This window comes from Rattus rattus, chromosome 9, assembly GCF_011064425.1.
Source record: "Rattus rattus isolate New Zealand chromosome 9, Rrattus_CSIRO_v1, whole genome shotgun sequence".
NCBI lineage: Eukaryota > Metazoa > Chordata > Mammalia > Rodentia > Muridae > Rattus > Rattus rattus.
Window position 1 is genome coordinate 11332087 of NC_046162.1, and position 60948 is coordinate 11393034.

General features: G+C 49.8%; 2 protein-coding genes across 2 annotated transcripts; one reads left to right on the top strand and one right to left on the bottom strand.

Annotated features, from left to right (window-relative positions):
- The first annotated feature begins 16999 nt into the window (after positions 1–16999).
- Litaf (lipopolysaccharide induced TNF factor) lies at positions 17000–54149 on the top strand. Its single transcript, XM_032912638.1, has 4 exons — positions 17000–17093; positions 43834–44058; positions 48151–48307; positions 52334–54149. The coding sequence occupies exons 2-4, from the start codon at positions 43839–43841 to the stop codon at positions 52440–52442; spliced, it is 486 nt and encodes a 161-aa protein (XP_032768529.1). The 5' UTR covers positions 17000–17093; positions 43834–43838; the 3' UTR covers positions 52443–54149.
- On the bottom strand, positions 31138–31482 carry LOC116909155 (thymosin beta-10-like). Its single transcript, XM_032912639.1, has 2 exons — positions 31438–31482; positions 31138–31405 (listed from the first exon to the last, which is right to left on the bottom strand). The coding sequence occupies exon 2, from the start codon at positions 31391–31393 to the stop codon at positions 31259–31261; it is 135 nt and encodes a 44-aa protein (XP_032768530.1). The 5' UTR covers positions 31394–31405; positions 31438–31482; the 3' UTR covers positions 31138–31258.
- Positions 54150–60948: the final 6799 nt, after the last annotated feature.

Consider the following 60948-nt stretch of genomic DNA (forward strand, 5'->3'; position numbering starts at 1 on the left):
TTGCCGCTTCCTGACATGGGCTTAATGTAATTTACAAAGATACTAACAAAATCAATGAGAAGCGAGGAAACTGTGGTTAAAACAAATAAAGGCAAGAACTGTAAAACCAGCACAGCTGACGCCCAGGTTAACGCACGCCGGGAGGTGCGGTGGATTTCGAGCTTTCTAGCAGATGAGCAAGAAGAGCAGCAGAATCAACTTTGAGATTTCTTTTCACCAGTTTAATGTTGGGAACGGAGCTCTCGAAAGCCTGAAGGACTCGAGTGTTCTCCTGTGGGTCAGAATAACAAACTGGAGCTGGCAACACTGTTCTCAAGAGCAGCCAGCCACTCGGGGACCAGTAGGGTATGCATGCCATGGGTCAAGGCCTGAGGTGGAAGCAGAGACATCAAACGGTGCAGGGGCAGCCCCTGGAGTACGGTAAATGACGACCACTTGTCAGTCAGATCAACTTTGGTTAGGGTGATTGAAGATTTATAAAGTTTTTGGGGGACTGAGGGCAGGGACGTCCAATATGGGCAAAGGTCATTGACTGGAGGCTTAGGTACCTGGCGAGCCTCATTAACATGGGGAAGCATTTCAGGAATCTCAGGGACTGACTGGACAGGTGTTGTCAGGAGAAAGGAAATTGATCCTATAAACTCACTGAGCTACGTGACATTCCTCAGGTAGGGGTGTGTGTGAGTGTGTGAGTGTGTGTGTGTGTGTGTTTGTGTGTGTTGTGTGTGTGTGTGTGTGTGTGTGTGTGTGTGTGTGTGTTTAAGGGTGGGTTAGAATTCCCCGGACAAGGTGGAGAAGGAGAAACTCTGCTAACGAAGAAGTCTTCCATTACACGCAGAGCCCCAGAACGCTATCTAGCCAACGGTAGATTTCGACCTTAATTAGCAGTTTTCCCACACAGTGGCCAGCTAGGCTAAGCGGGTTGTCTGTGGACCACCTGCCCTAGTGTGACTGTCATTGTTCCAGTTGATTGCAGAAAGCAAGCCATGCTATGGTCAGCTCAGGAGAGGAACTGAACAGAGAGAGGTCCTGGAGCCAGATGCCTAGATCAAGACCCGAGTTAACTCCTCTGTAGCTGTGTGATTGGGACTCTACCAGAAACCTCTTCACAAAGTACTGCGTCAGTCCCAAGTGCCACATAGCTGTCGCCCTAGCACTAGGGAGGTAGAGACTGGGGGATGAGACCTGATCTCAAAATGGTAAGCTCTGCTTGTCACATGGATCTGACATCCCAAGTTTACACTCACACATATGCACACACACACACACACACACACACACACACACACACAACTCACACAGATACACATACTCACACTCACACACATGCACACACTCACATAAACTCACACACATTCACATATACACACACTCTCACACACATACACACTAATGATGTTAGTAAGGCAAGAGAAATTTAAAAATGGCTGACTGTGGTAACACATCCCTGTAAGTTCAGCACCTGGAGTCACGGGCAGGTGGATGTATAAGTTGAAAGCGTGCCTGGTCTACATAGAAAGTTCCAGGCCAGTCAGGGTTAAATAGTAAGACCATGTCTCAAAAACAAGCAACAATAAACAAACCCAAGATCTGTTGTGGCTAAGAGGCCCTTGGCATTTGTAACTGCGGGGCATACACCATGAGCAGAAGTCTGGGAGGTGAACAGTGAGTAGAGGACGAGGGCACGTGTGTGGCCGTGGCACTCCACAACAAGCAAGATACAAGATAAGCAACTATAGGTAGACCCCATGTGATTGAAAGTTGGTGCCTGAGAAAAGTGAGGCCACAGTCTCTATGACTGTGTGGACTTTATACTTAACGGGGAGGCTGCAGGATGAGGGGGCTGTGAAAACCTGAGGGGAAACCTCAGAGGTGGGAGTTCCACTTTCCCCCTCCCCCTGCCATTGGGGAGCTCAGTGATGTCTGCACTTGGCTCTCCTCTCTCTCAGCCTCCCCTGTCGCCCTGACCCTCCTTGGTTGCTCTTCGTTTTGTCATGCTTGCTCTGAAACTCCCTTTCCTTCCTCAGAGGTTTCTTTCATTCTCCTTTAAGCTGCTGGGTTCCCTTTTTGGCCCACTGAGATACACGGACCCACGGCTGGGAAGAAGCCTACATACTCTTAAGGCTGGGACACAGGAAGTTGATGGCTTTCCTCTCTTGTCCATCCATCCAGGAAATGGGCGGGGTCCTGCCTGGGAGCAGGAAGCAGGAACCTGGCCTGGGGTTGGGGGAAGGGTGTCTTTAAGACACCGGAGAGCAGAAAGACACCAGACCAGTTCCACCCAGCTGTAGGGCACATTCTGGCCACATTCTTACGGAAATATGGTGGCCAGTAACGTTAATAGGCATTCCTGGACCACAGTCAGTTCAAGGAGAAATATCCGATCTTCCCTAAAGGGTGGGTGTGGAGGGCCAAGATCAGGATCCACCTGGAGAGAGAAAGGGTTCCTTCTGGCTATAAGGAGGGGCCTTTGGCCAGCTTCTGCTGAGGGTCCCCTGTAGTCCTTCACGCCCTGACGCCTGTTCTTGGAAATGAAGGGAAAGTCCTTCTATTTGCTGCTCTACTCTGGTTCCTGACCCAGAGAACAGATGTCTTGGATCCCTGGATAGAGATCTTACAGCTGCTGGGCGTGGCGGTCTCTTGGAAAGGCAAATGCCCGGCCCCTTTCCCAGCTGTCTGGGAACAACAAAGGCTTCTCGGCAGTTGCACTTCTGGGAATGAGCCTAAGGAAAGGGTCCTAAAAGCAGAACAGGAAGTCAGGCATGATGCACACTGCAGTTCTGGAGCTGGGGAGGCTGCGGCAGAGAACTGGTGGGGCTCCAGGCCAGCCTGGGCTGTAATCTGAATGTCAGGCCAACATGAACTGCAGAATGAGACCTTGCCTGAACAAAACTAAAACTAAAACACCCCAAATGCAGGAAGGAGAGGGGAGAGGGAGTGGTGTGTGTGTGTGTGTGTGTGTGCGTGTGTGTGTGTGTGTGTGTGTGTGTGTGTGTGTGTGTGTGTGTGTGTGTGTGTGTGTGTGTGTGTGTGGTGTGTGTGTGTGTGTGTGCATGTGTGTGTGTGCGTGCGTGTGTGTGTGTGTGTGTGTGTGTGTGTGTGCGTGTGTGTGTGTGTGTGTGTGTGTGTGTGTGTGTGTGTGTGCACACACTTTGAACCCAGCAGTTGGGAAGTTGAGGCAAGAGGAGATCTCAAGTTCAAGGCCAGCTTGGGCTGTATTATAAGAACCCTGTAAACAAAACCAAACTTTTCAAAAAACAGGGCTGGGACTGGAGCTCCATTAGCAGGCACAAAGCCCATTTGAATCCCCAGTGTCACATAAAACAGGTGTAGTGTCGAATGTCATACCTGCACTCAGGTGGAGGCCAGCGGGTCAGGAACTCATCATTATCCTCTGCTACTGATGAAGTGTGAGGATAGCCTAGGCTACAGGAGACCATGTCTCAAACAAACAAACCAACCAAAAGCAAAATAAGCAAAGAAAACAAAGCCAACCGCCCACGGGTGACTACCGTGTGGTTGGTGACATCCGTGAGCTCTGTGGATAACAGTCACCCTGGTGCTGAGCCTGGCGCTCTCAGCTGTGTGCAGGGAACTCTGTGGATGTCCCTAACCTTCCTCGATGGCGTGGAGGGCCAGCTGGAACCTGGTCAGGTTTGGAGAATGAAGGCTTTTCTCAGCACACTTCCTGGAGAGGGGAATGGAGGTGCTGTCAGCCTCTCTCACAGCCAAAAGCTCGGCAGAGTCCTTTTCAGCGACGGAGGGGAGAATGCTTCTTCGTCCTGCAAACCTTACAAACAGGCTTTCCTTCCTTGCAAAAGCAACACATCTTCATTGCTTAGAACAAAAACACAGAGTTCTGTGATGCAGGCCAGGTTGACACCTTCCTCCCATCCCAGGAAGCCATTCTCGGCCTATTCCTGCTTTCTTTTCTAGATATTTTGCATCCAATTTTTCCAAACTAATTTTTTTCTTGAGCTGCAAGCCCCACCGGGAAGAACAGATTTTACGTTGTAACCCAGTACGCACAGCTTTGTATGTAACTAAAGCAGAAATTTTAGGCAGTGATGATACTCAGGACACCAGTGGGCATCTGGGCATCTCCAATTCTATTGTTTCTGTTTACAAAGAAGGGCACTGCTTTTCCCCAGGGCCTGGTGATGTCACGGCCTCACCACAGTGTGACCTTCAGGGATAGGTGTTAGATGCGACTCACAGGCTGGCTCCCTGTTCCTTTTTTTCCAGCTAAGCTTTGCATGCAGGACTCAGCAGGCGGCCACTTTCCCTAGTGTTTCCACGGGTGGCCTGGGCAGCCTTTTTCTTTTTTCTACCTCTGTCTCTTCTCTCTTCCCAAATTGTTCACAGACTTCCCCATGATAACACACACACACACACACACACACACACACACACACACACACACAACCTCACACAGGACTAGGGATGTGGCTCAGTTTGCAGAACGGTTGCCTGATATGCACTCGGTCCTCATTCAGCCTCCAATACCACTTAAGCCAGGCATGGCAGCACTGCAATCTTAACATTCAGAAGGAAGCACAGGGGAGAGGGTCAGAATTCAAACTCATCCTCAGTTACATATGTACACTCAAGTCTTCAGCAAACACACGTGTGCACCAGAAAAGCAAGACACCTGGCCCGTGTCCAGCTGGGTGACTCCCTGTGCCTCCAGGCTGGCCCCACGACTCTGCTAGAAACCATGCACTCTGGTTTTAGACTGACACAGGCCCAGCTCATTTCTCCTTTCTCCCCCACATTTCCTCTTTTGTCACTTGAGAGCTTTGGGGAAGTGACTCTTAGTAGCAGATGCTTTCCCATCAGGGAGCAGAAGTGACTTCTAATGCTCACGCACCACCCTGGAACCGGCAAGGGCCCAGAGGCTGCAGGAAGTGAGTGGACACTTTGCCTGGGGTTTCCTGGCTTCAAAGCCTGGTCCTCATATTTAAGCAATGTTCTTACACTTCCTGCTCAGGGCAGAGCCTGCCTGAGCTCTAGTCTGGCCTTTGTACTAACTAGTCGTATGACTGTGGCTTGATTTCATGGGGCTCTGGTTGTCTCAGACAGGGAATAATGACAGCTCCTGCCTCACTTTCCTATGAGGACAAAGCAAGTTAGTGTGTGAAGCTGATCCCTGGCTGTGTGCTTGCAGCTGATATTATTTTAAATGTTTAATTTCTTTTTATTTACATGTATGACCGACAGCACACATGCATGTGTACCACGTATGCTCAAGGAGGTCAGAAGAGGCATCCTATCCTCTGGAACTGGCATTACAAGTGGCTGGGAGCCACTGGGTAGTGCTGGGAGCCAAACCTGAGTCCTCTGCGAGATCAGCAAGTGCTCTTGACCTCTGAGCCCTCTCTCTGGTCTATATAATTTTTTCTTAAAAAAAGTATGGAGCAATATGCAGCTTCAGGATAATTCATAAATAAAAAATTGTTTATTAGTTTTTAAGCACAACATTGTATTGATTATTTGAAGATTTCACATAATGCACCCAATCACATTCTCTTCCCAGTCCTCCCAGTCCATCCTCCCCCAAAGCGAAAGAAAAAGAGGAAGAGGAGGAGGAAGACCAAGTCCAGATTGTGTTGCGAATTTACTCTCTGGAGCATGGTCAGATTTCCAGTGGGCAGCTCCTAAAAGAAAACCGAGTCCTTCCCCACCTGCACCCCTCCCCACCCTCCACCAGGAGCCATCACCTGTGAAGAGCTACACTTCAGCATCCCTACCACGGTTGTAGGCGTTCTCTTCAATGGCTTCCTGAACAGATTATTTCTTTTTAGGGGTGGAAGTGGGGTGTGGGGGAGAGAGATTGTCACAGAAACCTTCAATGTCTCTCAGTCTCAACTGCAAAAGGAGCTTCCCTGACCTTAACATTCGTCAGGGATTTTCACATGGTTTCTGGCTACAGCACAAGTCACGGACATCCACACTGCTTCCAGGAGGAGCACAGACCACGGACATCCACTGTCTCCAGTTGCAGCATGGGCCATGACATTAACATGGATTCAGGTGACAACACGGACCACAGACATTCCTTGGTCCTTGGAACTAACATGAACTACAGACCCCAATGAGGCTCTCAGCAGCGGCTCAAACCGGTCACCTACTTGGCCTTTGATGGTAACGTTGGCTAGGGACATCACGGCCACAGGTATCCATAAAGTCACAGACATCCACATGGCCACAGATTTCCATACAGACTTGTCAGGCTGCAACATGGACCACAGACGTCAACAAGACCCTTCGTCACAGTGCTGACCACTGACATCATCATGGCCTTTGGTGGCAACACAGAGCACAGACAACCATATGGCCTCTGTGGGTAGCATGGACACGGGAGGGCACACACACATTTAACCCCAGTACTTGGGAGGCAGTGGCAGGCAGATCTCTGAGCCTGAGGACAGCCTGGCCTACGAAACAAGTTCCAGGACAGCCAGGGCTACACAGAGAAACCCTGTTCTTAAAAAGACAAAAACCAAATGAAGTGGGAACTTCTGGTTTCTTTGGGAGGCTGGTTGTGTCGGATGGTGTTTTCCTGGGGCAGACACAGGTGAGAGGGTGTTTTGCGATGGCAGACATGTGAAGGAATCACTAAAGCAGATACAGGAGAAAGGATGTTTTGCTAAAGCGAGCGCATAAAAGGACGTGTGTTAAAGGATTCTTTGCTAACAACACGCATACATTGGTTCATTTCTGAGCTCTGTTTGTTGTGATTCCATAGAAGGAAATGCACCAAAAAACCTTCTGGTGATGCTCTGGCAATTTCTTGCTGCTTCTGTGGAATTGCGCTGATTGGCAGAGTGTTGTCAGCAGATACAGACTCACATGGAGTTTTGCTAAGACAACCTTACTGCTGAGGCAAGACTTGTGAGAGGACATGTGACGTCTGGAGGGAGTATCAACTGGACTCCACAGACAGTGGCTGGGGCGGGAGCTGGGGCTTGCACAGCTACCTTTGCAGCGCTTCTTGGCCTTTGCTGATCTTCACTTCATTGCGAAAGGCACAGCAGAGAACCTCTCCTGGTGTCCCTGCTGGTCTTGGTTGCTCCCGCTGATTCGTGTCAGCTTGGCAGAGGCTGCTAATTCATGCTTGCTACCCTGACACTACTGGTGTATCCGTGAAGTGTTTGTGAGTGGATTGAACTGACGCTGTTGATTTCTGAGAACCAAACTGCTCATTTCCTGGCAGTGAAGACTGGATTTGCTCCAAAGAACAATTTCTAAACAGGTCTACTTCCCAGTATCCTAATAACCTCTTTTTTTTTAATACTACCATTGGTAGGTGGTGGGATAAAAGGGAGATTGAAGCATTTAAGAACCCTTATTAAAAATAAGGCTTGAAAAAAATCTAACCTTATAAACAAACAAGCAAACAAGAAAAAGCAAGGGCTTAGAGACGTCACTTAGTGCGTAGATGCTCATCCTGTAAGCAGAAAACACGACTTTGATGCCCAGCATTGCATAAACAGAATGTGGTGGCACAAGCCTGCAATCCTAGCAGTGAGAGGCGAAGGCAGGAAATCAAATGTTCACAGTCATCCTCTGCTGTACTTTGGGCAACTCTTGGCAAGCCTGGGCTACCTAAAGCCTCGCCTCAAATGAAGGAAGAAGGGAAGAAAGGTAGCAAGAGTAGCTGAGGAGGAAGTGAGGATTCCTAGCCCCCTCCCATGCCTGCCCACGCTGCTGTCCATCAATCCACTCATGCATGCCTTTGCCAGGCAAGCGCCAGTCACTGGGACTCATAAGTGACCCCGTGCAGCCAGGGCTGCCCCTCCAGTTTCTTACGGTCAGTTGCAGACCAGAGTAAGAGCTGTAATGTGGTAGGTGAGCAAGTGGTTAGAGCAACAGAAAAGTTGTTTGGCCAAGAGTTTGACTGTCACTTTACGTAAGATTCTTTGGGAGGGTCTGGATGAGAGGGTGAGACTGAAGCAATGCTAGCGGGGAGAAACAGGCAGGGCAGGGATCTGGTGCCAGCAGGTCAAGAAGCCGGAGTGGAGGTACAGAAGTCCTGCGGGAAGCTGCACTAGCAGAGCCTATGCGGTCCGTGGCTCAATGGTTAGATACTCATCCAGCATGCATAAAGCGTGGTTCTGAGGGCAGTAAGGAAATAGGATGCTGGCCCACAGCTCTCCACTGTGGAGAAACTGAGGCATGAGGTGGGGGAGGTGGATGGTTTCCTTGGCTGGATCATTTTCTTTTTTGAGGCGGGATTATAAAGGACATTTAATAAGAAAGAGTCTCTGGGCCAAGGATGTACTTAGTTGGTACATTGCTTGCCTAAATTTGCAAGAAGCCCTGGGCACACGTTGAATGTGGTGGCACCTGCTTGTAATCTCAGGGTTTTGTTGTGGATATCTCTAAGAACAAAGTCACAGAAGGCTGACACCTCGAGGACCAGACACTGTTCTGCTAGGACCCTCCGTCCCTTCACTAGTCCACAGCCCTGGACAGGAGAGGCTCCACAATGGTGGAGAAACTGGCCCACAGGGATGAATGTCCCTTGACTTGAGTGACAGCGGGAGCCCATCTTCCATGCCCTACAGTTACTTTTAGCACCACTTGCTAAGTCCACAGGGTCCACGCCCTGCCCTAGAAGGTGAGGCAATCCGAGCTTTCCACTGCCTGTCCACCCCCTGTGCTTCTCCTGGCCTCTGAAACAGACAGTGGCCTTGAACCTCCTATTGCAGGTGTCCCTGAGTTGATGGGCAAACACTGGCGCTCAGGATCAAATTCCAAGATGGCCCAGCCAGGTACACCCCAGAGACAGCCCTAGGATGAATGTCCCTCTGTAATCCTGGCTTAGAGGTGTTTCCCACAAAACAATCCCAGGCCCTGGAGAGACTGAACTCATGAAGACCCAAGCGTGCTGAGCCATGGTCTCAACTCCTGCTTGGCATGGGTCACAGAACCCCGATCACTGTCCGGGCCGCAGCTGGAAAGCAGTGGAACTGGGCTAGCTAGTTCTCGCCTCCTGTATGCAAAGTGCCTTCCTTCTGTTCTAGAGGATGGGACTACAGGTGAGGTAACACTGCAGGGAAAGGTCCTGAGGTCACGTGCTCCAACAGCCACAGGTCTGAACCGCCCAGAAAGCTCAGATAAGCAAGCCTTCCACACGCTGGTGGGCAAGTATAGATTGGGAGTCAGGCAGCCTGGGTTTAAATCCTACTGCTGTGTTGTAGCTGTATGGCCCTTGACAATTTGCCTAAACTCTTTGGCCCTCAACTGCTAAATCTGAGGAGGGTCATCTCCCTTGTAGGGTCACTGAGACAGCAGTGTGCGGTGGACCACGTGACTGTTTATGAACTAAGCACGGTTCAGCGATGCATGCCTCACCCCCTGCTCCCTTCTCAAGCTCGCTCCCCTTGCAGACTGAAGTTCAGCTGGACCAGCAGATGCGAGGTTCCTGGAAGCTACAGGAGGGTGATGACCCCCAAGTCAGACAGTCCTGTTTAGTTGTTTTGCTCTGCTTGGGGTACAAGCCAAGGCCTCACACGTGCAAGGCAAGTGATCCCTGCTGAGCCGCACCCCAGCCCGCCTTTGGTATTGATTTGGAACCATCCTTCCCAAATTCAAACTAGACTATCAACACTCTCTAGGTCAGTTGGACATTGTGTTGATTTCCAATCTTGACACAAGCCAGGGTCATTTGCTAAAAACAGACTCTCAGTGGGGAAATGACTCCACCGCATTGGTCCCATGGGTAAGCCTGTGGGACATTTTCTTGGTTGATGTTTGATGTCGGGGGCCCAGCAGTGCTGTCCCTGGGCAGGTGGGCCTGGGTTGTACAGGAAAGCAGGCTAAGCAAGCTCCAAAAGTAAGCCTACGGTAACCTACGGTAAGCAATAAGCCCACAGTAAGCAATGCCCCCTCATGGCCTTTGCTTCAGTTCCTGCCTCCGGGTTCCTGCCTTGTATTCTTGCCCTGACTTTTCTTCCTGACGGACTGACTGTAAGGCCTAAGGTGTAAGAATCCCTTCCCTCCCCACGTTGCTTTTAGTCATGGGTTTATGACAGCTGTAGAAACTAGGACAAAGATATTTGCTGTCACCCTCACCCGGTGGAGTGGGGCAGAGGAGAGAGAGGGAGGGGAGCCGAGATGGAATCTGATGAATCATCTCACTCCACCTGGCTCAAGCCATATCCCCAGCCTCCTCCTTGCTGTGAATCCCAGGTCTGGTGCTTAACCTCTCTGGGCCTTCTTCTCTTCCACTTGCACAAAGGCGGATTGTTGCAAGGAGACGAGCTCATACCTCTTTCCTTCCTGCTTCCTTCCTCCCCATTTCTCTTCCTCTTCTGCTTAGAGGCTCCTACGGTATACTGTGTCATGATTTGGGTATGTGTTTCTCCTCCTCGTCCTCATCCTCGTCCTCGTCCTCGTCCTCCTCCTCCTCCTTCTTCTTCTGTTTTTAAAAATAGAAACAGGGGCAAACCCATAACCCTGTGGCTAGGCCAGGACCCCTGAACGACACTGCCTCCTGACCCCAAGCTCACCTGGTTTCAGCCCTGTCTGTGACAGGAGCTGAGACTGCACAGGGTCATGGCTCTCCCTTGAAACCAGAGGTAGCTTCCCTAACCTCTTCAGTGTCACAGGCTTCCACTGGGCTTTCAAACCCAGAGCTAGAGCTCCAGGTCCTGAGAACGCAGGGTGTGTCATTCCAAGCCACAGTCCCCGGCGTTAGTTAGAGGAAGTTCTGGGCTTCCAGCCTGAGGCTTACAGTTCCAGGCCCAGAGTCCGGGCTCAGAGGAAGGCAGCTCCAGGCTTTTACACCCATTTCGGGTTTTGCTCTTGGGTCTCAGGGGTCTCCTTCTACTGACAAAGGCTTGCGGCTCTCAGCTTTAGCCCTCTCTTCCTCTTCTCTTGGTCTGAATGCTTCAGCTCTCCTCTGCTTAGAAGGAAGTTGCAGTTCCTGGAAAGGAGCTGTCATGGCTGTCCTTCAGAAGACATTCAGCATGGGTTGCCTAGAATGGGCAGAGCAGGGTTTCAGGTCTAAAGAGAAGCTTCATCAGGACAGATATGACATCCTGAATAGGCAGGAGGAGATCTGCTGGTGGAGAGAGGGCATTTTATCCTCAAATCTAGAGAACAAAGAGGTTTCTGACTTACATTGTTTCCAGAGGAGTTGCCAAGGTTCACACCATGTGGTCTAGCCTGGCCAACATGCCAAAGGGCAGTGAGGCAGACAATAGGTGGGACCATAAACCTGTGGCCACAATGCCACAACAGCCTATATTTGTTTGTTTGGTTTTTGTTTTTGTTTTTGAGACAGGGTTTCTCTGACTCTTAGAGATCCCGCTGCCTCTTCCTCCCAGTGGCAGGACCTCTGGATGCACTACCATACCCAACTTGCATCCTGTGTTCTTTATTTTTAATCAACTCTGTGTCCCAGAGAGAGGGGGGAGAGCTGCTGGGGCGTGGTCTGACTATAGGTTGGAAGGAAAGAGAGAAGAAGGGAGGCAGGAAGAGAGGGAAGGAAGGGGGTGCAAGGGAAGAAGAGAAAAGTTGATGATCTTGTATCTTGCTGCTGCTGGGTGGGTCTGAGGCTAAAAGCCTCAGGGCTCTTCTGGTTTTTATGCAACAAGCTCATCCCTCTTTGTCTGTGATAAAGGCTGTGTGTAGTAGAGAGATGAGAATAAACTCACCTTTCATCTCAGAGAGGAACAGGGTGGGGTTCAATATGTTAGGTTGCAGACCCCGCTAGCTGCCCCTCTCCCTCTCCTAGAAATCAAGCGATGTGTCCCTGAAGTATCATGACGTGTCATGTCTTCTGTGCTGTGGTCCCTCAGCCCTTCTCCCTTGAAGGTTTCCGGTCAGGCAGGTTTTGTTGTGCTAAATCACATGGTGTGGAGTTTTCCACCAACCTCAGAAATCTTAGAGGCCCCCTTTATTTGAGATATGTCTCTGAAGTTTCTGAATCCTCCTAGGTCCCCCATCAAGCTGCCTACAATGGCTATCTTTTTTCCCACTTCCACGTAAGCTATCACTAATGTTCTTTCACTGCAACCCTGTTGTTGTTTTGTGTATTTTGAACAGGCACTCATGTAGCCCAGGCTAGCCTCATACTTCTATGTATTGGAGAATGAGCTTCTCCCCCTCCTGCATCTGTCTCCCAAGTGCACCAGCATGCCAGGTTATTTTTAATTTAATTTAATTTAATTTAATTTATGTGTGTGTTTGTGTGCCCACATGCATGTAGGTAACTGTGGAGTCCAGAAGAGAGTGTCAGATCCCTGGAGTTTCCTGATGTTGATACTGGGAATTGGACTTTTCCTTCTTTGGAAGAGCATAAAGTTCTTTTCACAATGGAGTCACTTCTCCAGCTCTACCCCCCGCCCCGCCCCCAATCCCCTGCCCCAAGGCTATTATGAAACATTTTTTATTTATTCTCATTCTCTTTCTCTCTCTAACCCTCCCACATGTGTGCATGCCACTTTCAAAAGTTGTTTCTCTTCTCCGACTGTGCAGGCCCGGGCATTGAATTCAGGTTGTCAATTAGCCTTGGGATAAGCGCAGTCTGGCTAATCCTAGATCCCTTTCTCTGGTATATTTTTGTTTTGTTTTCTGGCTTCTCTGATGCTCGTGTTTGGAGATGGAAAGGTGTTATGGAAACTTACTTCCCAGGCTGTGGTGCCGTGAGTCACCCACAATCCCTGTTCAGGCCATTTTCCGCAGCTGGGTGTTTTTGTTTTTGTTTTTGTTTTTTTTTGGAAACAGAGTCATACTATGTCAACCTGGTTAGCCTGAAACTTGCTGTGTAGACCAGGCTGACCTCAAATCACAGAGATCTCCCTGCCTCTTGAGCTCACATTGTCAGGCTTGGTAGCACTCCACTGAGCCCTCCCATCAGCCCTGTTTTTGTTATTTTTTCGACAAACAATTTATGTTTGCTTATAAAACATCAGAAACTACTAAAAAAAAATCCTCTGATTATATTGCACGGAGACAACTATTTATTATGTCCTTTATCCTTGAGAAAGTTTGAGGACTTTTTCCAGATGCTCCTGTACTTCCCCCCCTCCTAGATGTGTATTATGTAATTTTTATTTAAAACAACAACAACAACAAAAAGGTGAAACAGGATTGTTCCGTGTTCTGTCAGGAACCAGTGTCTCTCTACTGCCTGCTACTGCCATTTCTACAGTCCCTGAGGAGATGGCTTCCTTTCTCATCTATGTGAATCTCAAGGTGCTGGAACATGCTGTGTCTTGTGGCCTCTCCTGCTGTATCAAGTTGGATCACAAATCTGCCCTGTTAAGAAACCGGTCACTCTAAACTGCCAGATCCCACAGTCTGAAGAAACCAGTCCATGTCCCCCAATTCCGCAGGCCAGACAGAGAGTTAGTCATGCTATGTTGTTGGAGATTGGTTCTAATGCTTTGATTCAATTGAGAATCTGTGTGTCCAGATGATGAAGGTCCTGGTCCCCAATTGGTTTTTGATTGATCGATAAAGATGCCAACGGCTAATGGTTGGGCACGGGGCAGGAGTTGATTAGGTAGGGCTCAGAGAGGAATGAAAGAGAATCTCTGTGACTTGGAGTAGAAGGATGGGATGCAGGAGTGGCAGGAGACAAACCATCTAGACATGGGAGACCTGGGTTAAGTGGCCACTGGCCACTTCCCTATTGGGCTCGAGGTAGCATGGGAAGGTTTAGGAGTGCCCAGGCTTTGAGGAAGCCAAGGCACTTAATAATAAGCTAATGTGTGTGTCTCTTGTTCTCGGATACAAAGACAGCTGGCTCCTAGGGGTGGGCGAGTACCCAGAGCCACAGTGGTGTAGCAAAACTCCCCACAACACTGTGTGGCTTCCGGCCCCTAGTTTACAGCCCTAACTAGGTTTTCCATGCCTCTGGTCACAAGGCCTATGCCATGTTGAAGTAAATCTTGTGCGGTGGGACTTCCCACCACCCCCTGGAGAGGTTGTTAGCTGTCTTTTGTTTCGGGGATGTCTTAGTCACTGTTCTATTTCTGTGAAGAGACACTATGACCAAGGCTGCTCTTGTGAAAGAAAGCATTTAGTTGGGGCTGGCTTACAGTTTCAGAGGTTCAGTCCACTATCAACACAGCAGAAGCATGGGACGGGATTTTGAAACCTCAAAGCCCACCCACCGTGACTTCCTCCCATGGCAGCCGTTCTTAGTCAAGCCACCATAGGGTTGCCAGGCAGCCATCATCCTCTTAGTTTTCTCTCCATGATACACTTCTCCAGGTTTTGAAGGAAAGTCTGTCCTTGTCCCCTCACACAGTCGCCATCACTGATACGATATACACTGTCCCTTTCTAAGGCTCTCTGACATCAAGGTCATGATTTCGAGTTCCTGTCTCTTAATAGAGCACACTTCTGAAATGCAGGTTTGTGTCAGCTCTTTCCTGCACCAACCAACTACCTTGCTCTCTTCCCACCTAAATCCATTATTTAGATTTTTAAAGAATTAAGAGGCTGGGATGTGGTCTAATGGGTAAGGGCCTGCTGCTTGACCATGAGGACTTGTGTGTGGACGCCCAGCCCCACAGAGGGAGGGAGGGAGGGACAGGTGGCCAGCCACCTGAGCTGAATCAGCATCTCCAGGGTTTCTGAGAGATCTGCTTCAAAAGAGCAGGCATCTTCTTTGATTGTACGTGTGGGTGCTCAGGGAAGCAAGTGTGTGTCTGTGTGTGTCTATCTGTGTGTGTGTGTGTGCGTTTGTCTGTATGTGTGCACATGTGTGCGGGTGTGCATGCACGTAGAAGCCAGAAGTTGACCGGGGCGGGGGTGAAGAATAATCAAAGAAGATGCCATCAACACACTTAGAGATAAAAGTTGGGTGTGGTAGCATATACCTGTGATCCCAGCTCTGGAGGCTAAGGCAGAAGGAAAGCCATGAGCTAGAGGTCTGCCTGGGGTGTATACAAACACCCCGTGTGAAGAGGACAGGAAAGAAAGCGAGAGGACAGTCTGTTTACATAACATAAAACGTAACCTTTTCACTGTCTTTGAGCTGCACATCACGGCACATAAGAGTTCGGCGCTCTGCACCCATCACTGCTATTTACTTCCCAAACGATGTTAGGCTCATCCCTGTCAGCGACTCCCCTGCTCCTCCTGGTCTTTCCAGCCCTAACTGGGCACGAATCTGCTTTGCACGTGGATTTACCTGCTCTGGGCTACTTTATGCAAATGAGGTCATAGGACAGAGGGTCATTGTGTCTGCCTTCTTTCCCGTCGCACAGTGATCCCAAGGTCTCCATGCTGTGGTGGGAGGCAGCACTTCATCCTTTTGTTAGGTCTGGATACATCTTACTCTCTGCATGCACACCACGTTTCGCTTATCCACTGATCTGTTGACCACTTGGGTTTCACTCCCTTCGGCTTCGGGGAGTAGCATGGCCCTCAACAGCCTTGCATAGACTTACAAGTTGGAACGCTTGTTTTCAGTTCCTCTCATGTGTACCAGGGAGCATTTCTTCCCTTCCCTCACAATATTACTGCACACATATGCACACATGCACAGATGCATGTGGACAGGCCAGAGGCCAATGTCACACGACTCCTTCAATTGTTCTCCTCCTTTTTATTAATTAAAAAAAATTGAACATAGTCTGTACCCCAACTTCTAATCCCATACCACACATTAAGCATTTGAAGTACCCATGTTTGGGGAAATCCTAGGATCAGCACGTGAGGAACGCAATGGACGAGTCTCACCCTGGGAAAGCAATTGTATGACCAAATACCATATGTGGTATTTCCTCTGCCAGGCATACTCCTCTACACTTTTTGGTATAGAATCTCAGCTGAACCAAAGGCTCTCCAGTTCTGTAGGTTAGCCAGGAGCAACTGCAGAGATCTTCCTGCCTCTCCCATCCCAGCACTGGGATTACAGGCTTTAGGAGGCAAGGCCTAGCTGCTAAGGGTGGCCATGGAAGGTTAATCCTGTTCCTTGACTCTGATTACTCGCCCTTCTCCACCCTGGTCTACTGTAATGTAAACAGTCCCTGCATAGCCTCAGCCACCACAATCTCAACAGCTTTGCCAGATCTTTCCCATAGATGGAGTGAACCCTCTGACACTGACCCAAAATAAACTTCTCCCTCCTGAAGCCTTTTTTGTCTGCCATTGTGCTCACATTGAAGCCAAGGTATAAAATATAAGCCATGCATGGTAACATACACTTTTAGTCCCAGCACTAAGGAGACAGAAGCAAGCAGATCTCTGTGAGCTCAAGGCCAGGTGAGACTCTACTTCATATGCGTGCCTGCGCATGCACACACACACACACACACACACACACACACACACACACACACACACAGAGGCATGTATGTTGTAAAGATGTTCTTTTTGTGTATGTGTGATGAGTTGAGACAGGATCTCACTGTGTATCTGTGGCTGGCTTCAAACTTCTTGTGTCTCCCAGATTAGATTCAACTTTTTTGAGAAACTGTTCAGCCTTAAAAAGTTGCAGGCCTGTGGCACTCATTTATGGGGCACTGGGGGTGAACCCGGTTTTCATTGCATGCTAATGCCAGCCCTCTACCAGCTGAGCTACATTCTGTCTAGTTTTTGGTTTCTTGAGACTGGTCTCACTATGAAAGCCTTAGCTTGGCTGGAACTCACTGTTTCAGATCAGGCTGACCCGGGATATAGGCTGTATCCCCTGTACTGTTCATGATGTAATTTGAATAGTAGACTCGCATCAGCTAAATGACATACAATGTATTCTGTAGGTTCTCTTTATGCCTTGTTTTTTGGTGGGGGTGTAGTTGTGGCTGTTAGAAACAAAGAATAATCTCGCCCCTCCCTCTCCCAGGCCTCGCGGCTCTGGAGTCCGCCTCCTGCCCGACCTTTTGGCCCCGCCTCTGCGCGCCCCGCCTCTCGCGAGCCCACTCAGGTCGCAGCTTCATCCCCAACCCTCCTGCCTCTAGACTGTCGCTCCGCCCCCCAGGCCCCGCCCCATCTGGCTCGTCCCCCCCCTCAAGCCACGCCCCGAAACGTCCCCGCCCCCAGCTCGCCCTGCCTCCCTGGAGCCCTCCCGGCCCGCGCGCGCGGCCAGCGCAGACCTCCCGGCTCGACTGGCGGCGCGGGCGGCGGTAAGTGCGGCCCGGCTGGGTGCCCCCTGGGGAGCACCAGATTTGGGGCGCTGGGCACGGGGCGGCAACGGAAGCGGGGGTCGCGCTTTGACACCTGCCTAGAGTCCCGGGGCACCGCGCTGCCCTCGGGCGGCGAGCAGGGACGTCGTGGGAACCGGGGTGGCGCGCTCTGGGCGGGATTGAGGGCGAGGGGTTCCAGCAGTGCTCCGATTGTGTCTGGTTCTCAGGCCCGGACTACCCAGCTTCTATCCGAACCTGCCCGGGCTTATAGGAAAAGACGCAGTTTTCTCTAAGTAACCTTTAGTATCTAAGTTGCGATTTGGAGAACGATCCGGTGCATACTGTGAAAGCAAAAGCGAATAGACAAAAAGTAGGAAAACTTTACAGATGCTCTTTACTGTTCCCGGCCCACGCGTCTTTTGCTCTAAGCCCTGTGGATTTCACACGGGTTTCCAGACGGGTGCGGGCGTATCGGAGTGGAGGGGAGCTGTATGACCGTGGAGTCTGGAGCCCAGGCGAAGGAGGACGTGGCCCCTGCCTGTCCTGCCACCCCAGTTCTTGGCTTCCCAGGTTCCCAGGTCAGTGTAGGTCCGGACGGTGCGCCTGATCATTAGGTGTTGTACCCACAGGTTTAAGAGGAAGAGGTGAGGGGAGCACGGGTGTGTTTTAGAAAGGCAAAGCTCCAACGATCAGGTCGTTTGGACATTCCCTACCTAATACTTCGTCGGATTTGTGCTTCCGGATACTGGAGCTGATGTCATTCCCTGTTGGACTGAGCTCTAGTTGTTGGGAAATAGTTTGTGGAAGTCACGGGGCTCTCTAAGCTCATCAGCTTCTTGCTGTTTTGAGACAAGGTCTTAGGTAGCCCAGGCTGGCATCCCAACTGCATATGTAGCTGAGACTGGTCTTGAACTCCTGGACTTTTTGCCTCCGCAGTGTTGAGATTACTGTGCCTCCGAACCCTTCTCCAGCCTTCTTTGAATTAAACTGTTCTCTCCTGAGGATGGTGAGCCGGAGCCGGTCCAGAGACTCCTGGACTCCATATTGGAGCTTCTCCTCTGCCCTCCGCTCCAGCCTCCTCGGATTGGCTCTTTTAAAGTAGAACTAATGCAGAGAGCGCGCGGCTGTAGAGAAAGGAGCTGAGTGGTATCAGTAATTCCTCCAGTGTTTGGCTTTATCAGTTGGATCTGGATCCAGAGGGCGTGTCACTTGTTCTGCCTGGCCTAGAATAACACCCATACTGCACCTGGCTCTCTTCTCAGCCAGTCCTTGCTCTGCCTTCTAAAGGTGTTCAGGCTAGCTTGGAAATATTTGTTGTAGATCTACTGTGGGAGAGGCCCATTGTCCTTCTTCCTGTACCACTAAAGGCATTAATAATGAATGGTTTTTTTTCCTGCTTGAAAAAAAAATATCTTTATGATATTTTACTGAATCAAGTGACCCAGAGATTGCTCTCAGATCCATCATCAGTGTCTTGAGTCTCTAAAATACTTCACTGAAGTAGCTTCCTGCCTTTGGCAGATACATTCCTTTGTCCTTCAATACTTTTATGACCTGGCCATAGGAGGGGAAAGGACTACCCCTTGTCCTTTGACAATGCTGGGAAAAAAAAATGGCTCCTGGCCCTGAGTGGCTTATGTTATGGGTGAAAAGCAGGCATGCTGTTGAAAAGTTCAGAGCTTAGCTCAGAATCCCAGCTGAGGCAGTTGGGAAAGTTGTACAGAAAAGCTGGCATCTGAGGACACCACACATAAGCAGAAAGTTGCAGCCGAGGTATAGACTGGACTAGACCGAAGCAAGAGGGAAACCTGAGAGGAAGGAGCTGGCAAGGCAGTTCCTGCTTTCCTGCCTTAATTTAATCCAGTCATCCCTACTGGTCTCGGCATGGCCTCATGCCGCTGTGAGAATGGGCAGGACCCCTTACTCCATTTCAAATTCTCCTGCACATTTCCCTGAAGCTCCCATGGGGGTGGAAAGTAAGAGGAAGCCCTGGAGTCTTGGCACCAGTCACTTGTATTTTGTTTGTTTTGGCTTTCTGCTGCCATGAAAATAGCCCAGGGAGCCAGGTGGCTCATATCCACAGGTAAATAGACTCCGCTCTCTGTGTCTGTCTCTGCGGCCCATTTGGCCACCCATGGCTGACTCTGAACTTGAGTGGTGTTTACCTGCTGTGGAATTGGAGTTTGAGGTCAAGTGCTGCTTTCCTCATAACTTTCTTTTTCTTGAGCATTCACTGACAGACTGGACAGTGATGACAGCATTAGACTCATTGAGATTGTCACTTGACTACGGATCTTTGAGAACTGTGTGTCATTTTATTAGGTTTGTAGACAAGAAGGCCCCTGTCTCAGCATCCTAAAAGTCACATCCAAAATGCCTTCAACAAAAGACATGTTAGTGATAGAAAGTGTAACAGGTCTACGAGCCTTCACATATGAAGACCAAAGACCTTGAGACACCGTTTCTACACAGATGGTAGGGCTGAAGCAAGTCTGTCTGCTCAGTCTTTTTTGGCCCTCTTTAAGTGTTATTCTCCTGAAGATGGGCAGGACTCCAAGGTTTTAACAACTACAATCAGGAGAAAAAGAGCGAGCGAGCGAGCGAGCGAGAGAGAGAGAGAGAGAGAGAGAGAGAGAGAGAGAGCCTTTCCCCTCCCTCTTCTTCTCTTTAAAGCATGTGTATGGGGAAGGGAGATTCCTTGCTGCTCTTCCAGAGGCCCTGAGTTCACTACCCACCATCCACATCAGGCAGGTCAGAACTGCCTGAAACTCTAGCTCCAGAGGATCTGATGCCCTCTTCTGGCCACCATGGGCTCTGCACTCATGTGCACATACCCACATCTGGACACATAACTCATACACCTAATTAAAAATAAAAATGAAGCTTAAAAAGTTTTAAGTGCAGGTGCGTATATGTGGAGCCTAAAGGACAACTTCGGGACTTTGAGTCATCTTCTGGGATACTGCCCACCTCCTTAGAAGCAGGATCCCTCAGGGGCCTAGAGCTTACCCTGTAGACTAGCCAGGCTCTCTGGTTGGCTAGTGAGTACCAGAGATTGTGACATCTGTCTCCGGATTGTTAACTGGGATTACAAGCATATGACACCATGTCTAGCTTTTTCTCTCGGTCCTGGAGATTATACTCTGGTCCTTAGGCCAGCACCATTGGAGCCAGGTGGCTCCTGCAGGGCTCGAGGAGTAGCCTACAGTTATGGCATCCTTGGAGAACAGTGCTAGTCCTTCACCTGCCCATAGGGAGGGAAGGTGGGAAGACATCAGAGGGAGACAGTGCTTTGAGACCCGAGCAGTGTCCCATCCTGCTCAGAGTCACCAATACACTGTCATCCTTGGCGGTTTTGTTCCTGCCTTCCAGTAGGTTAATAATTGGGCAACAACTATCCACCTATTGGAATCCAGTCCCTGTACAGCATTAATTCCCCAGGGTCCGAAGCCTAGCAGGTTCTGACATCATCACTGACATCACTCACACTGGAGAACCCTGCAACCAAGTTACAAAAAGGAAATGTGTTGGGTCTCATTCTCCTTGAAGTGCATCTTTCCCTCAGGACATAGACTGGATGGACCTGGAAGGCTTCAGGAAACCAGTGATGGTGAACTTAAGTCATTTGTCCCATGAACCTCTTGAGCTACCTCAAGTCCCAGAGTTCAGTGTGAGCTGGACATGGCCCCCACACACCTCTCATTCTAGCCCTCAGGAGGCTGAGGCCAGACTCAGGAAACCAAACTAGCAATCCTGCAACAGCAACAGGGAAATTGTTGACTGACTTAACCCAGATTCCAGTGAGATTTATAGACCAATACAGACTGATATATTTAAATATAAATATAGACATATTCTTTTTGATGTTGTTGCTCTTGTTTTGAGACAAGGTTTGTCTGTATAGCCTTGGTTGTCCTGGAACTCACTCTGTGGACCAGATTGGCCTTGATTGTCTCAGAGATGCCCCTGCCTCTGCCTCTATGGTGCTGGAATTAAAGACATGCACCACCACTGCCAGCTTAAAAAAATTAATTAAGAACTACTAGTAGGACCTGCAAGGTTGCTCAGGAGATAAAGACACTCGCTGCCAAGTCTTATGATTTGAGTTTAGTTCTCAAAATCCATGAAATGGGAGGAGAGAACTGACTTCCGTAGATTGTCCTATGACCACCATGCTTGCACGGTGGCATACATGTATGCATGTGCACATACATGTGTGCATGCACAATACACACAAACTAAATAAATATAATTTTAAATTTTAAAATAAACAGTGGAACCCTGTAGGATTTCACGAAACGTGAGAGATGAAATCAGGCATAATTTGAGCAAGGATGTGAGGTGGGTACTGGCTTTCTTTGTTGGTGGTCCTCTCTTCTCTCTGAGCCTGTGCTTTTCTTGGTCACTGTAATCAAGACATCCAGGACCTGAGAGCCTGGTGCAGGCTTATTAATGCTGTCCTTCATTCATGGGGGAGCCTGGAATGTGGTTTTGCTGGGATCCCTAGTGGTACACACTGATTGTAGGACGCAGCTTTGCTCGCTGTGGAAGCGGTTTTCCATTCCACAAATCAATGTAATTTGTAGTTATGCTGTATTTGGACCTTGTGGTAACTTTATCTTTGCCTTGTGGGACATATGAGCCTACAGAAACCACTGAAATTCAGAAGAAGGAATTTGAAAACATTTCTGTGACATATTTTACCAAGTTACCAAGAGCTTCTGACACCACACACACACACACACACACACACACACACACACACACACACACACAAGGTGCATGGATCAAGTCTGTCGGGGCAGCCAGACACCACCCAGCAAATGCCATTTCTTAAGCCTGAGGGTTTGATGTTCTCTTTTGTCTACTCTGCCCTTCCTTCTCATCCTCAGGTGTTTGAGAAACTGTTCTTTCTCCTTGTTTGGCCGTCAGAGTTACCTCCAGTTAAATTTCATTACAGTGACACACATTTTTTGTATTTTACAGACTGAACTTCAGAGTCTTTAAGCAGTGTTTAATCTCATGGGCCTACAGTTGTGGGATTAGCATAGCCCTGCTCCCTTATGCACAGATCACCCTAAGGGATATTTTGCTCCCTCTTCCAAGACCTCAAAGACCAGATCCATTTGGCCTTCTCTGCTGGTTTTCCTTCTTGTTTACAGTCTAAGCCATTTCCTAAGGCTTGCATCCATGTGCACACCAGCCCCTTCCCTGCCTCACTGGAGTTGTTTCTGTGATCGCCCGGCCTTGTGTTTCCTTTCCCGGGTGAGGGCAGCGGGGCTGTGAGGACGAGTGGAAATGAAAGGTTCTTTTTCTTTCTGGAAGAACTGATTTCAGAGGATTACGGTTGCTGGTAAAAAAAAAAAAAAAAAAGAAAGAAAAAGAAAGAAAGATGCTTTACCTCTGTGAAGGCCTTGCCCTTGTGCGTGTTGATCTGATACCTAAGTCTAGAAAACCCTTTGCTTTACTCAGGGGAGCCTGTCTTTCCTACTGCATGTGCCACCCACTTGTGTTTGAGAAGGAGGGAGCAAGGGGGAGCTGGGGACTGCATTTAGCTTGGAGGTGTCTTTGAAAACCGATCTTTTGCTGAAATTCTGGGGTCTCATCCCTTTTGAATTTCCTTTAAACCTTTTCATCCCTTTTTAGATGGATGGTCTCACGTAGCCCAGGTTGGCCTCTTACTCTCTAAGTCTGGCTAAGTTTGAACTCCTGGCCCCACCTCTTAAGTGCTGGAATTGCAGGAATATATGTCACTACGCCTTGCTACTTTTATTTTTTACGTGTATGTGTGCATGTGTGTGGTGTGTGCATGTGTGTGGTGTGTGCATGTGTGTGGTGTGTGCATGTGTGTATTCCTGTTTGCTTGTGTGGGGGTGCACATGTATGTGGGTGAGTGTGCTCACCCAAAGTTGTCAGATTTCTTCCTCACTTTTAACTATGTTAACTATTGAGTCCTGTGCTGAACCCAGAGTTCCCCATTGGCTGGTCTAGCTAGCAAGCTGCTCACTCCCCAGCCCCTAAGTCTGACTCTGGAATGCTGGGCTTCCAGGCCTGCCGTTTTACATGGGTTCCCAGATCTGAACTCTGGTCCTCACACTTGCATGACAAGTCTCTATCCACTGAGACATCTCTTCGGACCTCATTTGACTTTTCTTTAAAAAAAAAAAATGTTATCTTACAGGGTCTCTCTTTCATGTGGCCCTGGCTGTCCTAGAACTCACTTCATAGACCAGGCTGGCCTTGAACTCATTGAGATCCATCTGCTTCTGCCTCCCAAGAGTTGTGATTACAGGTATTGGCTATCCTGGCTGGCATAAAGAAAGTGTCTTAAAATGAAATTAATTTTATTTTTTGCGTCTGGGTATTTTGCCTGCATGTCTGTCTATACAGAGCTTGAATTCCTGATGCCCACATGAGCCAGCAGATGGGGTCAGATCCCCTGGGAGTAGAGTTACAGACTGTTGTGAACTGCCCTGTGGGTGCTGGGAATCCAGTCCAGGCGGCTCTTGCCCCGAGGATCGCGTAGTGCAGTCTCCTTGCAGAAGCAGAACCTGCCTAGAGCAAGAAGCAATTAGGGCCCAGGAGGCAGGGCTGTGTACGGCAGGTTGTCAGGGCTGTGTACGGCAGGTTGTCAGGGCTGTGTGAATTAGGATGAGCCTGAAGGGTTTACTGGGTACATGACCCTAAGTCTTACTAAAGACGTCACTCCCAAAGCTACCTAGCTGGTTCCCTGCAGCCACTGGAGTTTGTCAGAGCTGGGCTAGGAAGTAGATGTGACTCCCCGGCCTCTGGAATATACTCACAGATACTCACAGGCTTGGGGACATTAATCCAGAACTCATTACTCATAGAAGAATGGATTTGAGTCCTAGCTCTGGCCCTGGAGGACTGGCTAGCTGGACTGAGGGACTCTCTCTCCCTCTTCCTCCTCCTCTCTCTCCCTCCCCCTCTCCCCTCCCCCTCTCTCTTCAGGGTCTAATATATTCCAAGCTGACCTTATCTTCCTTCCTCTACCTCTGAGTTCTGAGATTAAAGGTCTTTGCCACCAGGCTAGCTAGGAGGCTCTGATAAGAAAGGACTTAACACGACATCGAGATCCAAGTGGGCCTGTCAGTCACCTGGACAGGACAGTGGCTCAGGAAAAGCTGCTGGTTCTGGGGTTCTGGGGCAGGCGAGGCGGCCCATCAGGTATAGGTGTTTGCTGTACAAACCTTGAGACCTGAGTTTAATCTCTGAAGCCCACATAAAGCAGAAGTGGAGAACCGACTCCAGAGAGTTGTCCTCTGAGCTCCACACCAACTCTTTGCCCCGCCCATGATTATTAAAAACATCACATTTTTAAAAGCTGGTTCTCCTCGAGATTTCAGGATAACTTACGTGTGGTAATGCATACCTGTCATTCCAGTAGTGAGGATTAGAGACAGGAGGATCACTGCAAGTTAAAGACCAGCCTGGTTTACATAGCAAGATTGTTTCAAAATACAAAAATATTAAGAAAAGAAAAAGAATACAGCACTTGCAGAAGTGGGGCGTAGCCTCCTTGGTCACTGTCTGTCCTTGTCCAAGGATGCTCTGTCTGTGAGAGGTTCTGCTTGTCTTCTGTACGACACTGTGTCTTCTCTGGGTTCTTTTTCATTTTAAAAATATTTATCTTGTATGTATGTATGTATGTATGTATGTATGTATGTATGTATGTGAGCACACAGTGTGCCTGAGTCACTGTGCAGCTCAGGCTGGTCACAGACTTGCTAGGATTGTGTTTGCCATGATGCTGGTGCTCGGCAGAATAATTTCAAGGCAGATCTTGAAATTCTAGGAGACTAAAGACGCCAAAGGCAAGAGCAGATGGCTGCTCTGGCTCTGTCACTCCCAGGAAGTACTACAGGGCAGGAACAGCTTTTCTCCCACAGGGGGAAATATTTACACACAATTTACACTAACAGAAGAAGCATCGCAGGAGAGAGAAGCAGGCAGCATCTAGAAACTTAGACATATTCTCTAGACGTGAGTGCTGGGAGGACAGTGGGTCTGTGTAACAGGTGACAGCCTGTGACAAAGTCCATCCACACGTGTCTTGACTTTTGGTCATCTTTCCTATGCTGTAAGTAGGAGTCCTTCTGGTGAGGAAGTTCCTGGGAGAGGGACAGGACGGCTGGGTCCTTCAGAATCTCTGCTTTCTGCTCCTACGGAAAAGGCAGAGTCCTGAGACTGTGTGTGTGTGTGTGTGTGTGTGTGTGTGTGTGTGTGTGTGTGTGTGTGTGTGTGTGTGTGTGTACACGTACTGTACTCTTAGAGGCCCACAGAGGACATGGAATCCCCTGCCGCTGGAATTGTAGGGGTTGCGAGCTGCCAGATGTGTACTGGGAACAGCAGTCAGGGTCTCTCACAGGTGCAGTAGAGCTGTGCCCTCTCTCCAGCCCAGAAGTTTTCTTTTCTTTCCTCTGAGACATGAAGGCCCAGGTTGGCCCCAGACCTTCCATGCAGCTAGCTGAGAGTGACCCTGAAGTTTTGGCTGTCCTGAGTGCCCCTACTGAGATTCGGGATTACAGAGCTACACTGCCGGGTTTCTGGAGATCCATCCTGTTGACCCTACGATTTCGTGCATGCCAGGGAATCACCCTACCAGCCCAGTTGGAGAAGGTGGTGGTGGGGGACTTTGCTGTGGCCCCTGGAGTAGCAAGGAATGAATTAGAACCAAAAGCCACAGACAGGCGGTCTGTTTCCTTTCTCCCCTCCTCTCCAGTTCCCATCTTCCCCCAGATTTATAGAAAGCAGACAGCTGTGTGGGGTCAGCTTCAGAGGGAAAGTTAGGGTACTGTTCTGGAACTGGAGAAGTGGCTCAGGTTAAGAGCTGGTCCACTCAGAATATTTGGAGTGTCTGGAGACGGGCTTCTCTTATTGTCCCAGACGAGGAGAGGGGAGGCACCATGTCTGTGCAGTCACAGATGATGCCAAATGTCCCACAGAGGCTCTGGCCCCAACATCACCCGTGCTAGGCTTGAGATGTGGCTTTGAAGCTCCCTCAGCATATGGTTATGGGTATAAGGATATGGGGAGCTTGGTGTGTGTGTGGTCAGACAGTTTCATATATTGAAAGTTAATTTTGGTCATTTTCTACCCTCCCATTCTCCTCCTCCATCCTCTGCCCTTTCCTGCCCTTACACTCTGTAGGCCACACGTCAAAATAAGACACGAAGGGAAAAGAGAAAGAGCTCTTGCTGGAGCATAGGGTGGGATACAGGAAAACTCTTTTTTTTTTTTTTAATTTTTATGGTTAGCATATAAAATATTTAATTTAATTGTGACATTTTCATACCGGCATGTCATTGCACCTTGCTCATAGTCACTTCCTGCCAACCCCCTCCCCTCCTCCCTTCTCCCCTTCCCCCACCTTCCTGCCCCTCCTCCACCTTCCCCGCCCCTCCCTGCTGGTCTTCCTCCCACTAGCTGTCTTTCTGAATCTTGCTTGTTTCCCTTAGTGCTCTCTTGTTCCGTCTATTTTCCTGCAAATGTCATAATTCCACTCTTCTTTACAGCTAAATAAAATGCATGGTGTAATGAACCACATTTCCTTTCCTTTTTTTTTTTTTAAAGAAAGTACTGGCTTTTGCAGAGGACCCAAGCTTGATACCCAGCACCCACACCAAGGCTTAGAACCATGTGTAACTCCAGGTCTAAGGTACCCAGTGCCCTCCCCGGGCTCCGCAGACACCAGTCTGCTGCATCTACACACACACAGACAAAATACCCACACATAAAATAAAAATAAATAAGACATAAAAAAAGATACAGTTTCCTGGAAACATGTAAAGAGGTTTCGGGTGAGGCTGGAATGGCGGAGAAAGCTCTGGAACCTCAGACTTCGTTGTTTGTGAGTGGTGCCCATAGCAGGGTATGATGTGTTTGTGTTGTAGTGAGTCGCTGAGTGGCCCCCAGCATTCTGGGGTTGGAGGGTTATTTTGAGGATCTAAGCTCATTCTTGCTAAAGGTTAAGTGCTTTGGGGGAGTCTGCTGGGTCCACCCTGTTCCGTGCCTTCCCCATCCCCCAAACACTCTAGAAAGCTGGTCTTGATACCCACCTCCTGTGTCTGCCTGGGATAGGCCATAGCACAAAACACCAGCAGAGAAACTGCAAAGTGGAATGAATGGTAGACTCAGAGTCCTCTTGCCAAATGATAGACCCCCTCAACCACAGGACTTCTTAGACGGCAAAATTCTTGGTCGCTCTGGTCCCTTACAAAAAAATGTCGAACCTACAGATTTGGGGTTAAGTACAGATTCCCCCCACACTAACCATCGTCTCAGAAACCACTGTGATAATTACTTATCTGACCTAAACAAAGCCGGTGTAGTGTCACTTGCCCAGTATCCCACTTGTCACTTGCTTGGAGGGAGGCGAAAGACCAGGTTCAATACTGCCTGAAAAATCCAACTGAAGTTTGGAGAGGCGGCTCAGTGGTTAAGAGGCTTACAGAGGATCAAGGTTCAGTTCCCAGAAACCACATTAAGTGAGTCACACTTGTCTGGAACGCCAGCCTTCAGGAGCCAGGGGCCCTCTTCCGGCCTCTGGAGACAACTATGTCCCTGTGAATATATACACGTAGACACATGTAAGTAAAAACAAACCTTTCCTTTAAAACTCCAAAAGGAAAAAAAGACAATGTAACCTGGGTAAGAAATTATTCTACCTATCGTCTTGGGAACAATAAAAAGTGATGTGCATACTCCGTGCAGCCGGCCTGGGTTTTTTCCAAACGTTTTTAGTCCACGGTTGGTTGACTGTGCGGATGTGGACACCCCAGATAGGTTCTTCCTTCAGCCTGTAATTAGATGCTGTGCAAACAGGAGGGACCTGACACACAGTTCACAGGACAAAGGGCTGTGGTCAGGCTACTTTAACATACATGGGAGAGTTGGGCTGGAACGGGGGCCAGCAGACAGTTGGCTGAGGACTTTTTTTTTTAACCTAAAAGGGGCTTTATTTGTTAGATGTGATATAGCTGTGACTGAGGAGAACATGAAAGTGGCAAAGGCTGCTCCCCTCTCCCGAGACCTCATCTGCTTCCTGTGGAACTGACGTCACCCCTGATGTGTCCTCCCAAGGCGTGCGTGATGGAAGCAAGTGTGACTAATGCCGATGCTATTACTGTCTTGTTGCCCTGGCTTGTTCACGCTGTGACCTTCCTCAGAGATGACGTGTCCTCTCCACACGCACAGTCCCCATGCTGCCTTGATGGCTACGTACTGTATCCTGTGGCGGGATGGCTGTGCAGTCCACTGCCCCCTCCCACAACTCTACAGAGAGAGCCCAGTATTCCGGTGGGCAGAGCCATGTCTCTCACAGAAGGGAAAACCACGGCCAGGATGCTCATGCACACTGACTCTCAGCTGACTCCTCCATGACATGAGCCTCAGTTTACCGTCGGGGAGGTCTGTGCATCCACACCCCAGCCAGTTCCCACGTGGTCGTCGGTGGGTTAGAAGCAGTACCACGACATTAGGCGTGGGTTTCCTCTCCCACATAGGCTTCTTTATCTTATTTTCTCTGTGTATTCATGTTTGTGTTCACACTGTACATGCGGAGGCCAGAGGACAGCCTTGGGTGTTATTCCTCCGGTGCTGTATGCATCTTAGTAAGGCTCGCCTGCCAGTGAGCTCAGCGCTGGGTTTTCCTGTGGATTTAAGGTACGGTTTCTCCTTGAACCTGCAGCTCATAATCTGGGTCACTAAACTGTCCAGTGACCTCCAGGGATCCGCCTGCCTCTGTCCCCTACCTCACCCCCATCCCACTCCCACCTCCAGCTCTGGAATTACAAATGAATAATGCCGTACTGTGCTTGCTCCCCCTCCCAGAGACGAAAACTTAGGTTCCCATAGTTGTAAGTCAACCACTTTACCTGTTAAGCTCTTTCTTCAACCCTAGCAAACATTTAATATAGCTTCAGATTTACAGAAAAGATACAAAATTAGCCCAGGAAGTTCATGTGTACGCTTAGTGCACTACAGTAAGAGAGTTCTTGAGGCTGGGTGTGCTAGAATAAGTAGAAACCTGTCCTCTTGGACCTAGAGGCTCAGCTGCAAGGTGCTGGCTTCTAGTGGGGTCTTCTCGGCGTCCTCTTGAAGGGCGGTTATGCATTTGGGACAGAATATATCCGGGACACAGTATTCTGCTCCTGCCTCACACGGCCTTATCACATCTGAAGTCCACTCTATTCCTGTCACATCAAAGTCTTGTTCAGAACAGCTCTAGTCTCAAGTCCAGAGTCTCTCAGGAGGCAGACATGAGTGAGACTTAGGGACACAAACTCGGCAAATTTGCATTATCAGCCTGTGAAAAAAATGTATGTCTGGAGGACACTCCCTGCCTAGAGAGAGGACTCTGAAGGAAAAGAGGATGACAGCTGACTTCTCGATCCAACAGGAGAGACAGTACGACATTTTCATGTGTGAGTTTCACATGGTGTCTCATTGAGCCTGTACCCCATAATCCAAGGTGACTAAGTCCAGTCCAGTGAGCTCCAGGGACTCGCCAGCTCAGGAATTACAAACCAGTACTGGGTGGTGCAGGCCAGACTCTCGGGTCTTACGTGTGTGTGTGTGTGTGTGTGTGTGTGTGTGTGTGTGTGTGTTTTGAATTATGGGGTGTATGTGTGTTCTGGTGAGTGTGGAAGCTAGAGGCCTTGAATCATCTAGAGCTAGTTACAGGCAGTACTGAGCACCTGCAGATATGGGAATTGAACGTGGGTCTTCTGCAAGAGCAGTCAAGTTCTCCTAACTACCGAGCCGTCTTTCTAGTTGCCCCTCTTTCCTTCCCTTTTTTTTTTTTTTTTTTTTTTTTGGTTCTTTTTTTCCGGAGCTAGGGACCGAACCCAGGGCCTTGCGCTTCCTAGGCAAGCGCTCTACCACTGAGCTAAATCCCCAACCCCTCCTTCCCTTTTTTTGAGACAGTGTCTTGCTGTGTTGTGTAACAAGCTGGCTTTAAATTTGTGATTTTTTTTTTTGCCTCTGCCCCTTGAAAATAAAGATTACAAAGACCAAAGGCACATACCCCAGAACGTTTATGTGTATTCATTTCTACTAAATATATTACATAAATTTATATAATTAAATAAATATACTCATATAAATAAATATCTATTATATATATTCCCCCCTTTTCTTTCTCTTTTTTAGACAGGCTCTTGTGCAGTCCAGGATGGCCTTGAACTTCTGGCCCCACTGCCTGCTTCGTAAATGCTAAGATTACAGACAAGCACCACCATACCTGGCAGAATCTCTCCTTCCGTGTGCTGCCCCCTGAGGTCCCGGGCAGCTCTGCCTCCCACTCCCCCTAGCCGAGTGGGTTCAGCATTTGGTGACTTCGCCCTGTGCTTCCTTCACCAACTGTCACCTGGCTGATGGGAACTCACAGCAGCATCCCCTCTGCCATGTCCCTGCTCTAGCACCGTGGTCTTCTACGTTGGAGGGGCTTCTCATTAGAGTGTGTGTGGGGGGAGGGGTAGTCTGGAGGCTCTCTGGGCTCCTCTGTAAGCCAGGCCTTGAGGTCTCAGCTTTCCTGAGACCCACTTGCCTGCTGTCTTTGTCCAGAGACCCCTTCCAAACAGTGTCTTCAGCAGATGGTCACCTGGCCACACCCTTGCTTTCCTCCAGGGGTGCCCCACATTTCCTTATGTGGCTAGGGTGAGTGGTTTCCAGCTGCCCTATGCTTCCGGTTTACTTATGAATTCTATTAAGTCATTTCTCTGTTTTGCTAGATGTGGTTAAAAGCAACCCCATAGGACTTCAACATCTTTAAGGTAGTTTCTTATGCCAAATGTGTTCTTACATTCTGCCTCCCGTAGAGCCTCAGGGAATACTCGTGCTTTTGCTACTTCAGTTTGTTTGTTTGTTTGTTTGTTTGTTTGTTTTTTGCCACGAGGTGTCTTTTATTTTCATCAATCATAGAGATAATTTTCTATAATATCCCAGGGCAAACCGGTGAAATTGGGCAGTCTGGTTAGTGGGAGCGTCCCCTTCAGAGACCCAGGGGCCGGCGGCATCGGCGCGCAGTGCCCGGGTTCACAGTGCAGCTTGTGGCTCGCGTCCATCTTGCAGGCGGCTCTTCGTCCACATCACGAGGGGGTCTTGGAGATGAAGGGGTGGGGCGGGGAAATCTTCCTAGGCTTTTAGGAGATTTCACTCCTCTTTTCCTGTTCAATGGTCTCTTTGGTCGGCAGAGTGTTCTTCTCCTGCGTCTCGGTTTTCTTCAGCTTGGCCTTATTGAAGCTGGCGATTTCCCCCATGTCCGGCTTGTCTGCCATTTTCTTACAACTCTGATGTGCGAACCAAGGCGATAATGGGTGACCGTGGATTCTCGTTCCGAGCTCGCGCTCCAGGTACTCCCACTCCAGTTGCTGCAGCAAGAGACCGCTACTTCAGTTTTTACTGAGCTCTCAGCCTGGCACTCTGGCTGTGACTGCAGTGAGCTCAGGGTCCTTTCTCACTTTTGGAGGTACCCTAAAGTCACTTTCCTCTCCTGTTTTGGCTGCTGCTGGCCTCTCCCCCTCCAGCTGGTTCATTTCGGTTATCCATTAGGGTACCACCTATGTCCTGGGTCCTCATGGTTTGTGTACTGCAGCGAGAGGACACCTGACATTTCTGTAAGACAGTCCAGCTCAGGGCTGTGCATGCCAGCTGAATCCCGCTCTAGTCCTGCTTTATTTATTGCTGTCGGGACAGGGTTTCTCAGTTATGTGGCTGTGGCTATCCTGGAACACACTATGTAGACTGGACTGGCCTCCAATGCAGAGATCCACCAGCCTCTGCCTCTGAGAACTGGTTGTTAAAGTACAACTATGCTTGACTTTTTTTTTTTTTTTTTCTTTTTTTCCGGAGCTGAGGACCGAACCCAGGGCCTTGAGCTTGCTAGGCAAGAGCTCTACCACTGAGCTAAATCCCCAACCCCAGGTGGTACATCTTTAATCCTAGCACTCACAGAGGCAGGCAGATCTCTAAGTTCAAGACCAGCCTGGTCTACAAGGCAAGTTCTAGGACAGCCAGGGCTACACAGAAGAAACCCTGCTTCAAAAATAAAATTTTAAGAAATATTATTTACTTATTACTTATAGAAACAATCTCACTGTGAATCTCTGGTTGACCTTGAACTCCCTATATAGCGAAGAACAATGACCTTGAACTTCCCATCCTCCTGCCTCTCCCCTTGTTTAGGTGCTGGTGATGGCCCTAGGTAGGTCTTAAACAAGACCTCTACCCTTTGAGCTCTATCCTCCTCCTGGATCTGGGTAAACTTATAATCAACAGAAACTAATTAGTTTACAGTTATAGGAGCTGGAAGTCCATTAGCAAATGGTATTAGGGAGGGACTGATGCCAAGTCCTGTGGCAGAGGCCTGAGACAGGAGGAGGGGCACTAACCTGCCTTTTCCAGTGACCCTCATCACCAGATACATTGATCTGTTCTTCAGACCTCACTTCCCAGAACCCCAGTGCTGGAGTCAGGTTTGCAGCGTGTTCTGTTTGAGGACAGGTGGGGCTAACAGTGCTCAGCGCTGCCTGCTGTGAATCCTCCCTACTACCGAGGACTCCGCATGGCCACTCCTCAGCCAGACTGCTCCTCTCCTGAGATGGATGCTACCAGTTCTTCTGTCCTGTCCAGGGTCCCACATGGTGGTTCGTTGTCCTGTCTCGCTCTGCTGTCTGTCGCAGATTGGTCTCTCTGACTCATTTGCCGTGATCTGGTCCACTCCGAGGTGTCCTGGTTGGGTTCCACGTGACAGGTTTTCATCTGGTACAGATACGCCGGCCGCTGGGAGTGTGGAGAGCTGTAGTGTTCTCTCCCATAGTGGTGGCAGGTTCATGGAGCCCTCCCTGTTTTGAGAGGGTGAAACCTGCCTAGAATGGGAAGACGCACAGGGCATGACCAGGAGAAAGCCTGTGCTGTTTGTAGGGTTTGAGTTCAGGAGGGAGGGAACTCCGAGTTGTTAGCGACCAACTGTGGAAAAAAAAATACAAGTCAGGGCAGCATTATCTTGCCAGGAAGATGTGGTCACTAAGCCTCTGCTCAGAGCCTGAGGAAAACAGAAACTAAGCAGGGGCTGTGGCCAGGGAAGGAAGAGGCCTAGTGCAGAAGGTGCACCTGTGAGGGAGGGTGCACCTGTGAGGGAGGGTGCACCTGTGAGGGAGGGTGCACCTGTGAAGGAGGGTGCACCTGTGAGAGAGGGTGCACCTGTGAGAGAGGTGACACCTGTGAGGGAGGGTGCACCTGTGAGAGAGGTGGCAGGGTCAAGGAGTAGACTTCACTGTGATAGAGAAGAGGCGAGGCCCCTATGAGGCCTGGACAGAGGGCTGGCTGAGAAGACAGGGGCTGTTGTACCAGGAGCCCTCTGGAAGCTTACAGGCCTTAATTACACAGAGGGAAGCCAACCCACAGCTTAAAATGGTGTCAGAGGGGCTGAAAGTATAGCTCAGTTGGTAGAGTGCTTGCCTAGCAGACACAGAGACCCATTCAGAGACCTAGAATTCCAGTACTAGAGAGGTGAAAAACAAGAAGGGTCAGAAGTCTAAGACTGTCCTCAGCTTTATAGTGAATGTGAAGCCAGCCTAGGATACATGAGACCCTGTCTAAAGACAATACAGTAACATACAGTAAGGGATGGCGGGGAAAGAGACACATCCTTAGGGCCGAGGTTAAGGTGCCATCTTGGCTTTGTTCTGGTAGTCTTTCGGACTTCCCTGGCGCCTGGGGGCGGAGCTCTACCTTGGCCTGTGGCTTCTTCCTCTACATTTTCTGGGGTTAGGGTAGCCTCTGACCTGCCTTCTTTTGAGAAGGGCTCTTCTGATGACAGGCAACCCTCCGTACACTGCCTTCAAGAGTTGCTGGAGTGTGGGTAGCATCTTGGGGTAAACCAAGTTAAAGTCGCAGAATTTACTTCTGCCCCTGGAAAAGGCAGGGTTGGTTCAGATGACAGATCTTTAGAGCCACACAGGGTGGTGCCAAGAGGAGCCCACTCATGAGTCCAGCTGTTGAATGGCGCTCCCTAGGGGGCTCAGAACCTGGCTGTACTGGTGACACAGGGACATGCCGAAATCCTTTAGCCTACAGGACATTCGGAGGCTCAGGAGTCAATGTCTTTCCTCTAATTCCTTTCAACCTGTCTTTGTCCCTTGGTCCCTCATGACAGAGAGGAAGGATCATGTCTTTCCACTCCTCTCCTACACCCTTGTCCTTACGCCCATCTCCCTAACGCACCACCTTCCCTAGACCCAGGGATGGATGGATGCCAAACCTTGGGAGAAGCCCCTTCCATGGAGCTGGAACTTGTGCCACCGGGAGCATTCACCAGTGATTACAAAATGAATAGGCCGCGAGCCTGCTCAACTGGCATTTTCTTTTCCTCTCTCTGGTTTCAACATGCCCTACCACCTCCACATTTCCCTGTTCAATGTCTGTCCACCCACGTCGTGGCTTGCTTGACCTCCTGCATGGACATTCCAGGGCGCCCTGCTGAGCCATATTTCACCCTCAGGAATCTGGAGGTAGCAAAGGGCTGGCTGCAGGCTCAGTTCAGAAGGCGGCTGCTCTGCCCAGCTCTCGCCAGAGCCTCATATCCGAACGGAAGTGGGAAGGTGCCTGTGTGAATGCTTGTCTTTACGTCAGCGACTTCTCTTCTTAGATTCCAAGTCAGGGCTTTTGTTCCCAGATGACCCATTGCAACTGTGTGCGGAGGCCAGACGTCAGCCTTGGCTGTAGTTCCTCAGGAGTTACAGTAAGCAAGGATGGCTGTCCAGTGGGCTCCACAGAGTTAGTAGCCCGTCTCTACCCCCCGGTTTGATCGCAGCCTAGTGTTTTTTTTAAAACATGGGTTCTGGGGATCAGACTCAGGTCTTTGTACTTTCAAGACAAGCATATAACCAACTGACCTATCTCCCTCACACACCCCTTTTTGAGAGGGTCTGTATAGCCCAGCCTGGCCTTGGCCTTCCTGTCCAGCCTCCTTGGGAATTACAGGCCTATGTCAACTACACATAACTGTGCTTCCAGATCTCAAGATGGGCCTCGTGTGGCATTTAAACATAGATACTGTTCTCCACAAGTGTTTTCTTTTTTTTTTTTTTTTTTTTTTTTTGGAGCTGGGGACCGAACCCAGGGCCTTTTTCTTGCTTGGCAAGCGCCCTACCCCTGAGCTAAATCCCCAACCCCACAAGTGTTTTCTTAATACCCCTGGGACCACCTTGTTCTGCATTGGTTGGGACTTTCCTGGATTTTGTATCCAAAGTGTTTCCTTATTCAGGGAAACCTTCTGTCCTAGGTAGGGTGGGGTAGTGGCTCACCTGTGAGTCACCATGATGTTTTGGGCTGTGCTTGTAGCTACTAAGGTGCTATCTTAGTTAGGGTTTTATTGCTGTGAACAGACACCATGACCAATGTAAGTTTTATAAAGGATTTAATTGGGGCTGGCTTACAGGTTCAGAGGTTCAGTCCATTACCATCAAGGCAGGAACATGGCAGCATCGCAGCATCCAGGCAGGCATGGTGCAGGAGGAGCTGAGTTCTACATCTTCACCCGAAGGGAGCCAGGAACAGACTGAGCATCCTCAGGCAGCTAGGAGGAGGGTCTCCAAGCCCACCCCCACAGTGACACGCTTCCTCCAACAAGGCCACACCTTCTAATAGTGCCACTCCCCGGCCAAGCATATGCAAACCATCACAGGTGCTATTAACACACTTCCCGTTCTTGCTCTTACAGAACCCACAGGAAGTCAGGAGACAGGGAATGGGGAAGTGCCCTGGACAGCAAAGAGCTAGCTGAGAAGCTGGCAGCTGAGGTGGGGCTCCTGCCTGTCCTGTGTGCTCTGTGGGCTTGCCTCAGGTGGGCGCCTTTAACTTTCCTAGGAGTGTGAGAAATTACCTACCGTTTGCCTCGTTTACAGGTGGGAAAACCCGTGTACTAAAGTCCCTTCACAGGACACTGGGTTGTGGGAACAGACATGGATGCGGGTGAGGAGGGTACCATGACAGCTACACACCACAAACACACACACACACACACACACACACACACACACACACAAACACACACACACACACACACACACACACACACACACACACACACACACACACACACACACACGGGCAAGACGACATGATAAGGGCACATGACACCTGGGTATGAACCGTGCCTTTGACTGTGCTTTGTGGAGGAGCCAGACGAGGCCAGAGCCTCTGAAAAGTCACACAGCACAGGCTTGGATGTAGGGAATGAGGAGGGGCTTGCCCAGCCATCAGAGGGAGACCTATGGAGGCAGCCTGCTTGGGGACATGTAAGTAAGACTGCCGCTGCAGACCTTTGCAGTGGTGACAGAGAGGAGACAAGAGCATGGGGCCAGGGAGGGACCCTCGTGGTCTTTGAAAGCCAGGACACCCTAGTTAGGGTGTGGTGCGGGTGGGTGGTCACTGGTTGGTTTGGGATCTTTGGTCCTCGGAAGGGCTAAGAACCAATATGCAAGCTTAATATTAAACTGTGCTTGGAAAGTTCTGGCAACTTCTTCATGCCCTTCCCACCACGGTTGGGGATTTTCGTTCTCAGAAGAAAGTAAAACACCCCTAAAAGTTAGGGTGTGAGTCCTCTCTAAGAAGTCACAGCAAGGAAGACACTGGGTGCTGCTCCTCAGGAGAGCCTCGCCCTACGCTTCTCTGACTCATGAACGTCATGTAAAAATAACTAAGACGAGACCTCACTGTGCGTATGTGGTGATGCTGGTGTCCTTTATCTCTCCCCATCTCTTCTGAGGCAGAGTCTTTCCCAGAATTCGGAGCTGCCAGCTGACTAGAATGGCTGACTGTGGCACTCTGGGGTTGTCTCTTTCTCCACCTGTTCAGGGTTCCAGTTGTCCACACTGTGGCTGCATTTTTATGTGTCGGTGCCAGGGGTTAGAACTCAGGGCCTCATGCTTATGTGGAAAGGAACTTACAGACTGACAGTCATCTGTCCCACAGCTCCTTAGTGTGTTCGAAGCAGAGACTCACTGCGTAGCCCAATCTGGCTTTCCCTTTTTGATTCTCTTGTCTCTACTGTCTGAGTGCAAGGTTATGTCACATGCTAGCATGCCTGGCAGAGTTAACCATTTAAAGCCAACGGCAAGTGCACGGCGTCATGCAACTGTCTCATTGCCTCCAAAACTCCTCACCTCCCCGCTGTGCCATCCCCCAGTCCCTGGCCACAGCCAGTTTGCGTTCCACATCTGCAGACTTTCCTGCCCCGTGCATTTGGCATCAGTGGGACCGCAGGGAAGCCGGCTGGACTTAGATCGGAATGATTTTTAGGATCATTATAAGCCGTGGCTGGGAGCCTGGTGGCCTGGTGGCCTGGTGGCCTTTGGCAGCCTTCTCTTTCACTTTAAATTGGGGCTCAGGCTGAACTCTGTGAGGACAGCAGGCTGCTTTAATCAACACGGAAGGAATTGCCTGCTGAGTGCACAGGCCCAGAAGACTTACCGTTTGTGGGCAGGGCTGGGAATAACGGACTCTCCTGGACTCTCAGAGAATTCTTGACTTGTTGGAACAATTCCTTAGAAACAAATCTGACAGAACGTGTCGTGTCTCTATACCCTGACATTCGCTCATCTTAATTCAGAACACCGAAGATCACTGCGCCCGATACTGTGGCTTCTTCCCAGGATTTGGGGGTGTTTCCTCTCCGGCAGTGTTACTTACCTGTGTGCTCTCCTCAGGACGTGAGGGGCCCTTTATCTTTTCATCTCTGAAGCAGGTGGAGAGGTGCAAGCCCTGTGAGGCTGCATCTCCCCACTCCAGCCAATATGGAACCGTGGTTTGGAAGAGGCAGATAATTCTTGATCAAAAGTGCTTGGTGATAAAATAGTTGAAATCTATACTTGTCGAGGAATTTTTATATCGTGTATGGGTATGTGGAAGTTTTATTTTACCGTACAAAAAACTGTCTTTACTAAAGGTAAGTCCTGTGTGTTAGAGCGCTAGAGAGAGCAGGTCCCCTGCCGGTCAGACTCGGGGCTGTTGCCTGTATTTCTTGTGCGTATGACTTGGGAACAACCTGTGCAGAGTAAGGCTGCTGCTGCTCCTCCAGGCTGGAGGAGCTTCCGGAAAGAGCTCTGGAGGCCATGGATGTGATTCAAGCCCAGCCTCTCTCTCACCTTTGACTTGTGATAAGCAGCTTAACCTCTCTGAGTCCGTTTGTTCAGGTGTGAACTGGGATGATCATAACCATAATATTCTTGTCTCAGTGAGTCCCATAAAGGGGTGAATTGGTCTACTAAGTAATGTAAGAGGCTAGGTTCATCTTGGTATTTTGTTTTATGTTTAGAGGTGGAAACCATGGTCTTAGCAATCACAGCTGAATGCTGCCCCCCGACCCCCTCACCTTAATTTATTTTTTAATTTTCTTGTTGTTGTTGTTGTTGTTTGAGGACAGGGTGTCCTGGAACGTGCTCTGTAGACCAGGATGGCCTTGAACTCAGAGATCGCCTGCCTCTGCCTCCCTAGTGATAGGATTAAAGGCATGTGCTACCACTGCCCAGACAAGACCCCATCTTAGTGTATTTGTGAGTCCGGGAGTCGGGTGTGTCCATGAGAGAGATGAGTGCTGGAATAGATTTGGTCAAGCCCGAGTGTCGACGCTCAGAGTAAATGCCTAGCAAATGACTAGGTTCAGTCAGCGAAGTGCTTGCTGCACTAAAATGAGGACTTGAGTTCGGATCCTCAGAGTCCATGTAAAAACCAGGCATGCCTATAATGTACAGCACCAGGAGACTGGCTAAGGAAGACAGCTGACAACACCCGACCTACACGAGCACAAGCACACATTGTGTGCACACATGCACGTGCGCGCGCGCGCGCACACACACACACACACACACACACACACAATGAACAGCCGTGTCCAGTGCCATCTGGCATTTCCTTCTTCCTTCTTGGGCAGAGTACACAGTATTTTTAGTGGTGGACGCCCAAGATGTGGGTCTGGAGGACTTGGCTGTGACACTGAGAGTGACCCAGTGAAAGGGTGGAGATAGACACCAGCCAGCACAGTTGTGCCTGTCCTCAGAGCGGTGGAGAGGAATGATCTGCAGTTTCTCTTGCCACAGGCAGGCTGTAAACTGTCCTGGGAGGGTCTGGCCTTGGCTGGGCAGATAGAAGGAGTGCCAGATTCAGTGAATGGTTAACTTTGTATTGGGAGGGTTCATCTGTGACAGCAAGAACCCTCTCTGGCCTCTCTGGACATGCTGGCCTTCTCCAGTGCCCTAGGGGAGTGACAAACGGTGGCCGTGTGAAAACAAAGTCTTAACCATCGCAGTGGTGTGTGCCCCTCAAACTCACCTCTCCCCACAAAAATCTCATTCCTTAATTATAGCTTCTCTTGTTAGGCAGAAATTAAATTTAAATTAATTAATTGAGTTAAACATAATTTAATTGTTCTGCTTGGGATGGAGGAAGCTGTGGTAATGAACAAGCCCGAGAGAGCCTTCTCTGTAGCAGGCATGGGTGGAGCCTGTCTCCTAGACACAGTCCTGCAGGCTGCCAACTGTGTATCCCATCCTGTCCTGTGTATCACTGAATACCATCTCCCCCAGGGCAGATCATCGAGGCTCCGCTCGCTCCAGGGAGTCTGGGGATTCTGAGTGCTGGCTTGGTACAGGGCAGGGGTATTCTCCCAGCTGGTCCGGACTCTAGTTCTGTTCTTGCATTGTCTGCAGCTGAGAGTTGCTTCCCTAACTCACAGACCCCTCTGCAGCAAGCTGTACAGGGCCAGCCACAGCAGGGACACCGTGCCAAGCGTGACTCAGTAGACTTTCCTAATGGTACAACTTCACGTCGTGGTGACCCCCAAGCATACTACTTTGTCATTACAGTTTTACTGTTGTTTTGAATCATAATGTACATACCTGTGTTTTCTGATGGTCTCAGGTGACTCTCCAAAGTGTCACGACCCACAGGTTGAAAACCACTGCTCTGGGCCATCCTGAAAACAGCAAAAACCTGGAGTGTTTAGGCAGCTGGCCCTGCAGTCCCCCAAGCTCTGTGCTCCATGTCCCACCTTTAAAAATAGGCTTGGAGTTAGGCATAGTGACACATCCTCAGCGTTTGGCAGCAGGAGACCGGGATATGTGTGTTTCAGGCCGGCCAGCGCTACATAGTGAGGCCAACCAACCAATCAAATGAACAAACGAAAGATCTGGGATCGCCAGGTCCTGTCAGTTTGTGCGAGGATGCTGAGGTCTAGGTTTGGAACAGCTAAGGTTAGAGACGTCATTCTGGGATGCTGGGGACGGCCATCTCGAGCTCCTTGTGTGCCTTTGGGGAATGCTGGGGTAAGGTGGGTCTGGATGAACAGTTGAAAGATCTTAATGACAAAGTTAAACTCTGGGGAGGAAGGAAAGGGACAGCCTGATGCTCCTTTATTTCCTCCACAAATCTCCCAGTTACTATGGCAACTGGATTCTGTCAGGATCACCTGACTTGACTAGTGAGGCCACTCAGCTGCCCAGGACCAACAAATAGATGTTACACGAGGGACAGGGCCCACTCACATCACGGCTTACATCACGGCTTATAGCATGGCTTACATCATGGCACGGAGGTCAAAGGACAGCTTGCATGAGTCAGTTCTCTTCCCTACCATGTGGGTGGAAGCTCTGTGAGCCTTATTGCTGGCCCTTGCTTTCTCTATCTCTGTGTCTCTGTCTCTGTCTCGTCTCTCTCTCTCTCTCTCTCTCTCTCTCTCTCTCTCTCTCTCTCTGTGTGTGTGTGTGTGTGTATCTGTTTCTCTCTCTCTCTCTCTCTCTCTCTCTGTGTATGTGTGTCTGTCTAGTCTCTGTTTCTCTCTCTCTCTCTCTGTGTGTGTGTGTGTGTGTGTGTGTGTATCTCTGTCTCGTCTCTCTCTCTCTGTCTGTCTCTCTCTCTCTCTCTCTAATTATAAATGTTTATATGTTTGCTGGACCCCACAGTGTGGAAGAGACTGTTCATCTGGGTGCTCCAGAAGATTCTGTCCGAGCACGTGAAGATGATACTCAGTTAATGAGGGCATGTGTTTGGATGCGAGGCAGGGCCTTACTCTCCAAACCAGGAAGGTTTGAAGGTCAAGCCTGTAGGTCAGTTCTTGTGAAATGTAGTGCCAAGGCCAGGTATGGAGGCTGTAATTCCAACACTGGGGAGCTGAGAGGTGGCGGGTCAGGTGTTCCAGCTCAGCCAGGTCTACATTGAAGTCTTAAGATAATCCAAAGCCAAAATGCAGGTGCTGAGGTGACTGCTGTGTGAAGCCCCTCAGCTGGTGACCCCGGGCCATTTTCACAACACCCTTTTCTTGCTTCTCCCCTGCTGGGGGTAATTTTAGGATTTCTGGACACACCAGAAGATTTCTGATCTTGTAATTTTTTTATGTGGGCCCTCAGTTTTCATAGTAAATCTAGGAAGCGTGGCTGTCTGTTCATGGGACAGGAAAGGACAGTGCGTTCTTCACAGCTGTCCCTCTCATAGCAGGATAATTTCAGTCACTGCCAGCAGCCTTATTCCTCTTGTCAGGACTTTCTGCAGGCTGGGTCGGTGCTAAAGGGATGGTGTAGGCTACCTCCCAGAGACATCCCAGATGATTTTTGGAGCCTCGTCTCTCTGCGTTTCCTTTCCTGTCAGAAGAAACCCATGGTACACCTCAAACTGTCTTGGTCCTGTCTCATTCTTGTGTGTGTGTGTGTGTGTGTGTGTGTGTGTGTGTGTGTGTGTGTGTGTGTGTGTGTGTGTTTCTAGCTCTGAAGTGGTTTTCACAACAAGCTCGTGCGATCTTCTGAAATCCCCTTTCTGACCTCTGGAGAACTTGGTGCGCCCTCTCCCCCTACCTCTGCATGGCACTTCCCACACATTCTAGTACAGCACTGATGTCTGTGGATGGAGGCGCCAGGACTGCCCAGGCCGGTACCATGGCACACTGCCCTCAGTCCTGGCTGCCCATGTCCTCAGACAGGCTTGAATAGCTCTCTGAAGCCACAGAGCCTGCCCTGCCTGGCTGGGAAACAGCACACACTGTTTAGCCCTGTGTCCCATGACCGCTGAGCAGCAACCGTCCAGGGCTCAGCCTGGATCTCGGAATATAAGTTCCAGGCAGGTAGCAGCTCTGCCAGGGACAGAAAGGCTCTGCTCTCATGGAAGCCACTGTGTCCCTCGCTGCCCTGGGACTCCACTCTGCGATGAGAAAATGAATGATATGGGGTTTACTTTGGGACCGTTTAGAGCAGGCTCCTGCTGTGTATCCCAAACTGGCCTCCTAATCGCTATGTAGCCAACAATGACCTTAAACTTACGATCCTCCTGCCTGCCTCTCTCTACCTCTCAAGTATAGCAATTACAGAATATTTGGCACCAGGTCCAGTTTTTGAGATGCTGGGATCAAACCCCAGACGTGCATCTAGAAAAGCACTCGACCACATCCCCAGCTAATATGCTTTTCTTTAAGATTAAAACATTATGTCTGTTATGTGAGTTTAGCCTGCGAATATGTCTGTCCATCACGAATGTGCACTACCTGCAGAGGCCAAAAGGACCACTTGGGTCCCCTGAAACTGGAGTTACGAGTTATGAGCCTCGTGTGGTGTGGGTCCTCAGGAAGAGCAGGTCTGCTTCACGAGGAGGGCAGCCTAGGGCCGGGCAGATGGTTCTGCAGTCAGAAGAATACACATGGCTCCAGGGGAGAACCAGAGTTTGGGTCCCAGAATCCATGGCAAGTGGCCCAAAACTGTCACTAGAGCGCCAGGGCATCTATGACCTCTTCTGGCACTTCATTCTCTCATACACACACACACACACACACACACACACACACACACACACACACACACACACACACGGATTTTAAGAGGAAATAAAGAGGCAGATTATTGAGCACCTTGTTGTGTAGGTCAGGCTGAGATTTCAGTGTGGGGCACTGTGCCCTGAACACAGTTACTTTGTAAAAACAAAACAAAACAAAACAAAACCACAGATGGTCAAGTACCAGTTGTACAAATTGAAATTTTGTATTTTTAGTATTCAGTTTTATATTCAATCTGCAAATACAAACCGAAAAGAACCCATGTAGCCAGCCCTGTGTGATGAAAGAGAACGACCAGTCGCTCCAGATACCCTCTCCTGTTCTCTCTAGAGCGCTCTACCCTCTCCTGTTCTCTCTAGAGCGCTCTCTCCCGGTACGGTATGCCAGGTTTTGCTCACACCCTGCCCGCAGTTGGCATGTAAATGCTGCAGTCGTTTCCGCTGATTAGTGAAAACCACATCGATTAAACAAGGAACACTGAGCTCTGAGTGTGCGGGCTAAAGAGGAGGCTCCTCAGATGCAGCTCGAGCGTCTCCCGTCCCAGCCCATCCCACCCCACCTCTAGGTTCCGGTCTGGGGCACAATAGCTTACTTTTTATCGGCACTTGAAAGTCCCTTTTGAAGGTGATAATTTCCTTGGTCGTTCTTTTTGCCAGATTGGAGGCTGAAGACTTGGGCCATGGGGGGTGGGCGCAGGGAATGTGGATGCTGTCTTTCTCCCCGCCCCCTTTGGTGGTGTTTATGACAGTCTCGGGAAGTCCGGGCTGCTCTCTGACACTTGTTCTGTGGCTGAGGATGAGCTCGGTCCGCCTCCACCTCCCCGGTACTTCCCTCTCAGGCATCTGCCATCCCCCCACTCTCTGGGTCAAGAGAATTTCTTATGGGTGTCTTCTACTTTTGTTTTAGGTAAAATGTCGGCTCCAGGACCTTACCAAGCAGCTGCAGGCCCTTCTGTAATGCCTACCGCACCCCCAACCTATGAAGAAACAGTGGGTGTCAACAGTTACTACCCAACGCCCCCAGCACCTCAGCCGGGACCAGCCACAGGGCTCATTACGGGCCCGGATGGGAAGGGCATGAATCCACCTTCGTACTACACCCAGCCCGTGCCTGTCCCCAACGCCAACGCAAGTATGTCTGTCCCCCAGGTCCTTGCCACTCCTCAGTCACCCAGCCTGTGGACTCCAGGAGGGGAAGGGTGGCAGTGAGGGGCCCAAGTGTAAAGCCAGATGACAGGCACTGTGATGTCCACCCCACCCTAGATTCTCATAGGACATTTCAGACATCCCGTTGTTGAGGCCTGCAATTTCCCTATTACACGACACATTTAGTGGCCAGCAAGATGGCGCAATGGCTAAAAGTGCTTGCTGCTGAGCCTGACTACCCAAGTTTGTTCCCCAGGACTCAAATGGCGGAAAGAACTGGCTCCCCAAAGCTGTCCTCTGACCTCCACATGCATGTATGTGTGCGTGCGCACAGACAAGCACAGACGTTAGTAAAAATGTGATCGAAATAAACAAACAAAAACCCCAGGAAAAATATGTTTAGGATCCTCCCATGCCTGCCGGGCTGTCCGCCCTCGATGCCACCCAGAGTACGTGGGAGGTTGTGAGTTCCGAGACGAGGGCGGAGAAAGAAATCCCGTCCTGCGGCCAGCTGCCGTGGGAACAGGAGCAAGAGGCAAACCACACGGAGTAAGAAGACGATGCAGAGCTGCCTCCTGTCTATTGGTGCAGGGTCTTGCCCAGACCCATGGGGCCTCCTCCAGAGTCCTTGTCCTTGAGGTCCTGTGTAGCCAGGTGTGTGAGAGCACTCCTTGGCTCTGTGAGCTGATGAGAACCCTCTGAGTTCGCCTACCCTGCCCTTCATCTTTGTTTCTGTTTGTGTGTGTACCCGTGGGGGCCAGAGGTCAACCACAGGAGCTATCCACCAAGTTCTGTTTAGTTTAAAAATGTGTGTGTGTGTATGTGTCTGTGTGTATGTGTGAGCGTGCATGTGTGCATATGTGTATGTGTGTATGATGTGCCTGTATGCAGGCTTACGTCAGTGTGCACGCATGCTTGTGTGTGTGTACATGTGCGCTATATATTTATATAAATATATTTTTATGAAATGCATTAGCACGTGTGTGTTGGGTAGGTGCTACCAAGTATGTATTATGTATGTATGTATGTACGTATGTGTGTGTGTGTATGTATGTATGTATGTACATATGTGTACCATGTTGCATACCTGATACAGAATTTGCCTTTGGATTTGCAGGGGTTGTGAGCTACCATGTGGGTGCTGGGAAGAGCGGCCAGTGCTCTTAATCGCTGAGCCATCTCTCCAGCCCTCCCACCTTTCTTTTTTTTTTTTTTGGTTTTTTTTTTCGGAGCTGGGGAGCTGGGGACTGAACCCAGGGCCTTGCGCTTCCTAGGTAAGCACTCTACCACTGAGCTAAATCCCCAGCCCCACCTCCCACCTTTCTTATGTCTCACTTCCCTCATCTGTGATGTCTGGAAGCAGCCCTCTGAGTCAGGGGTCATTCCCTCTGAGTCAGGGGTCATTCTGTTAAAATTAACTTCCCTGTGTGGAGCACAGAGCCATCCTCGGCTAAGAAGAAACAAGTGTGGTTTTTGTCCGGGTAGAGAGTGAGCCAGCAGCCTTTCCGAGACGGTATTGTACGTAGCTGTAGTTGGTGTGTGGACCAGGCTAGTTCTGGGCTCCTGATTTTCCTACCTCTAATTCCCAAATGCTCGGACTGCAGCTGTGCCTCACTGTGCCCAATGTACGAGGTCCTGAGGGCTGCCACGGACTAGGCGACCACGCAGCCAACTGAACCACCGCAGCAGCCCCGCGTCTATTAGACCATCCTGTGGCCAAGGAATAACTTGTCCCTGAACCAAAGCAAAACAAGAATTACTTAATGCAAGTTTGTGAATAGCCAAAGGGTGCTTCTTCTTGCCTTTTGGAATCAGAGTCTCAGTGTTATGAGTTAATGCTGGGTGGCCCCAGTCCCCTGACCCCAGGCCATGTAAATGGCATTTTAAGGACCTAGAAGTGGAGGAGTATGGCTTTGACAGAGACCCTCCAGAGCCTCTGTCACTGGAATCACCTCCTGGCTTCCATATATGTCTTGCAGCTCGGCTTGTGGCTTTCTTCTAAGCAGTGTTTTATGGATTTAATCTGTGGATCAACTCGGTTTCCTGGCTGTGGGCTTGTGTTTTCCAGTTGGTATAGCATTATCATCAGGTGTCAGAGTGCACCTGTTGTGTGTGTGTGTGTGTGTGTGTGTGCGTGTGCACATGTGTGTGTGCACATGTGTGTGTGCACATGTGTGCCTGCATGCAGGTGTATGTGAATGTGTGCATATGTTTGTGGGTATGTGTATGCTTCTGTGTGTGTGTGTGTGTGTGTGTATATATGTCTGTGTGCGTGTATGTGTATGTGTGTCTGTGTGTGTGTGTGTGCACATGTATGCCTGCATGCAGGCGTATGTGAATGTGTGCATGCATTTGTGGGTATGTATATGTTTGCATGTGTGTCTGTGTGTGTGTGCGTCTGTCTGTCTGTGCATGCCTACATGCAAGTGTATGTGAATGTGTGCATGCGTTTGTGGGTATGTATATATTTGTGTGTGTGTGTGTGTGTGTGTGTGTGCACGTGTGTGCCTGCATGCAGGCATATGTGAATGGGTGAATGTGTGAATGTGTTTGTGGGTATGTATATATTTGTGTGTGTGTGTGTGTGCATGTGTGTGCCTGCATGCAGGTGTATGTGAATGTTTGCATGCGTTTGTGGGTATGTATATATTTGTGTGTGTGTGTGTGTGTGTGTGTGTGTTGGAGGTGGGTCTTGGTGGCAAATGTACATTTGATGTCCTTAGAGATTAGGCAATATTTGCCTTGCAGGATCCTGGTAGCACTTGTCCCTTTGACTTCAGTAACAGCCATGCAGAGAAGGAATTCTTGAGCCTACAAGTTCACTCCGCACCACTTTAGCTCATGGCACAGTTGTCAGCCACCACTTCCAGAACATTCCCAGCTCACCTCTCCACTTAACTTCCGGCAGCCCCTCCTGGCTGTGGAAAATCAGGCTTAAAACTCATCATGTCCCTGCATCTCTAATCCCGTCTGCAAACCACCTCAGTGAGCCAATGGCGGACCTAAAGAAGGAAGGGATTTGGGGCCGCAGCTGCGGCTGCTCCACTGAGTCCGAGCTCTAGGCCCAGAGTCTGGGCATTGATGTCTTCAATAAGGGCCTCCCCAGGACAGCTGGTCTAGAAGAGCCAGGTCCTGCCAGGGGGACAGGAAAATCTTTCTCTCTCCTCTGTAAACTTTAGAAAATTCCTCAGAAAATTCTGAAAACCTGTCACCATTTTCTCTCTTCTGTTTGTCATTTTTCTTTCTCTTTCTTTTCTGTTTTAAAACATTCATGATACTCAGGGGGCACAGGAGGAGAATTGCCTTAAATCCAAGGCCAGCATTATCTGTGTAGTAAGTTCCTGGTTAGCCAGGCCCTCTTCCGTCCCACACCTTTCTAAACATTGCGTGTACACAGATACACTCGACATAGAAGCAACTATTATAGGCTGCTGAGGCAGGAGGACCACGGATTTAAAGGCAGCATGGGCTATGTGTAAGATTCTCATAATCACAAAAAGATGAAGGAAAAACACTTTAATTATTCCACTTAAAAATAATACTTGATTTATTCTTTGAACATTTCGTGTGTGTCTGTCTGTCTGTCTGTTCATATATTCTTGATCCACATCATCCACCTCCCCCTCCCTCACTCTCCCTGTCTGCCTCCTTCCCACTCTTTCCTATGCTTTAATTACATTAAAGTACAGCTCGGTGGTGTCAGGTTCCCCTCCACTGTTTAGCTTCTGAACTCTTCATCTTCCCAGAGGGAAGATGGCCTTTAAACTGCATCTTCACACAGGCATGACTGACGTGGGCTCCTCTAGGCGTCGCTGGAGTCTCCCCGTGCTCGTCCTTCTGTGACTGGCTGTGTCAGAGTCTCCATCCCTTGAAGGCTGAGATAACTGTCTAGACGACTGCATCTTATTTCATCCTTGGAAGCCACTGGGCGATCTCTGCTTTTGGGCAGCAAGAATGATGCCACAGTGAGCTTGGGCTCCAGGGTCACCGCCGTAGCCCCAGCCCTCCTGTGTTGACATCAGCAAGCACGCTTTCTTGCTCACTGCAGAACCCGTAACCTACAACCCTCTGCTTTTAGTTGCAGTGCAGACGGTTTATGTGCAGCAGCCCATCTCCTTCTACGACCGCCCCATCCAGATGTGCTGTCCTTCCTGCAACAAGATGATCGTGACCCAGTTGTCCTACAATGCGGGAGCCCTCACCTGGCTCTCCTGCGGCAGTCTGTGTCTGCTGGGGTGAGTGTACTGCCTTGGCCTCTGGAGGTGCCCACTCTGGGGTGACGGGTATTCAGACTGGGAACCTAACTGTGACAGGGGCTGTCCCATGTGTGTTGTAGGGATGTCTGAGTGTGGGAATGTGTATGCATGGCTATAGAGGTCAAAGTTAGCCTCTTGTTTGCCTTGTCTACTAAGACAAGGTCTCTCACTGCTCTTAGATCTGTTGAAGAGATTGAAGTGGCTGAGTAGTAAGCCCCAAAGACCCTGACTAACTCCCCACCTCAGGATTATAAGCTGATGCCGTCAGGCCTTTTTCCCGGATACCTTCAAGATAATTCAAGAAATTACTTCCCTTTCCATTTCTCCTCCCTCTCTCCCTTCCTCTATTGGGCGTGAGTGCGTGTGTGCGTGTGTGTGAACATGGACATATGCTGTGGTACACATGTCAAGATTAGAGGACAACTTTCAGTGAACAGTTCTTTCTGCCATGTGGTTCAGGGAATTGCACTCAGGTCCTCATGCTTGCAAGACAGATTCTTGTCTGAGTTACCTCCAGATACCTAGAGGATTCTCCTTCTCCTCCCCCTCCTCCTCCCCCCCCCTCCTCCTCCTCTCCCTCCTCTTCCTCCCTCTCTTCCTTCTCCTCCTCCTTCTCTTCCTCCCCCCATCTCCCTCCTCCTTCCCCTCCTCCCCCTTCCCCTCTTCCCTCCCTCCCCCTCCCCCCTTCTCCTGTTTTTATGGTGCTGAGGTCAGAACTCAGGATCTCTGCATGCTAGGCTAGCACCGTCTGTGTACTCAGCCTGGTTGAGGATGTTGAAGGCTGAGCAGGGTGGTTGTGTCCTGTAATCCCAGCACCAGCAGGAGGAGGCGAAGGTGGGAGGAATGAAAACAGAGTGAGACCTTGTCTCAGTAAAACACAAAGCAGGGCCAGAAGATGGCTCAGCAGGTACATGTGCTTGCCACCAAGCCTCACAAGCTGAGTTTGACCCCCAGAACCCACATAGTGGAAGCAAAGACTAAACTCCCTAAGTTGTCCTCCGACATCCACATGTGTGCATGACGCATAGGTATTCACACATACAGAGTGAATGAGTGAGGGAGTGAACGTAGAATTATAGATGGAAGTATCTGGAGCAGTACGCCTGGTCTCTGCTTTCCAGGTGTGTATAGCACCCCCTCCCCACAGGGCAACCACCAAAAATTTCCCTTGCAGCTGCAGAGTCCCCCTAAGTGGAAACACTGGGCTGTGTTCATGTAGGGACCCACAGAGCAGCTGTTCACATCTGTAGAGGGTGGGACCTTTTTGTCCTAGAATTTCATGACCTAAGTAATAATTTTTGCTTTGTCTCTGAGAAAAGCTTCAAATAGTTCATACCTTAACACACATAAATGCCTCCCCCCAGGTGTGCTTCTCCTTACAGCCTCTGGTATTTTCCCATTGCTAGTGCAGGGGGATTACATAAATATTTATGTCTGCACTAAAAGAGATGCTAGTCTCTGTTCTTGGAGAGAAATCTGAGCAAATGCAATTGCAGTTTTTCCTAAAGCAGGTAATAGTGGGAGCTTCACCCTGTGAGCCCCCTCACCTGTGAGCCCCCTGTACCTGTGAGCCCCCTCACCTGTGAGCCCCTGCCCCTGTGAGCCCCCTGCACCTGTGGAGCCCCTCACCTGTGAGCCCCTGCCCCTGTGAGCCCCTGCACCTATGAGCCCCTGCACCTGTGAGCCCCCTGCACCTGTAAGCCCCTCACCTGTGAGTCTCCTCACCTGTGAGCCCCTGCACTTGTGAGTCCCCTGTACCTGTGAGCCCCCTCACCTGTGAGCCCCTGCCCCTGTGAGCCCCTGCACCTGTGAGCCCCCTCACCCTGTGAGCCCCTGCCCCCTGGGAGCCCCCTGCACCTGTGAGCCCCCTCACCCATGAGCCACTGCACCATGAGCTCCTGCACCTGTGAGCCCCTGCACCTGTGAGCCCCCTCACCTGTGAGTCTCCTCACCTGTGAGCCCCTGCACCTGTTGAACCCCTACACCTGTGAGCCCCTGCACCTATAAGTCCCCGCACCTGTGAGCTCCTTGTGAGCCAGTTGGCTATAGCTGTGTGCTTTTTTCTGGACGAGCGGAGACATCCACTTTTGGGCAACCAACTCATATCTCTTCACAGTCTGCTTGTGACTTAAGGTGGACAAGGAACAATATTCTTCCTTATTTCAAAGATGTAGCGCCTTAGAGAGTCTGTTCTCTAGGGAAGAAGTAGAAATGGGCCTCTGGGTCTGCCCTTCTCTGTCTTGCCTATGTGGACTCTTGTGTCCATTCTTTGGGCAGAAGAGACTTAAATAAAAGTTCACTGCTAACTAGGTCTGCCATCCCAGCACTTAGGGGTGAGGTAGGATCACAAGCTCGGCCTGCTTGAACAACTGAGTGAGACAGTGTCCACAGTGAAGGAAAGCTGTGCGCGTGGTACACACCTGCACTGCCTAGAACTAAGGCTAGCCTCTGCCACATAGTGGGTTTGGGCTACCTGAGATGGTATTTCCAGAAACAAAAGTAAAATGATAACTGGGGGTATGGCAGAGTACAGAGTAGGGGAGGCTTGCCCAGCACGTGTGAGGCCTAGTTTCCATCCCCGTACCACAAAGTGCTGCCGGGCCTGATGGTGCACATCTGTCACCCTACTCTTAGTGAGATGTGGGTCTCACTGATCAGATTCCCTCGCAGGCAGATGGCTTCCCTTCTCTATGTGTAAGCTCCCACCTGTCTTGGGGAGTGTGCTGAGAATGAGCTCTGAGTGTTTGGGGTTGCAGCCAGCAGCCAGCAGTGTTTGGGTTTTATGACATTGGTAGGAAGCCCCACTCGTGTGTAGAAGACTGTTAAGAGGGGTCATCTGGGGAAGCCGATTTCCTGGTCAGTAGAACTCTGAAGACAGCTCTGTCCCCCAAGCTAACCCCAGCCCCTCCTGTTGAAGTTGGACCGGATGCTGCCGGCTTATTTGTTGGAATTTTCACGGTCATGTAGCTAGGTGGGCTGAGCAGGTAAAACACAGGCCATGGGACCATCTGACATGTGAACTCTGCCCGCCCCCCATGCCCTCTTTTCCCTCAAGACAAGGTTTCAGCCCTGGCTGTCCTGGAACTCTCTCTGTTGACCAGGGAGTCCTGTGTGACTTCTTTACAAACCAGTTTGCCAGTTCTTATCTAAGATGATGGTGGCTGCTGCTTCCTCTTCCTCCCCTCCTCTTCCCCTTCATCCTTCTCCTCCTTCAGACTCATCTTGAAGTCACAGGGTAGCCAAGGGTGTCCTTGAACTGCTCCCCCTGCCTCTACCTTTCTAGTGGTGGGATTACAGCCCACCCACGTCCAGTTGATGTGGTGCTAGGGGTGGACCCACAGCTTTGTGGGGCAGTCCAGAATGTCCCTTCTACCTTTTGGGTTCACTTTGCTTTTTTTCCATGCTGGAGATACAGTTCAGCTCCCCCACATGCTGGGCAAGCACTTTCCCACTGAGCTGCATCCTGAGTGCTGGTGTTTTGTTGCTTTTCCAGTCTTAACTGAGTAGCCCAGGCTGGCTTTAAATCAAAATTCTCCTGCCTCTGTCTTTCTAGTGACAGGATCTCAGGTGTGTACCACCATGCCTGGCTATGCCTCGTTTCCATACTCTGGATACTGGTTTTGGGTTTGGGGGCCCACCTAGAGTTTCCAGGGCGGTCCTGTATTAAGAGAATTATTTTTGCAAAGATGATGGTGGCTGCTGCTTCCTCTTCCTTTCCTTTTTGAGTCAGGGTCTCCTGTATCCAAGGCTGGCCTCCAACTACCCTGGTGGTCAAAAATGACCTTGAATTTCTGATCCTCCTGCCTGTGTCTTCTGAGTGCTGGCTTGCACATCTGGAATGTTTTGTGCGTGCAGGGACATGTTCTTCCAGATGGTCTTCAGCTCCACCCCCAGCCCATCAAAGGCCCTTCAGGGGTTTCCAGTGCAAGTGCACAAACCCGTGCTCTTGGCTGCACCAGCCTCCTTCTGCAGCTGGTGACGTGTTCCTTGTGTTTCTCCTCCCAGATGCATCGCTGGCTGCTGCTTCATTCCGTTTTGCGTGGATGCCCTGCAGGATGTGGACCATTACTGCCCCAACTGCAAAGCGCTCCTGGGCACCTACAAACGTTTGTAGGACTCGGCCAGCCACAGGGGAGGTAGACAAGTGCTACCGGGAGTCACCCAACCCTTGCCCAGCGCAGCCAGAAGAGGTCCCTTCCTTGATCTCTTCATGGGCTTGTCTTCGTGTCTTTTAGGGGGTGGGGAAAGTCGGAAAAGTAACAAACCCCCAAACCCAGAAACTGCTGCTGGAGTTGTGCCCTGCACATGCAAAGACGTGGACCTTGGGTGTTGCTTCAGGGGTTTACCGCCTGCTCTCGTTACCCCACTAACTGTGATTGTTACTCCATTTGCATCTCCTCTGCTGATTTGCCATTGCCTGCCCCCTCTTCCTCAAGAAGAGGCCTTCCTGGTGCCAGGCTCAAAACCCGAAGCCACAGTTTGCCTTATTTTTCACTGTTTGGCTTGATCTGTTCCGTCTCTCCCAGCCCTAATGACAGAGACCTCGCCTTAAAGACTTTGCGGTTCTGTAATTGCAGACTTCTCCGGCACTCAGAATCACTTTAATTCCATAGAGTTGTTCCTCTCCACACACACCCCTCCCCCGGTGCACAGAAGGGCTGCTGACACCCACCAGACTCATACAGAGAGGGTCACAAGTACTAAATGAAAGGCTCCCAGCCCACCTTGTCTCAGCCCCTGTCCTGCGAAGGGACTCCTTCCTCACACAGTTTCTGTGACTTCCTTTTGTTCTTAAACACATGGAAGTTACTTGGCAGGGAGACATTTCTAGAATAATTTTTGTGATCACGATACACCCTTCATTCTCCATTTGCTGGCGTGTTTTTAGTCCGTTTGGTTTTAGTTTTCCACATACAGTCTAGCTCGTGGCCAGCCTTGAGCTCCGAGGAGATCCTCCATCTTCTCCTCTCAAATACCCAGGGCCCAGACATTTGCCTCTGCACCTGCTGGGCTTTTTCTCTCATTTTTCCTTAACAGAAAAACAAACAGGTAATTTCATCGACTGCCTATGTAGGTTTGGTGTGGTTTTGAAAACCTTGTTTCCATGGGGCCCCTTTGGGGGAGTCAGGGGACCCGTACACGAGCCCATGCTTCAATGCGGAGAGATTGGCTGCTGGAACCCCCTGAAGCATGATTTCATGTTTTAGAAATGAGCTTCTGTGGTACGGTCATCATGGTCTCCAACATCAACAGACAAGGTAGAAGGATGTCAACGACAAAGATAAATTCAGGGCTCTTTCGAGGGTCACCACTCTGTCCTGTGTAACATTGACACAGTCTGGCCAGCCTTTCGGGAGGCCCTGGCTCCCTCCTAAACCCATGTAGGATCTGCTGCAAGTAACAGTGTATGAAGTCAACCTGACCCGGAACAGAAGTCTGCATATTGGTTAAGATACAGCCTATGAGCTCTTCATACAACGATCCAGAAGTACTAGCCATCATTTTTGCAGTGAATTATGGGTACCATACATGACTTTGATGATATCTGCTTTTAAACAAATAAAATCTTTGATCACTCAGTGAACAATTCAGTTCACCTGTTAGGAAGAAAGGCCTTGTGTGTGTTTCCAGGAGTTGCCCAAAGAATCTTGGGCTGCTCTGTTCCACTAGGAAATCTTTCCTGACCCACCTCAGGCTTCAGCCACAGCAAGATGACCGTTGCTAACGAGTTGCATTCGAAGGTTTGGCAGTCGGAGCCCATGGCTGTCACTGATGGCAGCGAGCCATGGCTTTCAAGTTTTAATAAAACGCCAAGAAGAAAGCTGTCCCCATTCACTCTCCGAACAAAACCCTCCTTGTTCATCGGCCCGGGGTGGCTATGAGATGCTAGGAGAGGGGGTGCCAAGCCCAAAGTGTGGCTGCCACCCCTTCCTCCTACCTGTGGTGACAGCTAGGTGTGGGGGAACTGAATCATTTAGTTGTGGTTTATATTGCACTGAAACCCTTATTTCTGAAATCGCTGCTCGTGGGGTCTCAACCGCTCAGTTTCTCTTTTATTTGGTCAAGGGAGTTCAAGGCCATGCAGTTAGAAGTTTGGCTGTCATTGTGATGTGTAACTGATCTCAAGCTGGTATTCATTACACATGCAGAGTCTTCTAAACAAAGGCCCTGTGTCAAGGACTTCAAGATATATATTACATGGAGTTAAGTGCCAAGATGGCCACGTGTTTTTGTGAATTTAGACTCCTGCCACTGTTTCTTGGGGGGTAGACGAGTAGGCTAGCCCCTGAGGTCCATGGATCTACCTAGGCAGACTGCTATCTGGCTGACAGTCAACATATATCCTAGGCTTCCTTTTACCACACCCCCACACAGGACTGTACAGACTCTCCAAGAAGGGACTTTGGAGGGGTGGCTATTTCCCTGTAAGCCTGTGGGTAGAGAAGCTGAGAGGGCGATGCAGGAAGCCACGGTGTGGATGCACAGGAAGTGACTGGCCTTCGGTAGCTTTCTGCTCTTGGGCCACGGCTTTTGACTTGCAATACAGGGTGGGCATGAATGCTTCTACCTCAGGGTCTCTTCACCTGACCTCTGTCATTTCTTCACTCCCTTCTGCCTGTTCTCTACTACTAGGGATCAAACCCATGGCCTCCCCCATCCTAGGAGTAGTACTAGTCCTAGTACAGGACTAGGCCAAACAACTGCCCTCCTAGGGAGGTCAGCTGCACCTGTTTGCAAGAGCTCCTTGCTGATGTTGTTAACTGTACCCACACCCCACGAGGGATAGAGAGGGTCTTGTTGACTGTACCCACACCCCACGAGGGATAGAGAGGGTCTTGTTGACTGTACCCACACCCCATGAGGGATAGAGAGGGTCTTCTTGACTGTACCCACACTCCCCATGGAGGATAGAGAGGGTCTTGTTGACTGTACCCACACTCCCCATGGAGGATAGAGAGGGTCTTGTTGACTGTACCCACACTCCCCATGGAGGATAGAGAGGGTCTTGTTGACTGTACCCACACCCCCACAAGGGATACAGGGGGTCTTGTTGACTGTACCCACACCCCCACAAGGGATACAGGGGGTCTTGTTAACTGTACCCACAGCCCCGATGGAAGGATACAGAGGGTCTTGTTGACTGTACCCACACCCCCACGAGGGATAGAGAGAGTCTTGTTGACTGTACCCACACTCCCCATGGAGGGGTAGACAGGGTCTTGTTGACTGTACCCACAGCCCCGATGGAAGGATACAGAGGGTCTTGTTGACTGTACTCACACCCCTGATGGAGGAATAGACAAGGTCTTGTTGACTGCATCCGCACCCCCATGGAGGGGAGCCAAGAAGACAGGGGAGAGGTGGCTCTAGTGTGGCCGTGGGGAAAGCTTCACCCCTGCTTGGTAATGACTTCCTTTGAACTTTGTGGGGGAGGGGTATCACACCCCTACACCAAAACCCTTACCTATGTTCTGTAAGGAGTCCCAGTAAACTCATTCACACCCTGAGTAAACTTGGGCAGAATTTGGCCTTGGTTTGCAATTTTGACTTTGGGAGGAGAGGTAGAATTTGCTTAGGTCCTTTCCTGGAAGGAATTCTAGTAACCATGTGAGATCCTGAGCCCTTGATTTGGCCATTTATTGTTTTCTCTGTTCTGTTTTGGTTTTGAACCAGGCCAGAGTCCACTATTCAGGCAGATAGAGAGCTCCAGAGGTACCTTCGCCCTACCTACCCTCCCCCAACCCCAGCACTGGCATGAGAGGCACTACCACTCTTAAAGACTCCAGAATGCACAAGAGGGCGCATGGCAAGACTGCTGGGGGTGGGGAGCTTGCGGCTGCTTTCCTAAGCTGTAATTTGCATTTTGTGTTCCTGTCTGAAATTAAAGCAGCAGAAAGAATGCTCGCCCCATGCCAAATGGGAGGTGGTGGCTGAGGATAGGACCTCCCTCCATAGGCCTCAGTCTAAGACAGTCAGGAGAGTGTATCTTGCTGAAGGGTCTTTTTGTGTGTCTTCCTGGGTATGTGCATGTAGGGGTTTGGGTGTGACTGGTGTGGGGGTCTGTTATATAAACTTTTCTAGAATGGACAGTGTAGCCCTGTGCTGTGGGAGCTTGGTGTGCGTGTGTGGTAGAGGGTGTCTCTGATGACAATGGCATGGCCAGCTCACTAGCCGTCAGCCTAGGGTCAGCTGTTTGTGGCCACTGGAACATAATGACAGGGTGTGTCCCGTGTCACCATGTGGTTGATTTGGTGTTGCGATCTGTCTTCTGCTGCTGTTCTAAGTCCGTGCTCTCTTGTTTTGTGTGCAGCTTGCTCTATGCCTGGCAGCAGTGTGTCAGTGCAGGCCTCCACCAAAGACAGTTGTGAGTGTGCGTGCATGCGTGCATGTGTGTGAAAGCCAAGCCCCTTGAAAGAAGCTCCTAAGATACTTTGCTGACATGAGCACTGAAGGATGCGCTAGCACGCTCCTGCCTGGCTTTCCCTACTTGCAGCCATTCAGTCTTGTCTGAAGTTCCAGCCAAGGCAAGACATAGTGGGAAAGACTTGCTAGGCCAGAAGAATGCTCTCCACAGCTTTTGTACATGGTGCCTGGGGGACCCCAAACCCCTCTAGCAGCATGATCAGTGTGGGCTGGTTACCACAGAAATGCTTTCTTTGTGTTGTCTTAGTAATTAAAAGGGAAGATGCCTGAATAGGACCGTAACAAGCCTTCCTCTTTTAACGATGGAGGGGCTGAGCTGTCTCCAGCCCAGTACGGTGATAACCTACTGACGTGGGCTTGGTTGCTTACAGCAGACAGTTCAGACGACCTCCTGAAGAATTAGGTCAGTTTTGGTCACTTGTGTTCCCTTTCTGATGTTCTTTTCCTTTGTTTTCTATTATTTATTGTTTGTTTATTTATATTTTCCCTTTCTTTTCTTTTTGAGAGGGTTCTATAGCCTGGGTTGGCCATGAACTCTTATGAGGCTATGTAGCCAAGATTGACCTTGAGTTTCTGATCTTCCCACCCCACCTCCCTACTGCAAGCACCCTTTGCCAGGTTTATGTGTGACAGAGATGGACCCAGAGCCCTGAACATGCAAGCCAAGTACTCTGCCCCTGAACTGATGTCCAGCCCTTCATGGTTGACTTCTGTCTGGCCTGGGATACTGGGTATGGTGCATTCTGTAAGCCCTGCCCTGGTTGGGTTATGTGCCATGCTCCAGGACACAGCCTTGAACATGAGAGGCTTTTGTGCCAGACAGCCTCAGTTCCGTATCCTGGACCCACATGGTAGGGTTCAACTCCTACAAGTTGCCCTCTGAGCTCCACACCCTGGCACAAACTCACAAATAAAATAACTCACAAATAAAATAAAATAAAATAATGCCGTCACATCCCTTGCTTCTTTATTGTGAAGATCTTGCTTGTAAATGCACACTGAGATGCCCTCACTCCTGCCAAGAACCCAGAAAGAAAGACCGGGGGGCTGGAGGAGACTGTGCATGCTGGGTAGCAATGTTGGAACTGTTCACAGCAGAGGGACTTCCTGTCTGAAACTCACCCAGGGCTTGTTAGAGTACATTACAGCACTGGCCACATCCTTCTATGTTGTTAGAGGTCAGGGCTGTGAGCTGTTGGATGTTCTGTGGCCTCCTTGGTCTCCACCCAATAGTCTCATGAGCTGTGGTTAACACACACACACACACACACACACACACACACACACACACACTTCAGTATTGCTTTCAGTACCTTCTAGGCACAAAAAAATCATTAGATTTTCTGCTAGAACCCCAGCAAAGTGCAGAGTCCACAGCCAATCCTCCCACATTTAGAATTCGTATCCCCGGCTGGCCTGAGCTTATGGTTAAACACATGTTACGTCCTAAAAAAGGAAAAAAGTGCCCATACCCCATGGTGTGGGTGAGCCTCAAAAGAATGAGGCAAAGAGAAAGCAGATGTGAGAGGCCATATGCCTCAGACAACCTGAGGTGCACAGAACAGAGCTGGGGATGGAGCTCAGCTGGTGGGGTGCTTACCCGGCATATGCAAATAAATCCCTGGGTTTCAGTCTCAGCACCACACCATTGAAGGGAACACTGGGGAGGAAAGATCAAGGAGGAAGAAAGGAAGGGAAGAAGGAGGACGGAGGAAGGAAGGGAAGAAGAAGGAAGGAGGAAAGAATGAAGGGAGGAGGAACTGTCAGCAGACACCTACTAGAGCTTTGAGGTAAGAAATTTTTTGTGGGGGTGGAGTTCATCTTTGCAGAGACTGAGTTAATTCACACCCCACATGATTCACTTGAAGTGTGTGATACATTTTGGTTTGGTTTTTGTTTCTGTTTTTTGTTTGTTTGTTTGTTTGTTTTGAGACAGGGTCTCATGTGGCTCAGGCTGCCCCCTAATTCCTGATTCTTCTACTTCTGCCTCGTAAGTGCTGGAATGACAGGTGCCAGCCACAAGCCCCTCAGCATAATGAACGATTTTGAGTATATTTGCAATGCTCTTAATATTTTACCTCCCCAAAAGGAACTTTGAACCCTTGAGTCATATGTGACCCTGCCCACCCACAGCCAATCAGTTTCTTGTTGTGAAGATTTACTTATTCTGGGTATTTCTTGTAGGCAGTCACATGATACCTGGGCTTCCCTGTGTGTCCTGATTTCTTAACATTTTGAGGTGAATGTAACTTGAACATTGTTCTCTTACTTTTCGTTGCTGTGTAGTGTTCCACAGTTGGAGTGAGACTTACGTATCCATTCACATGTTAGTGGCTAACACTAACTTTATCTTGGACAGGTTTGTGTTCTTAGGACATGCTATTCTCTGTATGTGCTGCCCAGAACTAAATGAATAGAGACATTCCATTTCATAGTAAAGATGGCTTCACAGTGCCTTGTTTGCTTATTTGTTTTGAGAGGGTCTCATTTGTTTAGCCCCAGCTATCCTCAGACTTACCACATCGCAGAGGACAACCTAAGCCTCCACTTTCCTAGAGCTGTAATTACAGGGATGCTGGCTATGCCTTGTTTATCCAGTGCTGGGCACCGAACCCAGAGCTTCACGCATGCTAGACAAGCAGGATCTACTAAGCCTGGCCCCGCATAGTTAGCGCCCATCTTATCGTCTTTTGAAATTCTGAGCAGTGGGTGGGTGGGCATGTTTGCAGATGGAAAGTTATAATTAACAAGCTGGTTAAGTGGGGCTCGGTGAGGCACGCCTATAATCCCCGCATGTCAGAAGTGGAGGCAAGAAGATCAGGATTCCAGGCTAGCCTGGCCTTCAGTGAGACCCCCGTCTCAAAAATCGAGCTTGCCAAACTACCCAGTGTGGCTCTGCCGGCACATGCTCTGTGCTCATGCCCTGGGAGCCCGGAACAGGCTCATCCTGAGCCCGGCAGCACAGCTGAGGAGCCCAGTCCTGGGGAAGGACAGTGGATAGAAACCACGTGAGCACAGGGCAGGTCGCTTCTTGCAGTCAGAGTGCATAGCCTGGGACAGTGAAAAGCAGTCTTGGATCAGCCTAGCATTCTGTGCTCTTTTGAAAGACTTAAGCATCAGGAAGGAGACAGAGGTCTTAAGCAGCACATCCTCTTCTCGTGCCCCTGTGGAGACCTTTTCATGGGAGGAAGGAGGAGAGATTTTTCTAGACCTTTCTCCTGGCTTGCACTCAGCACTTGGTGACTGTCCATGCCTAGACCCTTCCCCGTGTCGAGGGCCTTCAACACCAGGAGGAAGTGCTCCATAGAGACGGAAGAGGAGGCGGTGCTCCTCCAGCCTGTGTTGCAGTGAGGAGTCACAGGCTGTTGAGTTTGCCTTCCTGCCTGCTGCTCTTCTGGGTCAGCTTTGTGTGCCCTCCCTCTCCCAGCCTGCCTGAGGCCCCGGTTGCAGCAGGATCAGGAACTTGACCTCTGATTGAGAAAGTATATCAGCTGACAATGAGTAAGAGTTCACTAGTATGTTTGTGGGTGTCAGCCTGTCATTAAGGGTTTTCCCAACACGGCACATCAGAGCGGCAGTAAGGACAGTGTGGGCTAGCTACACACTGCAGCCATTTGGCAAGTGTCTCCTTCCCTAATTAACAGAGGAAAACACTGCACCGCTCAGAGTTAAGTTACTGATGCAGGTCCAGGTGAGCCTTTCCGGAGACTGTGGACCATGATGCCTTAGACCGTGCACCTTTTTATTGTTGTATAATATTTCACTTTATGGAATGCCCCAACTTGTCTATCCAGGTACTTTTTGAGAGCTGTTTGCTTGTGTTGTTTCTAACGCCAAGTAAAAATAGCAGCCGTGAACACCCATACAGAGTGAGGCTGTGTGTCCTTCCCCCCACACATTTATTTACTGGGTATGTGAATGTGTAGGCACACGTTTACCATGGTATGCATGTAGAGGTCATAGTATGGGAGTCACGTCTTTCCTTCCATCATGTGGGTCCTGGGGATTGAACTCGGATCACCAGGCTCAGTGGTGGGCACCTTCACAAGCTGGCCCATCTGGCCGGCCCCTTGTACCTTTCGTGGGTAAATGCTCACACTGACATGCTGGGACCTAAGAGAGATGTGTGCTTGTATAGAAACACACAGCTGCCTGCTTTTATTTGTGTTGCTTTTGTGTAAATCTCTGCCCTCTCC

Coding starts and splice junctions, on each gene's coding strand:
- LOC116909155 (XM_032912639.1), bottom strand. CDS start 31,393: ATGGCAGACAAGCCGGACATGGGGGAAATCGCCAGCTTCAATAAGGCC.
- Litaf (XM_032912638.1), top strand. CDS start 43,839: ATGTCGGCTCCAGGACCTTACCAAGCAGCTGCAGGCCCTTCTGTAATG. Junction 44,059..48,150: donor TGTCCCCAACGCCAACGCAA/GTATGTCTGTCC, acceptor CTCTGCTTTTAG/TTGCAGTGCAGACGGTTTAT. Junction 48,308..52,333: donor GGCAGTCTGTGTCTGCTGGG/GTGAGTGTACTG, acceptor TTCTCCTCCCAG/ATGCATCGCTGGCTGCTGCT.